The sequence below is a fragment of the Diadema antillarum genome, unplaced genomic scaffold (genome assembly GCF_040938485.1).
Source record: "Diadema antillarum isolate AM-2024a unplaced genomic scaffold, OU_Dant_1.0 scf00000057, whole genome shotgun sequence".
In the NCBI taxonomy this organism is placed as follows: domain Eukaryota; kingdom Metazoa; phylum Echinodermata; class Echinoidea; order Diadematoida; family Diadematidae; genus Diadema; species Diadema antillarum.
This window is the reverse complement of record NW_027270946.1, coordinates 2726944-2799032: the sequence shown is the minus strand read 5'-3', so window position 1 is coordinate 2799032 and position 72089 is coordinate 2726944. Positions and strand designations below refer to the sequence as shown.

The window sequence follows — 72089 nt, the reverse complement described above, 5'->3', positions numbered from 1 at the left end:
CTGTAATCATCACCAATATTGTAAGTACCATTCGCATGATTTTGATCATCATATCATGAGAGTATTTTTACCACTTTCCCGAACTGGGTCATTCTCATTTGTGAGTGAAGGACTCGGTTCACTCGGTGGTGCAGGTCTAGGAGGAGCAACTTGGAGGATTGGAGGATGCTCTCTGACTGGCCCAGCTGCATTTAAGCCAAAAACAAAAGGAAAACAAGATAATTGGAATGTTTATAAATATATATATATAAGCAGCTGATTTGCCTTTGAGTTTCATAAAGTATGGGGAATAACATTACTCCCAACATTCACCGGTAACAAGTCGAGAGAATGTGTAATTTTTAACCAAAAATGTGGTTTTGTGAAATTCTTTTTATTTCCTTATGTCCTTCCATTCATGTGACATCAGAATCTTGAGTAGTCTTCCTATTCAGCAGCGTGACTGCATGCGACTGTATAACGGATTGTCAAATTTCCTCAAGCTTTAACTGGCGTGTTCTAATAATTCGCTGCAAGCTCTCAATCCATTACGAAGGCAAACTTGTCTTTTGGGTGTTAAAACATGTTTGCCAAATAAATTAACCGTGCTTATTGGCAAATTACATGCAAGATTAGTACTTGTATGCCCAATAATGTTGGAGAGGTGGGGAGCAATCACATAGTTGTCTGTTGGGGTTCCAATTAAGTATAAGCCTGTTAACTACGAAGTGTCCTACGTTTTACCGAAAGAAAAACCTCGTATTCCATCCATAGCATTCCATTGATAGGAATTTTATTAAAAGTAACCTATTAATTGTTTTTTTTTTGTATGTGTGTATGTGTGTGAAAACGAGAAACCTGTTATGAAATATGAAACAACATAAATTCTAAGAAGAATTCAAATTTAGTTGATGAAAATTTGTTTCGAAATCGCAGATATATCCAAAACAAAGCGATCCTCTGTCAAAGGTATGGCCCATCGTTTATTATCTTCTCTTTGTTTAACTTTGTTTTTGCTTACCTCATCGATTTCATAAGTGCTTTCTAATATTTCTTAAGTGGTCTCTAGCTTCTAATCATCTCGCAAAAAAAAAAGAGTTAAAATGTGCATCCCCATCTCAACCAAAACTGCATCATGCTTTTAAAACCTAAATGGTAGGACGAGGCTCCAGTCGGTGAATCAGGTCCTGTAGCCCCCGACTGGACCTATATAGGAATGCCATGTTTCAACAGACTTGGGTCTGATTTTCACTCACATAATGAAAGAGATAGATGGTCACCATACATTGTGGTGCATGGATACGTGCATATTGATTGAAAAGTAAAAGAAAAAAAATCATCATTCAAAGTTCGCTTCCTTCCCTTGCTTGTGTTCTTATATAACTTTTTGGTGTTTTTTTTTCTTTTTTTTTTGGGGGGGGGGGAGGGGTTGGATTTAACTCCTGTAGAAAAGAAGTACGTATATCATAAGTAATGCTTTTCTAAAAGTTGAATACTAAAACAAAGACTATGATCAATCAGTCTATTAAATCACTCACCTGGAACCAGGCTCATGTAATGTGTTTCCACAATGTAGCCTAATAGCAATGTCCGGTCCCCACCTCCATTTATCGTAGTGATGGTTCTGTCCTCGTAGCTTGTGTAGATATCGATGTTTAAATTCAACATCTTGGCTATGCTCTGAATAGTTGGGTGATCAGCCCATGTTCCTTCTTTACTCATTTCCTTCAAATACTCCTCGTCAACTACTGCTGATATTGGATCTGCAGGATTTGTCTGAGACATGATGCAAATAAACAAACAAAATGCGATATAAGATTTTCATTTAGGAATAATTCCATACTACATACAGCACTCATTTAAAAAAAAAAAAGAAATTCATGAGGTGCCTTGTTGCTGAATAATGTGGATAAACATAATTTTAAGAAAGAAAACAAAATAAGAATGTAATAGAATAAACTATAACATGAAATGAATGCCAATTACCAATTATCGTATTTTTGTAATATTGGAAATTTATATAAACATCTTTCTTTTATAATAGACAAAAGTGAACAAGGAATCGTATATCTTAACTTACCTTCAGCAGTGTGCGCATGTAATTAAGAGCGTTCTTCCTCAAATCTTTGTAGCCCACAAATTTCCCATGGCGATTTAACTGGTGGCTAACGGCATGGAAAAACAGTTGCCGTCTTTGGGGACATCTACCACTTTTAAGCCATGCCCAGCAACCGAGATCTTAAGCCGGGCCAGTCCAGTTTTGTATGAGTCGGAATCCATACTCTGTAAATGTAAGCGAGCGAAATTTTTGCTCTTCAACAGTATTGATAGTCAGCTTGGAAAGCTGTAACTTGTCTTCTTAGACGCAATATTTGATAGGCTTATATAAACAACGAATTGATTAACTCATAGACCTATACAAACATCATATGATCTGCAGCCCTCAATATCATCCCCTAATCCCTTATAGATTTTCAATTACCTGTATGCCTATTTTGAATTTTTAGGTGTGATGTGAATAGATAACACCCAATAACTATACTTAGTTTAAAGCCTTGAATTTGATAGTGTTATTCATCACTCTCCATCAGATGCAGACACGCCACTTAGAAAAAAAAAAGTTTATCGTATCTATTCAATCATACCCACACGAATGTATTGTTCAATATTGATTAATAAAATACAATGAATTATAATTTCCTGAGCCATCCTTTCTCATATCTTATATCAAACAAAGAGATGAGAGAAAACAAAACCGCATACCTGCTTCATCAACTATCTTCCTCTACACAACTTACATTGAAAATATAGATTATCTTTGTAAATCATATTTTCACCATGTACACCAAATTTGAGTATACCAGGCATAAAGTAACAAGATGAAATATAAAAATACGAAAACAAGCTCACCTTGAAATGACTGAGGACTATACAGAAGGGACAAACGGCCAATGTCAGTCTGGAACTTCATCCGTTGCACACGATTGAACTTTTAAAGCGCTCGGTTTCGCGCGCTTGCGCTTTTTTTTTCGGGGGGGGGGGGATATAATGGTAAACTTGGCAGAATAACGAAGAACGGTTTCCACAGAAGTCGAGTTGTAGTGGCAAGGTATAGTGACAGCTCTTCATGTAACCCGGGATAACTTATGACATGCGACAACTAGCACACTAGTTTTCCTCTGATCAAAACACTATTGAGAGCAAATTGCTGGATAAAGGTGAATATAGTTTTATTCACTTGAATAAATTCATTCCGCGAGATCAGTTTTGTACATTATTATGTGTTAAAAACCTTAACATAAAACAGTAACAAAGCAAACAAGGTTAAACAAACAAGCACAGTTTTTCTCCGTATGTGTCTCTATGACAATCTTTGAGGATTCTAACATGTTCCTTTAATTCCAATCGACCATATAGAATAATCCTATAATCTTTTATGTCTAACCCCATTCCTTTGGAGAGTAAACAATAAACATTATCAGAAACTCAAGGTTATATAAGGACCGTATAGGCGGAGATTGAAAACTTGAAAGTTCATATCGTATTGAAGGAAATTTTACCTTTTAACTTCAGTTGCCTCACAGGAATAGATTAAGCAAATCGTACTTTAATTGAAGACAACCCAACGTTTACTAACCAGTAACTGCTAACTATAAATCTCGCAACATAGGCCTACATATCAGAGCACTTCTGAAGCCCAGGTCTATCAGATGTTAACATACTGTGGCCTTTGAAAGTTGAAACAATTGGGCATATTATGATGCCGACAATTTTGAATAATTTCCTGAGATTTTTTCTTTAAGATTCTTTTGTATATTTTATTACCATTTAAACACCATTCATATTTGCAGTAATCAAAATGACTTCAGCCCTTAATTCCTTTTCGTAGAGATAGTTCTATTTATTTTGTCAAGTTAATGGCTTCATATCTGGCCCCTACTAAGCACAATGACATGATAAGCAACGTTATTTTCGAACAACATTACAGGCTCATAAATACAGTTGTAAAATTCATTCAGGATCACGGCACACTTCAGGTTTTATACATTCTTACCAACGTGTGAAAATGATTTGGTAAGGTACAATATCCGTTTCAGTACTCAATTCCAAGTAGGTCCTACTGTATTCATTGGAAAAAAAAGTAAAAATCTTTTCGTACTATTCTGGCAAACTATTAGAATGTCTTGCCTTTTCTGTGGGATTATCTAATTAGGGATTAAAGAATCCCTTTTTCTGTTCGTGAGGTGAATGTTGCGTATCAATGATATTGGCTGCGAATAAACTTGTCTTATTAATCTATTGATGTATGTTTGTTAACACGTGAACTTTCTTGTGTTTTTTTGCACATCTCCCATGAAAACAAAAAGAAATCAAATAGGTTTGAACTATTAATCTAAAGCAATGTTCATTAGATTAAAGGAGGTACTTGCATATGGCAAAATATGGGAATCGACACCCGTTCCTTTTTTTTTTTTTTTTCTGGAGGCAAACGAATTATACTAACTGAGCAAAATCACTGCCAATATGGAGAGGGTAAATGTGTTGCAATTCCTACGACTGAAACTCGTACAAGGCTGTTAACGAAGTCGGTTGTTATCTCGATCTTTGGGAGGTCAGTATACAAGTCGTAAACTCATGCGGAGCTCGACGTGAGTCGTATCGCGCTCGGCATGGTACACTCGTTCACGCCTACGTTGATGGCCCTACAGACTGTGTTGCACCAAGGAGGTGGGAAGAGCACCTCCCTGGTTGCATGCGGCTGGTTGCTATCTGGTTGTGTCGGGCTACAATAGTAGTTCAACATCCGAAGCATGCATTACAGTCGATATTGCTCTACATGCATTGGCGTGCGAGAGAAGTACGCGAGCGCTTCTAGCACTATTCAGCAGTATGCTCTCGTCACGAGGCGGGCGTGCGAACGTCATGGCTCATGCATTACAGTATTAGCCTATAACCTATAGGTGGGGATGCAGCGTGTCTGATGCGACGAGACTACGAACAGTGGATGCGCGCGAATACACCGCCTTTGATCCAGTTGTTTGTCGTTGTTTTCTTATTTTCGTTGAATCGGTGGCAGTGGGGAAACTGCCACCGATCGTGGCGCCTAGCGGACGCTGTAGATGCGTCCACTGTTCGTAGTCTCGCCGCATCAGATGTATCGCTTGGCAAAGACAATTATCTCGCTGCATCATACGTTTAGCTTAAATTACAAAGACAATAACTGCATTCTCCGCCTAGATTATAGGCTATGCAATAATGCATCAGGCTCAAATCAATAACACCACTTTTCTTTTTGTTTGTCTTTTTGTTCCTACATCTTTTTCTTGGGAGAATTTCAGGGGGGGGGGGGATATTTGTACAGGCCATCCCCCCCTCCTTCAAAAGTGTGGGGGGGGGGATATATCCCCCCATCCCCCCGGGATTTACGCCCATGGCTCTTTCATATTTCATAAGTTGTTTTTATTTGCTTGCAAAAAGTTAAAGTCTGAATCTCCATCTCAACCAAAACTATACCATGCCTTTGAGACTCAGAGTTACAAGCCGCATACTAGTAGTTCATGGAAATTGATCCTGTTATTTCCTTTGAAGCCCAAACGCCAACGTTTTAATCCTGTCAGATTGGAATGTCTTTTGTTTTTCTTTTTATGGGCAACAAAAGGGAAGTGAACTTTGCCTTTCTTCATCAGATGGAGGAAAATATGTGACATGTTTGTCAGAAAAAAAAAAGAAAACTGCACGTTGAAGTGCTTAAAAAGAGAAAATTTCACAAAGTAACAGTTGGTGAATCTGAAGGGAAATAGCATAGAGCATGTTTTTTTCTTTTCTAGTTTAAGATATAAAAGAATAGTATGTAGCTTAAAGGAACGAACATAAGTAAAATGTTTCAATCCAAACGCCAAGTACAAGAAGTGGTGAAAAGAAAATGTACTGGTCAAGATGTATGTTTTGCCAGGTTTCTTTCACATGTGCCATAATTGTCATGATGTTGGTAATACTGTAATATGTGTTAGCTATTCAGGGCCCCTGCAATGTATTCTGGTACTTGGAATAAGGGAAAGTATTAGAGGGAAACACCCATGCATTTTGGAGAGGTGATTTTTTTTTCTTCACTGAGAGACGAGTATTCAGTACAGATATCTTATCACACTGGTCTGCAGAAGACAAAAATAATATCAGACTAAAAGTAGATTTTTTTTAAATTTGGCAGTCACCATTCTAATTTAGTTGTACATTGACGAAAGTTCAATGCAACAGCGTACAGTCATAATTAGCTAGGATATGTAACCACAAATTGTTAAAAAGATAGAGATATTGAAATATTGCTTAAAGAGAACATTTTGTTTTTCTAACTGGTGTAACGTTTGTGATGCTGGACACATTATGTCACATTAAAAAAAAATTGAGGCTATCAATGCAGTTAATGTAGTCAGCGCAATTTGTATTGTATTTCAAACTCTTTGGATGTATGTCACAGAGATTTGTTCATAAAAGACATTTTCACTGAGGACTCATTCTTTTCTAATGCTTTTAATCATTTAAGAAGATTGCTTTCAGATGGATTTTTTTTTGTGTGTTTAGATGTCCACAAATGAAGACTGAGGTTCTTTACCTTTCAAAACGAAATACTGTTGAAGAGAAATAATTATATATATTTTGCAGGATTCAAGCATGTTCTTACTGTGTATGGTATTCTAATCAGCATTTTGGTAATCAGCAACATAGATGTCAAGTGCTGCTATTCTAGTAAATGTACGCTAATGGCAAATCATTGCTTTAAAAAAGAGAAATTGCTTCGTTTACTGTTTACTGTATTTCATTCGTGAACGCTGTTTGAGACGGTGGTTGTGGGCGTGTGCACATTGTGTAGTACGTTTTGTTGGTTGACTGGGAATTTAGAGTGTTGGTGATAACTGAAATTTTTTTTTCACAAATTTGTGATAATATAGAAAAAAGTCAAATTGCAAACAAACAAGTTGTTACATGTCTGCTCCAAGGACATAGAACTTGGCCAAGGATTAATATAATCTGCAATATAGACTCGATGATATAACCGACTTAATGATGGAAAGGGGAAATGAGGCTGTTATTGCATTGTACGCATTTCACTTCTACTTCCTTTTTACTTCTTGTTTTCTCTTTTGAGGGTGATATTTGCCTTACTTTTTCACACAAATCGGGATACATAATAACATTTTTATGTCGCCGACTAAGTGTGCGTTCCAAACAACGTTCATGTAAACAATCAACCATCATAAAAGAAACATTTAGTATAAGTCTTCTGCGGGAGAATAAATCAAAATAAAATGCAAACACCTCGCCTTAGAACATTACAAAAGTAAAAGTGATTTGGTGCCTATCCCTTGCAGGGCTCCGTTTCAGGGCCTGAGAATGCAAACTATATAGCATTATGAATTCCAAAGCATTCTCGGGGGAAGGGGTGAGTATGCAGGATGGGAGATTTGGTAGCGTAATTTTTCCCAGTAACACGTGATTTGTTATCACGGTTTCCATGACAACCATTTCCGAACATAGCAAACAATTTATGTATAACTCTTAGGTTTCATTGTTAAACATAGATTAGTTAGATTGATACATTTTTCACACACACACACAATGTTTCAACACTTTCGTACGTTTTACAATTATGAATATTTGAAATTTTCAGGGAGTGACCTAATGATGATCAGTTGCCATGGTAACAACACTACTGATTTTTTTTTTTTTTTTGGGGGGGGGGGGAAGAAGCACATTTCAGTCATATCAAGGTGCCACAAAGGGTTTTGCAGTCAGCTATCCAACCTCTCCATTGACTTCGCCAATAATATGTAAGATAAATACCTACACACACTATACCATGTACAATATATATGGGCTTACGCTATACATTCGATTTTTCATTCAAAATGCGCGTCCGGTAAAAATACATCGTCCCATTTAGGATAACATAAAACGAGTTATCTTTCGCCTTATCTTGTAATTTTTTGCTGCATAAGATATCAGAATATATATTATATTTCGGAAAAATAAAAACTTTTGAATAGATTGATTTAGGTAGTTTAAAAAAACTTTGAAATATTGGTAGATTTTACAAAGTACAATTTTGAGTAAATCAAGTTTTTATGTTTCATTGCGCCATATATGTGCGTGTAAAAATTCTACATTCAAATGCATATTAGTCAGGTTCTAAACTTGAAATGGAAGATAACACATTTCTAGTTTGAAAGGCACTTATCAACCATTACTTATTTTGGTAAAAAAATAAAAATCGTGATTTTTTACATTCTTTCAAATTTTGTGCTAAAAAAGCATTTTTCGGCAAAAACGCGCTTGACATCCGGCCGTACGCTAAACTTGAGTATTTTTGCAAGACTTTCAGCTGGAAAACTTAGCATTAACAAATTTTGCCGTTCAAAGTAAAAAAATCGTCTTGGCTGGCCTACTATAACAGAGCATCAAGCATGTCAAGAGGTAAACAAGCTATACATTTATCATGATAGCGGTTTGTTTGGGCAGGTTTCAGTCGTAACACAGTTGCCGTTTACTCGTATGTAAACACACACACACACACAAATATATATATACAGTATATGAATATCATGTACATATACATATAAGCTCGATATCACAAAGATTGACAAGGATGTATGGTAGTGCAGTAGAGGGACACACAACGGGCAGGTCAACCTGAAAATGGAATGAGGATTTGGAATTCAATAATTAGGTATAATGAAAATTAATTGTGATTAAACTTGTGCTTGAGTACCAACGTTGCTAAATATTTGAACTTACCTCCGTCATCTGACGCGCATTCAATGAAAGACAGAAGGATGCCACTGGAGCTATCCAAGTGAGAAAAGTGTTTCCCATTTGTCGCTATTGCCAACTGTTCCAAATCTGCGTCGGCATTTGGACCAACGGCAACAGTGCACACTCGCACGTTGGCAGCCAGAACCTGATGGACATAGATCAAGAAATCGACTTTCCCGTTACCACGTCAAAATAGCTTGCGTTTCTCCCTTGATTTCGCATGCATTTCCAATTCGTCCTAGAGCTCGAGCTAGTCTTACAATCAATCAAGTTCAGTGTATCGCATGTTTTTATTTTTTTTTTCAGAATCACATGTAAACTTCATATAACTTTTATTTTTCGACTAAGGGGAGAGCAAGGCCATTAAACTTGCGAATTCATCACTTTAGACCATAGCCACAAAGTGTGCAAAGACTGGTCGCCGATCTCCAGCAGCCATAAATTTCTGGCGACCATCAACAAGCAACGGACGACCAAATCCCATGGAAAAGTGTTGATCGGCGACTAGTTCCTCACCAATTAGCGATGAGCGTTTTGCTAACGTTTTGCGGGGGGAAATGATGTGACCATCTGCAGAAAGGTTGCAAATGGTCCCCAGTGGTGGGCTACCTAAGTATGAACACCACTAAACATTGGCGGTCGATCGGTTGCCGATTTTCGTGCAACCTAGCAGGGGAGGTTAAGGAATAGAAAAAGCACCCAAGCTCAAGTTTGAGTCTGAGAATTGGAAATCTAGTAATGTTGCACTTGTTTCTTATCAGTTCTTGGATTAAATAGTGACTAATTATAATAGGGAATCACTATTTTGGACGTAAACTTTCATTACCTCTTCCATGGCGTGTGCAACAGTAACAACACCGGTTTGTTCGCCGTCCGTAATCAAAAAGAACCTTCGTCTAGAGGGCACGTCGTCTTCTAGGAGATCAGTTGCTTCGAGTATCCCTTTAAAACATGTGAAGTTACAATGTTATCAGCTTGCAGTCACATTTTCTTTTGAGATTGTCAATTGGCAGAAATGATATACATATCCATATTCAAGATAAACAAAAAAATATGCAGCATATCAATTGCTATTTCTCTTTTGGATGCTATATCAATTACATTACGGTACAAAACTTCGTGTTTCTTATTGCCGAAGATTCGAGTTTCCATTTTCTGCATATGGTGCAATTTCAGCACGAAATGGAATTGTAAAGATCCACGCCTTAATCGGAGAAAGAATCGAATTCACATTCACAATCGATGGGACATTTCTGGAACTAGCTGGTTTATTTGCTACTTACTATAGTACATCTAGTATTTTGGGAATATGGTCGAACTGTACACATTTTCTTGGGCATATAGATATATATAAATATATATATATGCTGATACATTTTTATCAGTTATCATTCATAAACATAAACTGTTTATGATTGCTCACATAGCATTTATGGAATTTTTAAAGTAACTCCATGAAATCTATATTGACTTGTAACGATGGATAAAACAAAGGAAGTTATTGTGGGATTTGACAAGCGTGTGCGCTCCTACCCACGCAGTGCAGGATTATTATCACGCTACAATCATTTAATTTGTCATCATTTCCATTCGCTGCTACCCACCAAGGTGAGAAACGAGATGCAAGCAAGTTAAGGGTCCTGTTCCCTTTTGTCCAGTTTATGTCGTACGAGTTATCGTTGCCTTTGCTCTTTGACGTTCAATAAATGCGAAGTAAAGTACATCCATCTCATTTTCAGGTAAAGTGCGTCTACCACTTTCCCTTGACTGGGGACACGATCTGCAAAGTCTGTAGGCCTATTATGACTTGTCTGTGAAAACCTTATGAAAACAAATATTAACTTATGATCATGTAATATAAGTATGGTTAGAATAATGTATAAACTGTTGCCAGCGCTGTGCTCAATACGAAGAACAGCGAATGATCTGCAAGTTGCAGGTACAGTGTTGTCTTCTAAAAGGTGTAGTCATTGCGTAATTACAGCTCGAGATTTTGCCTCGAGAACAGATCGATTCATGATTATTTTGAATTAAAGAATGAGAAATTTCAGTAGTGCTAGACACGTATAGCTCACCTGCTCCAATATTGGTGCCACCTGACGCTATGGAAGGGAGAGCATTCTCGAGAGATGTTCTGGTTTCGGTAGAGTCAATCACAGTAATGGGCTTCAACACCGTGGCGGTTAGAGCAAACCTGACTATACCTACTCTAGATCCATCGGGAAGCACATTTCTGATGAGGTATGAGGACGACTGGCAATAGAAAAAAGAAATGATGATTATAATACATATGTGAGAAAGATACATTACATTGACCTGCAGATTTACACCTCCCGCCCACATTTTTACTATGAATAACTGCAGTCCTATAATCGATTAATTCTTTTATGTAATGCGCCTCCCCCCCCCCATCCGTATTTAAGGGACATAAAGCTATATAAGCATTCGTCAAAAGTGACAATGAACCATCAATAAGGCAGTTTGTTATTCACGTGCCTGGCATTCATGCTTATTTACATATACTGTGAATTCCCATCTTCTGTACGATTGCAGAGTCAATAACCCCTATTATTCATGGTTTATATCCAAGTACGGATTAAAATTGTCAGTCACCATTTTCCAGTATGTGTGGGACCTTTACACGGAGGTTCGCACCTTTAACTTCGCGAGATATGGAATGGAGCGTTGAAGGGCAAAAGGTTCGACTGATGGATTGTTCTGACTCGTATATAGGCCTATGTATATTTCGTAGTAGACGTCAGCCATACCTGTCTCAGAAGTTCTAGTCTCTCCGGAAATTGAATCATTGAACCTGATGTATCCAAGATTAAGATCGTCGTGGTTTCTGGGCTGTCTTTCAAAACAATGAATTCAGGTGTGGTGTCATCTCGTAACACAGGGTCAATATCTTCGGCTCCTTCGAAATCTTTGTGTTCCATGATAACCTTTTGAAGTAGTTTGAAATAAGGTGAGGTGAGGAAAATAGATATTTCATTAACGTGTGAAGGTCAGGTGATTGTGCTTGCAAGTAACAGTTAAGTAAGCCCTATAAATACTTGTAATACATGGTAGGGCCTACTAGTATCACCCGTTTGAATGGGATTGCTTTTGTCATTGTCATTATCATTATCAACGTTTCCATTAATTTTACTGTTATTATAATAATAACTATTATTGATGACACAGGTATAAGACAAATTTGAAATACAGTATATCAAGGTATTACAAAACATTTATAGTATCGCACTCCTTTGTTATAACTGAAGCACTCTGGCGAAATACTTCATTTGGTTTTTTTTTCTCTGCAAGGAAGATGCAAACCAATTTTATGATTTCAGTGATAAAATTGTGATGCGTGTGTCCATCATGTGCCAATCAATTTCTACTGCATTGTACAGTACCACCAAGCTCAAGCAAGGTGTCAGTTTAAAGAGTGTCCTGATAACTGAGAAGAAATCATTTCTATCAGCTAAAGAATGGGCACAGTAATGAAAGGAAAACTATTAGCAGTTCAAGAAAAACGCCTTAACTCTATAAAGAAGAAGAAGAAGTAGGATTAAGATTATCTTACAAGGTGTAGCTCAAAGACATTAATCGCAAAACCTTCAATATAAAAGGCACTACTCAAAACCAAGGAACAAAAAGAGAAACCAAACTTGACGAGTATTGCATTACTGGACGTAGGCCCTATTTTCTGAGGTATGAAGCGAGGACGTGCAAAATCGGATGCACATTTCGAGTTCGACACCCACGAATCATACAGCCCGCGAGTCATACAATCAATAGTTACGTTCAGACGACAAGCCTTAACCTCGAGGTTAGGAAACCTCGAGGTTAAGCTTGTAGTTAAGGACCGTGAAGACGCACTCGTAGTTAGCTAACCTCGAGGTTAGCTCGATGTTAAGAGCCACGAGAAATCTTATGGTTAGCGCTCTAACCACGAGTCGCGGGGGGAGGGGGTGGGGGGGTCCTACTCGTAGTTAAGCACCGTGTGGACACAAAAATCAACGAACTCAAAGGGGCAGGAGCTTAACCTCGAGGTTTCCTAACCTCGAGGCTAAGCTTCGTCGTGTGGACGCACGTCGAAGTTAGGGGGCAAGAGCTTAACCTCGAGGTTTCCTAACCTCAAGGTAAGGGCCTGTCGTCTGAACGTAACTAATGAGTCATACAGCCCAGGAGTTATACAGCCCACGAGTCATACAGCCCATGAGTTCGACACTAAGCAAACAAGACCCATGAGACTGACACATTAAGCCCCGTGATGTGAAGTCGAACTCGTGGGCTGTTTATACCTAGTGTCGGACTCATATTTGCCTAGTGTCGAACTCATGGGCTGTATGACTCGTGGGCTGTATTACTCATGGACCTTTTTTTCAGTGTCCTAGTGGGCTGAATGACTAGTGGGTGTCGGTCTCGTGGTCAGAGGTCGTGGTCAGAAAATCAGAAGTCCTTGAACCTGAATTTGAATATTATTCCGTTGCATGGAAAAAATAAAAAGTCTTGTAAAAAAAAAAGAAAAAAAAAGAATGAACACAGAAACCGAGTGTACACGCTTTGAATGCATAATTGGCAATTAACGTGGAAACTACAACAGAGACCAAGAGGTTGTTTCCGACACAGAGAAAGCGAACATTGTTTTGCAGTTGGGACGTGAGACAGAGGATAACGATGCAAAAACATAAACAAAAGAATGCGTTATGAAAATACTGAAATCTGAAAATCTTGCATAAGTGATTAAGCTAACAGGGGGGAAACACATACTTTAGTTACATGATCATTGTGCATTCTGCAGTATAAGATCTAATCATTTAACAGGTGTCTTTTAAGTTTCTTAGTGGCAGAATTTGTAACTAGTATCTGGTAAAGAATTCCACAGAGAAGGGTCCTGTATGTCCAAGTGTGTGCATTATTATACACATACTGCGCAGATATTAGTGCGTAATAGTGGAGATGCAGCGCACTCGAGGGTGCCGAATGGTGTATAAGAGCATGTTACACGACATTGTTGAATGCCTTTGTGAATTTAATGGAAGACCTCTGATAGTAAACTTGTGTTCAGACGGTGATCTTTGACCTCGATAAGCTAACTTTGAGGATTGGTTCTATGGGGCGCCAAGTGTCGCACGGTCGGTTTCGTTACGAAATCAGTCATATCGTCGACAATAATGACTGATTTCGTAACGAAATCGACCGTGCGACACTTGGCGCCCCATAAAGCCTATCCTCGAATTCAGCTTCTCCTTAAGGTTAAAGATCACCGCCTAAACTTAACTATAATCACTTAAGCCTTGTAATCAATATTCCATGGTCAATGAAGATAAAGCTATGGACAGATCAAGAAAAACACCATGAAATACGTGCACGTTATTTTGTAAATACTTTCTCCGAGAAACTTCGTTGGTTGGAATGTACAGATAAGACATATAGTATACACGTACATATCCTTACTTAAGTCTACACTGAAGACATTATTATAATCATGAAAATCGAATTTGAAATAGCTGGGATATTTTAGTAGAAAACAAAACAAAGTGATCCCAATAAATGTTTGGTCCCACCTTTTATTACGCCCACGTTATTTTACTTTGTTTTTGGACATCTCAGCCATTTCAAAACCAATTGTCATCAAGTAAAGTTTTACTAATCTTAGAATTGTATGCTCTTTGATATTTCATAAAAGAGTTTTCTGATTATCTCGCAAAAAGTTATAACCTGAATTCTTATCTCAACCAAAACTATACCATCCCTTTAAGTATTGGGCGGGGCCCTGGACGATGTGTATTGCTTGGTACTGGGAATCCCTGTAAGAGCTTTCTCTCAAGTTTTTTGTGCTACTCCAATCTCTTCCGTAGCAAAGTCGACAAATAATGTCATCAATGCATTCCATCGCAGTTTTCCTTGATACAATGAATCCGCAGCCACACCATTCATTCCTGTATAATCATCATTGCAGCGTTGAGCTACATCAGATGTAGCCCTGTGGTAGCAGAATGTAATCGTTCCCATTCAGCTTCTGCTACATTCACAATCCTGTTCATGCTCAGAAAGGCAGAGTTAGATCAATTGGGCAATGTCGGCATAGAGAGACTTTTATTCCGTATTGGAAGCAAAGATTTACATGAAATCAAAGAAATAGTGTTCCTTTCTTTCTTCTTTTGCCTAGAGGATACGTGTTTGAGAACAGAAGATGATTGAATCAAATAATTAGACATATCTAAAATTCTAGTAAGTATAATTCGTTTCATATGGAAAAGAGACTGACATTTTCGTCAATATGCGATGGAACATTGCTTACCTCCCAAACGCTTTTTTCCATGCACAGCCTATTCTGTCGGTTAGGTGCAAAAGCGTTGTGCTGGAACTCGCCGACGTCAATGTTGTCACAGAAGTGAACATTCTGCTCAGAGGGTATTTCAACATAGTGATAACAGAGACAGAATAGCAATGGCAAAGATAAGAAAAGTGATATAATGTCATCAACTGAATTAGATGAGTTAGTGTGTATAATAATTAAGCTGAATTGGTTTTCCTTTTATTCCACGATTTCAACACATCTCCTCTGTAACCAAGTTTTCTATTGGTAATGCTTCATTTAGAAACACTGAAAAAATGACAATAATACATACTAAATCTGTTAAAACGTTTTAGAAACATTCTTCGAAGCTTCCAATTTGAATGATCAGATGCCGTAATAGCAAGCCAACAGCAGCAGCTATATATATATATATATATATATATATATACCCCAAAAAAACAAACAAACAAACAAACAAAACACCGCACACACACACACACACACACACGCTAATAAACAAATCTTTTCCGCATGAAAGAAAGTATATGGTCGGGACGAAAACGGATGCGAAATGTAAAATTATTGAGATATCCTATACGTCATCAGGCAACATTCTAACGGCAAAATGGTCGTAATATAGGCTTTTCAATAGCTTCGATGCCCTTTGAAAAAAATGCTATACGAAGTTGGAGGGAACTTTGATAACAATAACGGTAATAATACAACAGTAATAATACTAATAAAGATGATGATAAAAATAATAATGATAATAATAATAATTGTTATTACTATTATTATTATTATTATTATTATCAAATAGGAGTCTATAGTAAGGTAAGGAAAGACTATTTTCCTGCATTTAAATGTTATTAATAAAATAGTCCCCCAATAAATCAACTTCACCATAGCAGACAATGGATGATAAGACAACAACACTTAAATATCACCAAAAGCGGAATTTATAAAAATTTCGTTTCATAGATCCGCAAAAAAAAAAATGACTTGCAAATTTTGAAAACGTCTTTTATGTGTGCTCACTCGTGCATTACCTAATAAATCGTGCTCACATTCACACAGACGTTAGCCAGTAAATGCAGGAAACACACCTGTAAAGTTATTTTACTCAAAACGTCTTCTTTGAAAACTTACAAAATTTAGATTTTTTAGGGGATGCTTTTCTTATTTCATACAGTGTAAGCAAAATATTGAAGATGAAGATAATACGAGTCGAAAATTACGTTACTTACCCTTGGTAGATATGCCTTGTACATGAGAGAACCATGATCTCGGGTAGCTGTGTCATCGTCAAATCTACAACGGGATGGATCGGGTAACCCATCGGATCCCATGTAGTTACAGTCCCGGCCATCGAAAGTAATAATACGTCCTGTATTAAAGAAAAAAAATTACTTATCATCAATACCCATAAGACGGTTTTATATTTCCGCCATAATGAAGTTGTACCTGTCGCAACTATTTCCGATAGCACTGCATGATATGTTCTTACAGTTACTCTTGATTACTGACAAGCATATATGCACACATAAACTAATTCATTCTTGCTGAATGATAATGCCTTGATTGTTGCTACTTTGAGTTCAAATTTAATAATCACACTACCAATAACTAGGAAGAAAATAAAAGTCATCAAGTTCACATTCACGTCAACGACAATGTAAAATTGGTCTTGTTGATGTTCCCCAACACCACATCAACACAAAAGATGCGGCTGGATTAGTACTTTGTCTGACAGCAATAACGTATTTCTCGGAACAAAACGTCTAAATCTATTAAAACAAAATGTACTTCCGAAGGAATTCTTTCTTCACAAGTTTGATATGTTCCATTCATGTGATATGACTATCAATCATCCTTCCGACAAAAAATGTCTTATCCATCCCAAGTAATTTATACATCCCGATTTCTCAAGAGTATCTCCCATATGGAGAAAACCGTATTTGCTTTTTTTTTAAACTACACCATTAAATTAATTCATTTCTAATAGTATTCTCCATGTTTATTTCATTTATATCAATAGTGGTATGATCAGTTTGAAAAGTATACATAACATGTTCGAATCTTCGGCAAATGATTTGAAATTTGAAAAAAAAATTATCAAAGCATTTCTCAATGGAAAATACATGAAATACAATAAAATACAATGATACATAATGTCAAGCTTCGATATACAAGAAAGAAATATTCATACTAACATAGAACATGGAGGTTGATTAAGTTTTGATCAAAGTAAAAGAATGCTATAGAGAAGTACGATGGAACCTACTTAAAAGTAAGCTTGTTCAGCGTAGGTCCAATGCAACAGAAGCTTAGTATGAAGAACAGGATAAGGAGCACGAGTACAATTTCCCAGCAAACACATAACGTTTTCAGAACGTTTCCTCAATTTTTTTGAAAAGTACGTCGTCGTACGTCTTCGTCAAAAAAAAACAACGGACGTTTCTAGAACATATATAACGTTAGGCCCTATAATTTGGACTTAGCATTTACCGCAAAGCACAGTTTTTTTTTGTGTTTTTTTTTTGAAAACGTTTTAAAAACGTCAATGGACGTTACAAATTGTTTTCATTATATCTACTACGTCTTCGTTATTTATGAACTTTCAAAAGAAAAAAGGGATTATTAGGTCTGCAACGTCTTTGCCTATCATGAACATTAAAAAAAAAAAAACGTTTTTTCATTAGGTCTGCTACGTCTTCGTCATTGGTTCGATCTATATGAGGGGAAAAAATATATAAAATTTGAAAACTAGTGGAAATACATAAAGGACACTGAAATTCTAAGTATCTATGCTATGTTCAAACTTTGTAACTGTGTTAAAATTGTACTTATGTTATGTTCAGCTATTCACAGTTCCAAATTATGTTACGAAGATGTGTTTTCATATTTTAATACACCTGACTAATAATATGTGTAATTTCAGTAACCGTGTGTTAACTCATTACAACACTTTTTTCGGTATTAAAAAAAAGAATGTGATACAGATACATCAACTGGGAATAGGATTAGGATTAGGGTACATTAATCCCAGATTGTGCCTATATTTTCTCTCAACTTTACTTTTTCTATTTAACTTCTAATGCCTAATAAAGATACACATTGACATTCTTGAAACGTTTCTTTTTCACATTTTATCAAGGTAATCTGGACATCCACAGAACGTCCACATAACGTCTTGAACATTCTTAAAGGTCTTCTGACGTTTATAACGTCCAAAAGGCATTCAGCAGGTCTTTAAAAACTTTGAAAGTTTTTTTTTAATTGTTTTTTACGATGAAAAAAAGCTATTTTTAACGTCCACTTGAAACGCTTTAAAGACGTCGAAAACCTTCCACAAAGAGACGTTCTGACAACGTTTTGACAAAACGTCCAAATAACGAAGTTGAAATGTTTTAAGAACGTTCAGACAACGTCTAATTGTTAGCTGGGTTAATACCAAAGTAAGTAAAAAAAATGAAAATTATACTCGGAGTACAAAAGATTCTTTTCAAATACAATCAATGGACATGCAAAGAAGAAGCAAGCCCAGAACAAGATGAGACGAATCAGATGAGAAGAACGTTTGACAGACCTGGGACCCCTCATAAAAGGTATAACGAGAACAAGCCAGAAAAAAAAAAACAGAAACCCGCAAGCAGTTGGTTTCAATATTCGTCCCCCGAATTTTACGACAAAGATCTTAACATTAACAACAACTACTACAACAACAACAACAATCAAAGGAGAACAATAATTGATAATCACATGCTGCACACAAATTAGCGGTTGGTATGATAACAGTATCAGTAGTAGTAGCAACAGAAGTGTAATAATGTGATAGCGTCCTGAACTATTCATTAAGGCTCCTGTCCAAAATACAGGGGAAGTGTTGGAAAAGGAAAGACATATACCAACAGTTCATACGTATAATCTACTAGCCAGCAGCATGCGGCGAGAAAAAGAAAGAAGGAGAAATAATGACAGCATAATGCCGCGCCCCGAATTCTTCAAGTGGAAGGGAAACACTGATGAGCTGGAATAAGGAAGTGCAAGCAACTGTACATGACGGTATGCTAAATCCTGTTCGTATGGCAACAACCGAGCAGTGCAGCAGAACATATGTAGTAATATAGGCCTAACCATAATAGAAAATAATGTAAATGCACTTGTGTAGTGTAAATATGCCGGAAATGCTGTCTGATTTTACACTTAAACAATGGTAATGATAAACAACTTGTAACTTTTTCTGGGGAGATTTTTAAAGTATATTTCGGCCTGTATATAGTACATAATTGTTGGTTTTCGGGGTTTTTTTAGCGAAAACTGTTCGAATGCGTGGGAGGTAATAGACAGGAAGATAATTCAAGAAAAATTTATAAATAAAGATACCGGTGTATTAATTAAAGAAGTCTGTCAGTTTGAAAATTTTTGAAGTTTTTTTTTCGGAAAAAGATAATGTGGAAAATAGTAAATTATCCCCATAATTATTGTACAAAATCATAGAGTAGCCCCAATTAAGAACAGACCCTTGCAGAATATCACCCCAATATATTTTTTACAACAGTCCTGTGGGACATTAGTTTCTTGCAATTTCGCAATGTCGACAAAATCACACAAGTATCCTCCATACATTGTACCCCACCTGATATGCCTATGGCACACCTCGTAGCTTCCACTTTATCAGTATCAGGATTAGTGTAGAATTCGTGATCGTTGCTGTCGTCGGCATATGCGTGCTCGTCAAACACGCCATATCGCAGGTGAGCCCATTCGTGTACTATGACCTCCAAAATAAAAAGATGAACGTATATTTTCAACACATAGATAGTGATGTGATCAAAATCCTGAACTTGGATAATCAATTTGACATCCCTTATGTTGACAAGAGAAACGAAAGGGACCAAACAAAATAGATGAGATCAGTCATATTGCTCCGAAATGAAGAGAGCCACAACTATTAAGAAATTTAAACAACTTCAAGAGTATAAGTAGATTGAAAACATAATTATGGTAAAGCGCTCTCATTTATTGCACTTTGTAAAATAAAAAGTAAACTGTACGAATTTTGATTATGATTGTTGTATCATATAAATCAAAGATGAGGGTTTTGTTGATGAGAACTGAAGGTGCAAAGGATCCCTTATTATAACTGAAAAAAAAAAATGTGACTGAAATAATTGCGTATTATATACTCGTTTTATTTTCTATTTCCCGAGGACTATGTCAAATTGTCTTGTTGCATTATTACTATAATTTTCACGACTCACGAGGGGACTGCATTCTACAAGCTTGGCTTTTTAGCAGTCCCCTCCATTTCCGACCTTTTCTTTCTTATGATTCAGTCACATTTTGCCCATGTATTTTTTCAACTAGTATGTATATTGATTCATGTAAACAAATGACGTGTATCTAAATTTCATTGTGAAATGTAATGATTACATTGTACTTAATTTGTTCATATGAAATTGTCATAGTATATGCTTTGGCAGGAAATGAAATAAAAATGAAATGAAATGAATAAAATTGTCCTGTACTTGCATATAATTTGCAATACGATAAAATTTGTCGAATGAATACTTTGCACTATGTACAGCGTGTCCCAGAAAAAAAACGAAACCGGGTTTCCATGCAACTTTTTACTATTGAAATCATACATTTTCTTTACGAGCTATACATCAATGGAAAGATACACTTTTCTTCTTTCATTTGATGTACAACTTAATGTTCATTATTCATACATGACTGAGTTAGAACAATGAAAAGTGGTGCTACCAAATTTTCATTTGCACGCGCAAATGGTGACTTTAAGTGAATTTTTCAGACTTTTAACGTTACGGTTTCGAAAAATATAGTTGTTAACCCAAATATTCATATTTTCTTCTTTCATATGAGACCTTACGCGTCAAATATGAATAACGCATGCTTGAGAAAAATCTGTATGAAAGCATGCTTCATTTCTGCCAATTCTACTGATAGTCGAAGAAAACAAGCATTCAGCTCTCCCGACCTAGCATTAGACAATGGGCTCATCTGCACCATTGAATTCACACAAAACAACCACAGTGAATGTTGTGGGGGGGGGGGGATATTTACAGAGGATGCTGTATGAGACGGACAACCCTTTGTTGTCATTCATTAAGAATAAGCTATGAGACATAACCAATAATTAAAGACTAATATCGTGAGTATTCTCAGGCTGCACGCAGTCCAATGGCTACGTGAAATCATAAAACAATGATACACATTTTGATGATTTTATACCTCAAACTTATTTCACTGTTTTCATTCCTCTCTACATTTCCCTCACGCGTGGTTAGTCCTTCATCAGTGACAGGGTTTTGAAGTTTTTGAAGGGGGAGGGGAAGCAGAAAGAGAGGGTTCTTCACTTTATTTATCACTGAACTTGCTTTGTACATTTCAAAGGTACAAGTGCAGGGCAGAAAGTCGTCTTCTGTTTTGTTCTGTTTTGTGTGGGGGGGGGGGGGCGGGAGGGCTCGGTAGGCTTTTTCAGTTACTGTTCTCCCCTTCACATTCCGCTGATGAACACCCTTGCTCTGTGGTTGGATCATGTGCTAATTTACGACCCTATTCCGAACCGTCTCTAACATTCCCTTTTAACCCCTCTCTTCATGTTTGTGTAAATTCATTGAAGCATGAAGGCCATTGTTATCTGCCAAGTCGGGCAGGCGTCCGGAAAGCTAACTGACTCCTTAATTACTATCCATCTTTCTGAGTAAAATGGAAGCATATTTTCAAATTAGGTTTCCTCGAGCAGACGTAGATCATTTTTCACGCATGAGATGTCATTTGAAAAGTAAAAGAATGGATATTAAGGCCATGATTTCATTTTTTACAAAGGATCGCCGAAAAGGCCGAAAAAAACTCATCCAAAGTCGCCATTTGCTCGTGCAAATGAAAATTTAGTAGTATTACTTTCTATTGTTCTAAATCAGCCATGCATGAATTATGAACAATGAAATGTGCATCAAATGAAAGGAGAGAAATAAATCTTTCCATTCATGCATATCTCATAAAAGAAATATATGATTATGATCCCAAAAAATTGCAATGAAACTCGGTTTCGTTTTTTCTGGGACACGTTGTATAAAGCCCAATCCGGAAATTAAATGAAAGGAAATAAAGCATACGATTATATCAAATCAACTTGAATTATATATCATAGTCGTATATTCATGTACCTGTCCAGGAGATCCATATATGTCAATGAAATCTGGATTTGTTAGGTAAGATGGTGACAGGCGCATGTACATGCCTGGTTCCCCGCACTGGCCAGGTTGCTCCGTCTCGGGCTGGTCATTGCCATCGCTATTAATTCTGACATCACTGGTGTCGTAGGTTTCCCACGTGACCTGTTGGTATTCGGCTGAATCCGCCCAATCAGCAGGAACTACGATCCGAATTGTCTTGAAATAAGCAAGTCGCCTGTTTCAAAAGAGGTCAGTGAGCTTATTTATTGTGACGAATTTTACAGACGTACAAAAATATTGACCAAATTGATGATGAATTTATTGGTGAAAGAAACAGGCCACACCCTCAAGTTGAACTTGGTTATGGTGAAACAATGGGTGCGTATCATTTTGTGATCAATTGCGATTAGAATATAGTGCGAGTATAGGAAATAAATGGTTCAGCATAATGTGCGTATATGTGCGTGAGTATACATGTGCGTGTGTGTGTGTGTGTGTCTCTCTCTCTCTCTCTCTCTCTCTCTCTCTCTATTTACTCCATGTGTTTGCGTGCGCATGCGTGCGTACAGAGGGTCGGCACATTGATTCATTTACACTTGAGAGTGAGAAATTAATGCCTATTGGAGATTTGGAATTATTGTTTTGGTTATTCAATGCACTTATAATTCGTGGCCGTGAAAGGGGAAAAATTATATATAACATACATATATCTACAGATTTGCAATTTGTTAGCAACGGATCACAAAGACTGGTGTATTTAGCCCTCTGCGTGCAACTATATTACTCAGTCAATAATTGCCTTATATTAGATCTCCATAACGGTCCTCTTACTATACCATGACCTCCAAATTGGTACACACTTCCACACCTGTATGACAAGTGGACGCGGAGTAAGTTCTATCGCGTGGGATTCGAAGTTCGAATTTAAAGTTTTGATGGTTCTGAGCATTTTAATGTTTAAACTGTACCAAAAAAAACCTTGATTATGAATATCCCCATACATACATGTATACCGTACATGAGCAGAACATGATAAGACACAGTTTAACAACCCCGGTCCCCATTCAAGAACAAAATAATGTGAAGGGTCATGGACACTAACAGACTACAGAGATTAGAGTGGAGGGAAGTACAGGCGAACTCGGCAACTTCATTGAATCTGTATAAGGGTGTGTTCGCTTTGAGTATTTTCACAATGAGGCAGATAGAGTTCTTTTGAATACAAAACAAGAGAAAAATTCCATCTGATTTGTAAAAAAAAAAAAAAAAATCAGATAAATTGCGTGAATGTTTTGCAAGGCTTCTATCTCACCCATGTTATTCTTTGGTAATAGCCTTTTTTTATCAGTTGTAAAAAGTCTTAGATGTTCCCTATATAGGGTGGATGCATATCTTACAAAGGTACATTATGCATCAAAATTTTAGGAGTGCAAGACTACATGTCACATCAGGCAAAGAAAGATTCTTCATGAACCCTCTGAGTGTCAGATTAATTACCAGCCGATAGATTTGTGGGTGAAATTTGTGCACACTTTACTTAGTGGCACAGAAAAGATGAAATGTAAGTTGATGCATTTTTACTTAACACAGTATTGTTGACTAATGATAAAGGTCGTTTATCGTGTGTGCATATCGCTTAAGAGTCCCTCCTCCCAACAAATAACAAACAAAACACAACAAACAACAACAACAACACTGTATCGTGATTTCATGGTGATACATCGAAAAGGAGTCCATGTCACAGGGTAAAAACCGATCGAAAGATACGAAGAGAACTGAAAGAGAGGATATCACACGGAACATAACAGAAATTTCTATATTTGTATGCTTATGATAAACTATTATCCTTGTTCAAATTCATGAATTTTTTCCGTCGAGATGTTTTCATTGCAACTGATTGACAAATTGCCCTACATCGACGTAAATAAGCACTGAATTAATCAGTGTTTTAGTAGTAGCCATGATAAAAAATCATGGGCGTACATACTCGAGCAGGATTCGAACCTACGACCTCCTGATCACCAGACAGGCGTCATGTCCACTAGACCACCGAGCTTTCGCCCGAAAGCAAGTGTTGGTTCTAATCCTTATAGCATGCAGCGGGTACTGCTTTGTTATTCAAATTCATGAATTTCTTCCGTCGAGATGTTTTCATTGCAACTGATTGACAAATTGCCCTACATCGACGTAAATAAGCACTGAATTGATCAGTGTTTTAGTAGTAGCCATGATAAAAAATCATGGGCGTACATACTCGAGCAGGATTCGAACCTACGACCTCCTGATCACCGGACAGGCGTCATGTCCACTAGACCACCGAGCTTTCGCCCGAAAGCAAGTGTTGGTTCTAATCCTTATAGCATGCAGCGGGTACTGCTTTGTTATTCAAATTCATGAATTTCTTCCGTCGAGATGTTTTCATTGCAACTGATTGACAAATTGCCCTACATCGACGTAAATAAGCACTGAATTGATCAGTGTTTTAGTAGTAGCCTTGATAAAAAATCATGGGCGTACATACTCGAGCAGGATTCGAACCTACGACCTCCTGATCACCGGACAGGCGTCATCTCCACTAGACCACCGAGCTTTCGCCCGAAAACACCGATCAATTCAGTGCTTATTTACGTCGATGTAGGGCAATTTGTCAATCAGTTGCAATGAAAACATCTCGACGGAAGAAATTCATGAATTTGAATAACAAAGCAGTACCCGCTGCATGCTATAAGGATTAGAACCAACACTTGCTTTCGGGCGAAAGCTCGGTGGTCTAGTGGAGATGACGCCTGTCCGGTGATCAGGAGGTCGTAGGTTCGAATCCTGCTCGAGTATGTACGCCCATGATTTTTTATCATGGCTACTACTAAAACACTGCTCAATTCAGTGCTTATTTACGTCGATGTAGGGCAATTTGTCAATCAGTTGCAATGAAAACATCTCGACGGAAGAAACTCATGAATTTGAATAACAAAACAGTACCCGCTGCATGTTATAAGGATTAGAACCAACACTTGCTTTCGGGCGAAAGCTCGGTGGTCTAGTGGACATGACGCCTGTCCGGTGATCAGGAGGTCGTAGGTTCGAATCCTGCTCGAGTATGTACGCCCATGATTTTTTATCATGGCTACTACTAAAACACTGATCAATTCAGTGCTTATTTACGTCGATGTAGGGCAATTTGTCAATCAGTTGCAATGAAAACATCTCGACGGAAGAAATTCATGAATTTGAATAACAAAGCAGTACCCGCTGCATGCTATAAGGATTAGAACCAACACTTGCTTTCGGGCGAAAGCTCGGTGGTCTAGTGGAGATGACGCCTGTCCGGTGATCAGGAGGTCGTAGGTTCGAATCCTGCTCGAGTATTTACGCCCATGATTTTTTATCATGGCTACTACTAAAACACTGATCAATTCAGTGCTTATTTACGTCGATGTAGGGCAATTTGTCAATCAGTTGCAATGAAAACATCTCGACGGAAGAAATTCATGAATTTGAATAACAAAGCAGTACCCGCTGCATGCTATAAGGATTAGAACCAACACTTGCTTTCGGGCGAAAGCTCGGTGGTCTAGTGGAGATGACGCCTGTCCGGTGATCAGGAGGTCGTAGGTTCGAATCCTGCTCGAGTATGTACGCCCATGATTTTTTATCATGGCTACTACTAAAACACTGCTCAATTCAGTGCTTATTTACGTCGATGTAGGGCAATTTGTCAATCAGTTGCAATGAAAACATCTCGACGGAAGAAATTCATGAATTTGAATAACAAAACAGTACCCGCTGCATGTTATAAGGATTAGAACCAACACTTGCTTTCGGGCGAAAGCTCGGTGGTCTAGTGGACATGACGCCTGTCCGGTGATCAGGAGGTCGTAGGTTCGAATCCTGCTCGAGTATGTACGCCCATGATTTTTTATCATGGCTACTACTAAAACACTGATCAATTCAGTGCTTATTTACGTCGATGTAGGGCAATTTGTCAATCAGTTGCAATGAAAACATCTCGACGGAAGAAATTCATGAATTTGAATAACAAAGCAGTACCCGCTGCATGCTATAAGGATTAGAACCAACACTTGCTTTCGGGCGAAAGCTCGGTGGTCTAGTGGACATGACGCCTGTCCGGTGATCAGGAGGTCGTAGGTTCGAATCCTGCTCGAGTATGTACGCCCATGATTTTTTATCATGGCTACTACTAAAACACTGCTCAATTCAGTGCTTATTTACGTCGATGTAGGGCAATTTGTCAATCAGTTGCAATGAACACATCTCGACGGAAGAAATTCATGAATTTGAATAACAAAGCAGTACCCGCTGCATGCTATAAGGATTAGAACCAACACTTGCTTTCGGGCGAAAGCTCGGTGGTCTAGTGGAGATGACGCCTGTCCGGTGATCAGGAGGTCGTAGGTTCGAATCCTGCTCGAGTATTTACGCCCATGATTTTTTATCATGGCTACTACTAAAACACTGATCAATTCAGTGCTTATTTACGTCGATGTAGGGCAATTTGTCAATCAGTTGCAATGAAAACATCTCGACGGAAGAAATTCATGAATTTGAATAACAAAGCAGTACCCGCTGCATGCTATAAGGATTAGAACCAACACTTGCTTTCGGGCGAAAGCTCGGTGGTCTAGTGGAGATGACGCCTGTCCGGTGATCAGGAGGTCGTAGGTTCGAATCCTGCTCGAGTATGTACGCCCATGATTTTTTATCATGGCTACTACTAAAACACTGCTCAATTCAGTGCTTATTTACGTCGATGTAGGGCAATTTGTCAATCAGTTGCAATGAAAACATCTCGACGGAAGAAATTCATGAATTTGAATAACAAAACAGTACCCGCTGCATGTTATAAGGATTAGAGCCAACACTTGCTTTCGGGCGAAAGCTCGGTGGTCTAGTGGACATGACGCCTGTCCGGTGATCAGGAGGTCGTAGGTTCGAATCCTGCTCGAGTATGTACGCCCATGATTTTTTATCATGGCTACTACTAAAACACTGATCAATTCAGTGCTTATTTACGTCGATGTAGGGCAATTTGTCAATCAGTTGCAATGAAAACATCTCGACGGAAGAAATTCATGAATTTGAATAACAAAGCAGTACCCGCTGCATGCTATAAGGATTAGAACCAACACTTGCTTTCGGGCGAAAGCTCGGTGGTCTAGTGGACATGACGCCTGTCCGGTGATCAGGAGGTCGTAGGTTCGAATCCTGCTCGAGTATGTACGCCCATGATTTTTTATCATGGCTACTACTAAAACACTGCTCAATTCAGTGCTTATTTACGTCGATGTAGGGCAATTTGTCAATCAGTTGCTATTATCCTTGTGTTTGTGCTTATCAAGGTCGCATCAGTGTTATGTATAGGACGACCCTATTTCCTCTTGTAGATAACGTTATGTCAAGAGACAACCATATAACGTGTAACTGGAATATTGCAGTAATCTCCACAGTCAAATTGTTCTCGATCGCCCTCAACAGGTGCCTTCGTGGATTCAAGCTATCACGCTCACCCGTTAGTACGCAATTCAATAGACACAGCATTCAATTCAATTAATGATGATGACTTTTTTGACTTGGTAGGACCTTCCTTTGTACAAAACGAATCAAATATCATTCAAAATGACATTTTCTTTGATAATTATGTATTTCAGACAGTTTTAATTCATCGCCGCAAGAATAAGATTATGATTTTGACATAGAGATTGCAAAGTCCCTCTTCTGACTATCTTACTCAAAACCAATTCAATAATGTTGTCAAGGAGTATGATAATACTACTTTTTGATATTATGAGCATTAATAAACATTTTGAAGAATTGAGATTTCTCCTAAATAATCCCATTATGCAAAATATATCGGCAGTAGGTCTAACCGAAACCTGGCTTTCTCATGATTCAAGTCTTCCATTCGCTCTTGACGGGTATGATCTTGTGGTTAATAACAGACAAAATAGGGATGGTAGGGGTGTTGCCATATCACAAAATTATGATTATGTAGTTCGTGGTGAGCTTAACAACATGACTGATTCGTTTGAGTCTCTTTTTATCGAAATCACAGTTCCTGGCAGTAAAAATATAAGGTTCAGTGTAAAAATGGCAGAGGTAAAAATGGCAGGGGTAAAAATGGCAGGGGTAAAAATGGCAGAGGTAAAAATGGCAGAGGTAAAAATGGCAGAGGTATGAATGGCAGGGGTAAAAATGGCAGGGGTAAAAATGGCAGGGGTAAAAATGGCAGGGGTAAAAATGGCAGGGGTAAAAATGGCAGAGGTAAAAATGGCAGAGGTAAAAATGGCAGAGGTAAAAATGGCAGAGGTTAAAATGGCAGAGGTAAAAATGGCAGAGGTAAAAATGGCACCAAATATAAATAGAGGTGTAGTACAATTATAGACCACCAAGCGCGAATATTAAATCATTTTACATTACCTCTCAGATTTGGTTAAAAACCCACTTTTTAACAATAAAACTTGTTTGATAATGGGTATAGTTAATGAATCCGCTTCCCTTATATTGATAACATTTTTGTAATATTCTTCCTCCTCCCGATTCTTTTGTAGTAATCTCAGATATCACGGATTATTTCCCCATCTCGACTGGTTTTCTCTAATGGAAACAGTTAATAATAAATACAACCGTTTATCTAAACGAAGAATCACACATGAAAACATAGCCAGGCTAGGTGCTAGTTTAGACACTGCAGACTGGTTCTGTATTTTTGATACAAATGATGTTATTTTGCCCTTTGAATATCTTATTAAGATTTTTATTCAACATCAATTTGGACACTTATATTCCAAAACGTAGAGAAAAATCAGCTAACTACAAAAACAAAATACCTAGACTCCCATGGATTTCTAAATCGCTCTTGAGTTCAATTAACAGAAAAAATATTTCTCTTACACATTAGAAATGAAACGTACAAAGCAATCAAAACTTAAATATACTAGTTATAAGAATACTTTGATAAAAAATTATACTAATAGAAAAGAAAACAAATCTTACTATAATCAGTTACAACTTTGCAGGCATGATACGCAAAATAAATGGAAAGTTTTAAAGCAATCCATGAATATATCAAATGTCAAATCAAATATTACAAAAAATAGATTCGATGATGAAACTTTTGAAGATCCTCATCATATTTGTAATATTTTGAATATTCATTTTTCTTCAATTGGGGAAATTATGGCAAGTAATATTCCTCTCCACAAAACATTTTTTTTTCCTTAATTGTTAAGTCCACAAAGTTCTTGTTCAATATTTTTTAGTCAAACATACAATCAGGAGAAAATTGATAATGTTTCTGATTTAAGTTCAAAAACAGTGCTGTACACGATGACATCAGCAATTTTCTTTTAAAGGGGGTAATATCATCAGTTGCGGATCTTTAGCCTAAATATTTAATTTATCCATTTTTAACGGCATCGTCCCCGAAAGTATGAAAACAGAAAAAGTCATCCCTTTGTTTTAAACAGGTGACATAATTAGACGTAAATAATTACCGGCCAATTTCTTTGTTAAGTACATTGTCAGAAATTCTTGAAAAAAATATTTATAAAAAAAAAACTATTAATATCTTTAAATCCAATAATATATTTTCAAATTCTCAGTATGGATTTAGGGAGAAACATAGCACTACACATGTATTATTGGTTACAGCTCGTTATTCCGAAGGTTCGTTATTCCGAAGGCTCTTTAATCCGAAGATTCGTTATTCCGAAGGTTCATTTTTCCAAATTTCATTTTCGGATTAAGGAATCTTCGGAATAACGAACCTTCGGAATAACGCCACAAATGTTCGGATTAACGAACCCTTTTTCATTTTCGGATTAACGAACCTCTAGGTATAGGGAATTTGTGTGTTTCGGATTAACGACCCTTCGGAATAACGAACCTTCGGAATAGCGAACCTTCGGAATAACGAACAGCACCCGTATTATTGAGTTTTATAGAAAAAGTGGCACATGCTGTCGACAAATCGTCTCATCTGATAGGTTTGTTCCTGGACTTCTCCAAGACCTTCGACACCATTAATCATTATATTTTATTTAATGAATTACATCATTATGGAGTGCGTGGGAAGGCCTTGGAGCGGTTCAGGAGCTTTCTCATGAACAGGAAGCAATATATCATTTTAAATGGTTGTAATTCACATATGTTAAATATTAAATGTGGGGTTCCGCAGGGAAGTTTAGTAGGCCCACTCTTGTTTATTGTTTTTATAAATGATTTTTGTAGATCATCAGATGTTCTTTCTTTTATTATCTTTGCAGATGACTCAAATTTATTTATTTCGCACAATAATCCTCTCACCCTTGTAAATACATAAATTCAGAGTTAGAAAATGTTGCCCAATGGAACAAAGCAAATACGTTATCTCTTAATCTTCAAAAAAAATATATGCTTTTTAAGAATTCTTCTGAGGCAATACCTGTTGATATTGTTTTTGATGGTACTCCACTCGAAAATGTTTCCCATGTAAAATTTCTTGGAATAACAGTCGATAATAAGCTTTATGAAAAAATATTTAACGTAACATTGGTATAATTAATAAGATTAAATTGTGTTTTCCTTTATCGTCCCTACTTACATTTTATCCATCCCTAATATTGCCATATCTAAATTATGGTATCTCGCTTGGGGAAATACATATAAAACAATTTTAGATAAACTACTTTTATTACAAAAGAAATCACTCCGTATCATATGTCATACTGCATTTTTGTCCCATACTGACCCGCTATCATTTGAGCATAAGATACTGAAAATTAAAGATTTGTATCTGTTTAATTTAGGACAATTTATGTACAATTATAATAAAAACAATCTCCCAAATATACTTGAAACAATGTTTCGAAGAAATCAATCCATTCACAATTATCCAAGGCGATCGAATGATTTCCATTTGCCATCTTTGAGAACTTTGCTGGCTCAGAACACATTCATCTACGATGGGCCACAGTATCGGAGGTAATTCACTTCATAACAATATAACAACAGCTCAAACTTTGAACTCCTTCAAGAATATTTTTTTTTTTGGAAATCTTATAACATCCAACCGAGTTAGGTTCGTTTTATCATCTCATCAATTATGTATTCATTTCTTTTTAAAAATGACAATTGTCTGACACAAATCATCCTAAGACGTTACTGTTATTGTTCCGTATATACCAATGTGTGTATTCTATCCTTCTCCTGCATTCTCACCGGTATAATTACGTATATATATATATTTTTTTTTTTTTTGAGGGGGGGGGGGGGCATTATATTCAATCCTGGTTGTATTTCATCATTACTCTTACATCATGGAATCCAGTTTGCTTGCGTCCACGATGGCACGTGCTGTAGTTTCTTGGTTTCTTTTTTCTTTTTTCTTTCTTTCTTTCCTTCCCAATTATTTTGATTTCATGTCAGTTGACATTGGTTCGTTTTTTTTTCGAGCCCATCGGAGGTGCGGGAAGACTAAGGGATCGCCTACAGCGTCTGTCCGTCCGTCCGTTGTCCGTCCGTAGCGCTACAAAAAACTTGAATAACTCTCTACTGGGGACTTCAATTTCAATCAAACTTTGTGGGAAGAGTGATTATGCAAAGTTACACATTTTACCAAACATGAAGTACACCTCAATGTCAAAGGTCAAAGGCAGGGGTCAACGAACTTTTAGGAACCAATGTTAAGTTCTTATGACGCGTTTCGATTATGGCTCATAACTTTTGTTCCCTATGTCTGTTTGTGATCAAACTTGGCTTGTAAATGTCCCTTTGGGAGTTGAAGGTCACCACATGGTCAAAGGTCATAGGCGGGGTCAATAAACTTCTGGGAATTAGAAAATATTAATTTCTTATACGCGAATGGGCTGTCTTGTGTATTTTCTGAGGGTCTCATATCGTACAAGCTTTGCTTCTTAGTGGGATCCTCCATTTCCATCCCCATCCTTACTTAACTTCTATTATATGCTTTATGTATATTAAAAAAGATACTCTCTAAAAAAATCGGGTGAAAATAATCACTCTTAAAAGAGTGAATACAAAAAAGAGTGAATTTAGAGTGAAATTGGAGTGAATTTTGAGTGAAAATGTTCATTTTCACTCATTTTGGAGTGACCTCAGGGATCACTTGAAGATTTCGGAGTGATCCAACCAAACCTATCAGATAAAACAAGCAGAATAAAAAAGCCCACTTTTAAATGTAGGAGAAGTGAAATTTTCGGTAATTTCAATTCTGGAAAAAAAATTACATAAATTTGCATAATTAATGAATTTCAGAATTTTGTGTTGAAGTTTCAGAGCCCTTACCTATCTCCTTAAGTCAGAGCAATTAGAAGCAAAATCGGCCCAGAAATGACAGAGGTGAAGCAAATCTTATCATTTCAACCACACATACACACACGCACACACGCAAACACGCCTTTTCATAGTCCCCTTAGGCTACTCATTCGATGGGGACAAAAACCAACTGCATGTACAATTTGTTTTTGTGATGATTGTGGAAGAGTAGCTCAGTTACCAAAATGTGCAGGTACCAAAATGTGCCGTATCATGTTACAGCACATTTTGGTAATTAAAGTAAATGTGCAATTTACCAAATTGTGCCGTAAGAGGGGGGGGGGGGCAGGGGAGCTCCCCCCCCCACACTTTTTTTGACCCGTACTTAAGAATACATAGGGTACATTAATAAACATCATTAGTGCCAGCATGCCTTCGAAACCCTGTTAATTCCTTGAATTGAATAACAATGTGTGTATTTGAAATGACGTCACTGTTCGTAAAGTGACGATTTCAATTGTCACCTGATTGTATCATGAAAATCACTGTATGTATCTTGCACTACTCCAATGAATTGCGTTCCCCTCCATCGGTCAAAAGTTTGAGGTTGCATCCCCATCCCCCCCCCCCCCCCAATCCAGCTACGCCACTGGTACCCATGTTGAAGGGAGATGTACAATGTACACGCTGTCAAGTGTATCGAGCGGATAGTCCACAAGCGTTACTGCCTAGCATCGCGTTTCCATTGTGCAATGTCAAAGGGGATTTCCCATTTTATAACTACCCGTTACTTCTTTGAAAATCTTGTGTACTGGCCTTGAAAATGTTCACCGTCCAATGCCTTGCATTAAACGACAAGATGGTTGCACTTGCAGAAATTGTTTACACATTCATCCTACACAGAAAAAGACATCCCCTCATGAACAATATAAAAGGGTGGTTTTTTTTTCTCTCTCTCTCTATTTCATTCACGACTGACAGACTGGAGAGACATTGTCTTTGCATAACGGACAATGTTTTTCAGGGTCCATTGGCAGCTATTGAAAGACGTTTGTAATATTAAAAAAAAAAAACTTCTTCTGCACGGGAAAATACGTACAGCAATATTTGTTTTACATTATGGCAAAAGTTTCAATGTACAGATTCGTTTTGTTTTGGCGCTACCATGCCCTCCATAGTTTGTTGATAACGTCTTTATGCTCGTAAGAAAGGTTCGGACGGTTTACATAGTTAATGCAGCTTCATAGAGAAAAAAATGTATGAATGAAAGTCATTCACCTATACCCCCCCCCCTTTTTTTTTAAGGCCGAATAAAGTGGAAGGATACTAATATGGTCTCTCCAGAGTATCTTTTTTTTTTCGTCTTCTTCTTCTCCCCCTCCTCCTCTTCCTTCTCCTCCTTTTTTTCTTTCTTCTTCTTCGTCTTCTCCTTCTTTTTCTTTTTCTTCTTCTTCTTTTTTTCACTTCATTGCCCCCCTCCCAATTTAGAGTCCACAAACTGTTTACTTTAGACTGCTCGCCAGGCGCCAGGGGAAGGGATGTTCAACCGTGTCAATATTATCATTTTGTCATACCCAAAAATAGGCGATGTAAACAACACAAGAGCAGATTTTGTTAAAGGTTCTGACATAAACAGATTGTAAATTGCTCATGACAACCAAATTTCAGATATGATTTATGCAAATGTATAAACCATTTCACATTCACAGTGTGTTGAACTACACAGGTTACGACTTGTGTCACTGGCAATCATTTTTACATAATAATTATGCAGAATTGACAGATGATATCATTCAACAAAAAGAGAATGGGGCGGTGATTCGCATGAGTGTAGGCCTACTTGAAATCTTTGAAGAGGCGTAGAAAGAGAGAAGACGCTTCTGCATTACATTGACATTAATCTTATGGGGCCCTACCTGTCTGTTATAGCTTGTATGGTACAACACGGGCATAAAGCAGAAGCCTTCTTAGAGCAAAAATGTCTTTATGATTTGTCGCAAATCGTCTTGGAGGTGTTAGTGGGTTTCTGTTGTTGGTGGTGGTAATGGTGGTGGTGACGATGGTTTGTTTGGTTTTTTTTTTGTTTTTTTTTTGGTGGTTTTTTGTTGGCTTTTTGATACTTTATCGCTCAATGCTAGCTAGTTCAATGTGGATGACACTGCAGAGCCCATTGCAATAGTTACAGGAGTAATGTACTCACCGTGTGGCTACGTAGAGCTGCCGGGAAGCCGCCGTGAAAGCTTCCCTGATCTCGTCCAGAAGCTGCGGGAAGTCGGACTCACTCACCCCCGGCTGGATGGCAATCAACAGATCCTGGTAACCACGATCGGTCACGTTCAGGTATACCCGAGATGATGATTCCAACGAGGACACGGACGAGATGGCAAAGAGCACAGTGAGGCAAAATACAAGTATTGTTGCCATTTTCTTTTTGTATTAGTGAGTTGTTTTGTTTTGTTTTGCTTTGCTTTGTTTTTGAAGTTGTTGTTTTGCGAACGAATAGATTTGACAACTCCGGAGCTTATGATATTTTCGTTGATTGAAAACCAGTCTTTGACTTCGAAAGCTGACACGCAGTCGATGGTACCCAATGCAAGATCGCCTTCTTTCACGATGTGTCTTCTGATGTATATAGGCCTGGAAGTTTCCCCCCGGGTTTCTCCAAGGAGTGTGCAATGAGGTACTGCAGGCGCCTACTAGGCGAGGTGTTTCCCCGGATACAGGTTGTTGCTTCCATGCAAATCGTGAAATGAGTGCCCACGAGTGTGGTGAATTGTGGAATGTCTAGAAGCAGAACACAGCTTGAATGCAGTATTGAACTCGATGGAGCGTCATGACATTCAAGATTGGTGGAATGCCGTATATGGTACTGATCTTTTTTTTTATGCTTTTCTTCTCATGTTTGCTCCGTGCTTGATCTGCTTGAATGATTGTAGAGTATGTTGCCGAAATAATACATATTGTGTAACAAACACTGGGAATTTCCATTCTTCAATACATTATAAAACATGTAAACACGCGAGTCGTACATCATAGCTGTGCCCCACTTCAGACGAAGACCCCATTCACATCCTCGCTCAACTCACTCCACATGGGTAAATCATACCGTAACATCCTAATGCTGATTGTGAAGACACCAAGCAAAAATAATTAAACGTTTGTGTCTCACCTCTTCTTCAAGAATCGATCGCGTTCTGACGAATCCATTGCATTTGGGGTTGTTTTATTATCAATTTTAATATGCATTTTGTACAAATCACTACCACCAATGAAATTAAACTCAAAGTAACGAAAACTTTATTCTTCCCTCGCCTCACACGGCATCGTCCCAGTCTCGATGCATCTTTTTTTATGTGTGCCGAACAGGTCACTCCCACTTTTTACAAAATGCATATTCATGACAACACTATTCTTCACGGTTTTTTTTTTCTTTTTTTCTCTCCACTTCTTCAATCCGTGTCACTCGTTCGAACCTTTGTCCCATTCTTGATCTATGTTAGCTCCATACATGGTCCTTCTGAATGAGTTGCTTGAAACAGGGTCCTTATGTAAACTCATGAAGTTTCTTTAGATCGTTTTAAAAACCACCGTCGTATAGCCAAGGGAGGAGGAGCGAAGGAAGTGGTCACCCCCCCCCCCCCCCCCGATTTGAAAGGCGAAAAAAAAAATTAAGTTGCGTTTATATACATGTGAAGGTGAAAAAAAAAATAAGTTGCGTTTATATACATGTGAAGGTGCTCCCTTTCAATCTTTTCTAAAGTAAGATTATACTGTCCAAATATTTCACCAAAAAAAGTGTGCACCAGATCGTAAAATAAGATTCTGAAAATGCAAAATCTCTCTTGCTTTAGAGGGGGATACGCTCTCCCACATCATCCCCCTTTGTCCACCTTTCCCTACCCTTAGTACATTTCAAATTGACCAAAAAAAAAAAAAGGTTGCAAATTCATAGACATCGACCGAAGGTGGGCTTCATTTCCTCGTGATATCTGGTTCAAATAGTAATTTGATAGTATCGGTGAGGAGTTCAGTGATAATTATTAAGTTTGCACTTTTGCAGTGAATGAAATTTCTAGTATGATGTCAAGGTTACTCACACCATTATGATAGTTTTCGAGCTATCAATTTTCCTCCTCACTATAACTATACTGTTTTTTGCAAGTGAATGACGCGAAATATCAGGTAGATTCATTTTTATTTGCTTTGTTTTTCCAAATTGATTAAATTCTTCAGTCGAGTTATTTTGTCATTGCTACTATTAAAGCACTGATCAATGTAGTGCTTACTTATTATGTTATCAATCAATTGCAATAACAGCAACTCGACACAAGATTTCCATTCATTTGAATAATTACGCAGTACCCGCTGCATGCAGTAAGGATTAATAAGAACAGCACTGCATGGCTGTGGGGCCGAAGCTGGGTAATCTAGTGGATGATACCCCTTTTCCGGTGATTGGGAGGTCGTGGGTTCGAATCCTGCTCGAATGTGTATCACACACACATACACACACACACACATACACACACACAAAGGCCATTGGCATTTGATATATGAAACACTGAAGACATTTGATGCTGACAAATAAGTACATGTATCATTGTTCCATATTATAATCTTCCTTTCCGTCAGTGTCGGTATTATTTCCAGGTTGAAAGCAATTCCCTCAATGGAACGGAATATCGGTACTGTGGACAATTGCTTCAGAAGATATTCTCTTTGCTCCCTCATCAACCAAGGGTTATTTGAAGCAATGTCATTAAAGTTGGATGTTCGTGTGTGGCATTGTTGAAATTGGAGCCATTTTACAACCATTATCATACTGTCTCAAAACGAAAGGCTGTAGTTGGTTATTTGGAGGAAGTCGGGACACTCTTAATAAAAAAAAAAAAATACATTATTTTATACGTCTGTTTAAACCAAATAGTTGGAACTCTTCTGAATAAACAGCACTACGAAACAACAATCATTCAAAATTCATGCCATTTCTGATTCATGCAACCTCCCAGACAGCCTGATCATAATCAAGCATACAACATGTATATTTCTATCTCTCTCTCCCTCTCTCTCTCTCTCCACAAATATTATGTATGATATGTATTATATATATTTATTTATTTTATCTACTTATTGTGAATCTTTATACAGAGTGGCCTGATTAAACAGCATAAGATGGACAAACAAATTTCAAAACGACATAAATTACACACACACCAAGTATTCAAAATAAAATAAATTTTAAATCATGCAGATTTAAGATAGACTAGCTTCCGGTCTTCCTCAGGGCTCTGTTTTTGGCTAAAATCCATTGAACATGAACAACAACAGCAGCAGCAACAACAACAACAACAAGAAATCAATTTGTTTAAAAATAGATATTCGTGGCAAATTAACAACGGGACACATATTAAAAAGTGAACGTACATGTACAAGTATCTTGAAATACGATAAAACAAAATAAATGAACATAGAAACATCTAGAAAAAATAAAAGAAATGATTCAAAATCACGTATGGCGACTGCACTCGAGCGATTGTCACGCTGTTCAAACCGCGTGAAAGTGAGGGTGTCTTATGAACAGAGGGATCCCCTTAATTGTTAGTGCAATGATTTGCCTTCAACACATTTTAGAATCCGTTCATTACATCGTGCAACATCTGCTCCTTACAGAGATAATATGTTTGCTTTCTTTCGAAATTGTGGCCGAAGCACGTGTGCTTTAGAGAAGAGATGGGAGAAGAGAGGTGATGAGATACTCAAAAAGTGGGTGCTCGACAATAGATCAGAGACAGGGATTAAGCAACCCCTTTATGTGTGTTTAAGGTAGTATCTAAATGACCCTATGCTGTTTCTAAAGCAGGAAGGTTCAGGGATCTTGTTCCAGTTTTCTGAGACTGTATAAACAAACGATTTTTTATAAAAGGCTGTACGACACTTTGGAAGTCTTACAAGGAGTCTATATCTGTGCTACTGGTTGCTCTTGTCGATACATTGTCAACAAATGAGAATGTCTAATAAAGTATAGCACGAGACAGTTTAGAAACACATTTGTACATCAAACAACAGGAGGACCTGTGAAAAATTTGGTGTAACTGGGGTCAAAGTCTTATAAAGACCTCCTCAGAGCGGGTTTCCCATGAACAGTTCGCTATCACGTATGCTGCTCTTTTGTGCAGCCTGTTTAAGATATCACAGTTAGATTCTGATCTGCCAGACCATACATTGCATCAATATAATATAGGGGTATTATTTAACCCCACTATAGTCTCATCAATTTAGAATCATTAAAACAGTGTTTAATTCTGCCGATAAGCCCTAGATTTTGTTTCATTGTTTTGGCTAAAAACTCAATATGTTTCTTAAAATCTAAATAATGATCAATTACCACACCACGACATTTGACTTCATTTAGGCATTCCAATGCATGCCCATGCATGTCCATTGATAAATACTGATCAGGGATAGAATTCAATCTTTGCCTTGACGCAAGTAACATTGCTTTCGGTGGTTTTTGTTTGTTTGTTTGTTGTTTGTTGTTTGTTTGTTGAAGTTCAAAATTAACCTGTTTCTTTTTATCCATACTTGGGTTTCATTTAATGCCCGGGTGAGTTTACTCTCCACTTCTTCCTTAGATTTGCCTGCGATACTGACAGTGGTTGTGTCATCGGCATACATGAAAATTGAGGCACTTGGGACATGATGTGGAAGGTCATTTATAGTGAGAACAAAGTGGGGGCTAGAATGGAGCCCTGTGGGACAGCTATGTTTGTTTCCTTTGTTGAGGATTTTTCTATACCAACTGAGACGAACTGTTTGCGGTTTCTTAAATACGATGCAAACCATTTAATATTGTGTGTAGTGCAACCACATGCTTTCAAGTTTAAAGCCCCCTCACACCTGAGCGAATGTAGGGGGACGAAGGGGGACGAATGGGAAAAACGCACGAAATGCGCACGAATTCAACGATTTCAAATCATCCGATTATAAACTAAAGTCAAATATGATTAACGAACGGTAAGCGAAGGATAAATATTACATGCGAAGGATAACGATTTTTCGGTTCACTTCTTTGAGTGAATTGCGGCCGAAGGCGAGCGTAGGGTTGATATGACCCGATAAGACGAACGAACAATGAGCAATCGTTTGATATGGCGTGCGATTGGAAACGAAGACGAAAGAATAGATCAGGCGTTCTAGTACGTGTGTGTGCGCTCCTCGGGGAGTATAAAAGCGACCAGGTCCGTCCAGATTTCAGTGCGGCCAGAGAAATCATCCATGCAACATTTACATTTAAAGGAAGACAAAGATAAACGGTAAAATCAGCCGGAAGATTCCAGTATTGTTGGCACTGTAAACATTAATGTTTTTTTCGCAAAAATTGTGCGAGTACGTGGAAGGTGATAGTCATCACGATGACGAGTTGGGTAGATTATGAAGAGAGTTATTTCTTATGAACATAGTATATTATGTGCAAAAATGTCAGGAAGCTCATCAATTGAAAATTTATACATAAAAATACCAACATTATCATGAAACAAATCAATCAATTTCAGATTTTTGCTTCTACACAAAATATCATTTGTGTGAAATAAATATCCAATATTATTAATTATACTTAAAGCACGTTTTTGAAGAAGAAAAAGGGTATCAAGCAAAAACTGAGATGAATTGCACCAATTGCTATCATTTTAGCAAAAAAAAAAATAAATATTGAAACAGTAACAATGGAGGTGAGGTGGTAACAAATCTGACGTACCCCTAAATTGACTCGACCTACCCCCTTTCCCCTATTGTATCATACCTACCACCAACATGTACCAGATAAATTTGTAGTCACAGTCCACTATAACCAACGGGATTATACTGAAAAAGCCCTTGTAGTTGCAGCATAGCGAGCCGGGCAGAGGAGGCTTTCTGATGGCCATTCATGCTTGCTATCAATAGCTGCCACACAGTGGGGAAAATTCCACCGCTTGTAGAATCCACCAGCAAGTTGTTTCCATCCATCAGGGGTTGAAGGGGCTGTCATGACTTCATCTGCATACTCGCCACATACGGCCTGACACACTTCCCTGGCCACTACAGATAGGGTGTTTTCAGGCACCCTCCACCCATACTGCATGTCGGAGTACTTGGTGCCAGACACAAGATGACGGAGAGTAGCTGCCAACTTGAGACCTTCTTCCAGCGGCTCCCTGTACTAGGTGTACTGCCTCCTGATTCTTCCTCTGACCCTCTCCAGGATTTCATCGTAGAGTTCAGGGAGCATGCAGAGAAATTTCTTGAAAGACGAAGGGTCTTCTCTTCGGAGCTCAACCAACAGCTGGTCGTAGATTCCAAAAGCCCTTCTTCTGGCAGGGTTCAGGCACGTCCTTCTCCAGATACGACGTCGTCTGAAGCCTCGTCTCCATCTGAATCGGCCTCTGATGAACTGGTGTAGGTTCAGCTGCTGATGTATAGGGCCTAATATAATTCTGAGCCATTGCCAGTAAATACTGGACTCTGAGGCGGGCTGCATCTTCCATTTTTCTGAAGAAACTTTGAAACTTTCAGGTGGAATGTTTATATATGAGTAGCATGGTGAGTGGCTGGTCACAGGGAGCAGCTCAGCATTCGCCAATTATTTCGTCAGGTCATTCGCTCGTATTCGTACCACTTCGCAATCCATAGTTTGTCATGATATCTCTTAGACTTGCCTTCGTGTATGCATCGCCTTTCAAATTTAGTAAAAGTCAATCTTAGTTTCCCTTCGCATAGAAGATGGCAAGCGAAACTACGTTTGTCATAGTATCTTCGTTTCTATGCGCAAGTCATATTTAGTCATCGTGTTGCTTCGTTTAGGGTTCTTTCGAGATCGGTCCACCTTGGCAAAAGCGCGATGAGGGACTATGCGTGACGATAGCATACGAACGATAAACGAACGATTACCGCAGACTAAATAAGAGATGCAAATGACAGACGATTTTTCAATTCGTCGGGAAATTTTAAACATGTTCAAAAATCCCGTGCGAATTTGAATGATCGCAACTGTTAGTTCAGAAGGTGTACGAACCCAAACACGAAGGGTAAATATGACTTACTATCAATTACCATTGAAAACGATTTTTCCAAAAATGCCTTTCGCCAGCCATCGCAAGTCATATTTCAGGCAATTCGCTCAGGTGTGAGGGGGCCTTTAGCTAACAAAATAGAGTGATCTACGGTGTCAAATGCACGGCGTAAATCAATGAAAGCAATTCCGTTCATGTTCCGTTGGTCTACCTGGCGAGACCATTTGTCAACCATACAAAGTAACGCTATCTCACAGGAGTGGTTTGGACGAATCCCAAACTGATTTGGTGATAATATATCATGTTTTATCAAATATTTAAGAAAGTTCGAAGTAACAGCTTTTTCAATGATTTTTGAGAGCAGAGAAAGAATTGCTATCGGTCTATAGTTTTCCACACAATGTTGATCAGCTGACTTTGGAATGGGTTGAACTCTTGCTATTTTCCAGTCTGATGGAGTCAATAAAATGATAATTGAAACATTCTTCAACATCGTTGGGCTCGGAGAGATCTTTTCCATTTACCGTCATAACTTTGCTTCCTTGTTTATTGGTGATACTCTTAAACACTTTCCACATTGTATTAGAATTTCACTGATCATCATTTATAGGAGCTTCCATATAATGAAATTTTGCTTTTTTGAGTTCACGTTTCACTGCTTTTTTCAGTCATTTGTACTCAATCCAGTGAGATGGGAAGATGTTCCCCTAGCCTTTCTATGAAAATGATCACGACGGTTCATTAAGGCAGTGATTTCTACGGTAATCCAGGGGCATGGATTGTTTCTCAATTGTGTCCTCTTATGGGATGTGCTTATTAACAGTTTTCATGAGTAAGGCATACCAGAGTTTCCATGCTTCGTTTGTTTCACACATACTATGAATAGTACTGAAGTTTTCCTCAGACAGAGTCTTATAAAATTCTTCACTCTTTAAGTTTTTGTAATCTCTCCATACAATGGTATTTTCAACTGATTTGGGGCTCTCGTCCCCATACACAGTGAACACAAGGTAATGATCACTAAATGACGTAGTAAATACTCCTGAAGTACTGTGATTATCTGGATCAGTACAAAATATCAAATCAATAATAGATTTAAAGGAATGTGTTATTCGAGTTGGGATATCAACTTAACTAATTGATAAAACAAAAATCCTGACATTATCAACTGCAGATTATTTGAGGTATTATCATTCCTGGATGGGGTCATATCACAGTTGAAGTCACCAACTATGATAACATCATTATGCATTTGAGTTACAATATTGCCTACTATATCACTTAATGAGTCAATTTGGCGGTCTATAGACAACACATACAGCCAGTGGTTTTCCGGCTACCTTTTATTACCCTTTGTATGCAGATTGCTTCAATATCACTTTCAACGTTGTTAACGTATATGCTGACGTATATGGCTACTCCTCCGCCATGTCTGTTGCGGTCTTGAAATCATTTATACCAAGCTCAAAGTCAACAATTGTACTATTATATTTGGACTCACTTATAGCAATAATATCAAATGGTTTATTTTTTAGATTGAATCTTAATTCATCAATCTTTGCCGGAAAAGAGTAAATATTAATATGTCCTATTTTAAGACCACGACCGGGGATACTAGGGACAGATTCTTCCTCAAGATCATAATATTTACATAAAGACCCAGATTTTTTTTTTTTTTTCAGTGGAAGAAATTCGATGGATATTTTCTACATTGGTCTCTGGTTCAGCAGCCTGTGAGTGGTTATATACACGTATATACTGCAATATATATATATATATATATATATATATATGTTTCTAATTAACATTAAATATTTAACATACTATTTTTACTGTTCTAGATACGCAAGATAACACTGATTGGCACAAACAAACTGGAGTTGTCGTGCCAATCTCATATTAGCCGGGCAGCCCAGAGGCTTTTGATTAGACGAACGAGGTACCAATATCTGAGTAGTGGGGCTGCTGGACCATGGGATCATCATCGGAGAATTGGACAAGATTAGATATCAAAAGTATCATACCACGTCAAACCGGTTAGAAATAAAAGAGCTTATTTTGTAAAGTTAAGAATAATTTCTACAAGATAACAGGACTGAAATTTGGGCCTCGATCCGACAAATGTTTCATGGATAATGCAAGTTTCTCAATAATACAAAAGACAAAGAAATAGTAAGACAATAGAAATAGTAAAGAAACAGTAGCAATAACGTCTCCCTCATCCCCCCTTTTTTCTCTCTCTCTTTTGAATCACCCTCCCTAATTCCCACAATTAAGTTTGGAAACATATCTTTCTATCCATACCTTTTCGACCCTTTCACTTATTCTCTTCTAGCCATGCTTTGCAACACTGTAATGCTACTGCCATTATCGACACAAGCCTTGTACAAAGCGATCTATTGTTTCTAATAATTTATGCGCAGATCTTCCTGTAATGTCAGGCTCCATGTTTAAATGGATGTTTTCAAAGTCACACACATGTGCACTCACAGTTCGACACATGTCGTGCAGGACAAGACTTTGACAACTCCTTTTGAATATGTTCATTTGAGAGCCCAGATTATTAATTTACGTTAAGATATCTGAAAGGGACTAGACATCACAAGTATTATTAGACACTTGTCAGGAGTACAGAATTTCTTCTCTGGATCATGGTTGTACAAGGTGTATTCAATGATGTCAGATATCACATCCACTATGGCTGATCAAAATCCAACTACAAGTACAACCAAAGTAAACATTAATTGTTTTCTAATGTCTACTATGAACCAAAGTAAACATCAACTGTTTTCTAGTGTCTACTATGAATGACTTTTGATCACTATCTAGATTTGAATACGCCTTATCCATCTACTGTTTTTTTTATATCTTTAGCATTTTAGCAAAGTAAAACTGTACTTTTGATTTTGAGTCATAAGCTACAATAATCATTAAGAAAGTATAGACGATATAATCGTTATAATATTAGAATTTTAGACAATTCAGGTATTTTTGCATAAACTGTCCATAAATGGTGCAATAAGATAAAAGGATATTTCTACATTATAATGAAATTGATAAAAGATATGAGCCATGCTCAGATTTTATGATATTACGGGGGGAGGGTTCCCTGACCCATACCTGCCTATTGATGGTGATGTCTCCAGAGAAAGAAATCAAGGGTCTTAGATAATGAAGAAAAAGTGTATGTGCAAGAAGCACCTCTCTCATACTTCTCGGTAGAATGCATTATGAGTCTTACTGGACACTATTTGTCAGGTTCTTGATATTCTATTTTCACAGAAAATATCAAACCTAAATTTAGATATGAAATTCAAATATGCTGGTGCGTTTCTGTTTGGTGGAAACATACATATGCACCATCAAATACTATTCAACTTATCAGACTTCAAACACACAAGTACCTGATGGGGACAACCCCTGTGACAATAATCACTGCAGTGTTATTGTAGCTTTTCATCCCCTCAATGAAAGGGATATGACTTCTAAAATTTCGCAAAGTGTTAAATGACGATTCTGTTCTGGTGACTTTACGGACAGAACTTAAGAACACTGTTTTTCTGTATGCTTGTGACATTTGAAGCTATATCTTCATTTCATATTCAGAAATCACACGTTAGTTTTGAAAATGTTATCGTGTGTGTTAAAAACTTGGATATCACAAAGTGTAGACAAGAACATTAGCATATTAATGTTTCATCCTAATCATACTAAATGTAACATTCAGATCGTAAGAGTGAACAAAATTCTTGGCAATTAGAATCACAGATTAAGTAGGTGTCAGATCACTTCTATGATGTTCAAGAGTTTAAGCCAAGCACAGTAGACATATCAATAACCTGACATTTTCTATTTTAAATGATTCATATGCAAAGTTTCATACCGATGATCAAAATTCCAAAACCCGGAAGAAAGACATGTAGAATTTGGAGACACTCATATTAACAGAGTAATTGCTATTAGAATTCATTGTATTTATATATGAGCGAGTATCACTGACCATCAGTATATTTCAATTAGGCCAACCATATCAACCTCAATATTCAAGTATCTGATATGTCCATTACTTATGGTAATCTGTCTTGTATAATCATGACTGAAATTCAACATTTCTCTCTTTTAGTGACGAAGATTGACAATGCTTTTGTTTTCCCGGTTTCACCTTTTTTTTTTTTCATTCAGAGAATAAAGGTAACTTATTTCAACACATGTGTAATGTATTTTTATTACATTTGTCCACCATTTTTTTTATTCCTTTAGGTTATTCTTTTGCAGGTATCAGATTCGTTACAATTTGATGGAGTCAAGATCATTGATATATAGCTTATATAGCTCTCTCTATGGAAAGACTGTGTTCATACATTCATTTCTCATGGAGAGTAGATCCATGCTACTATTGTTATAAGGAGAAATTTCTTATGCTTGAACCATTTAAGTGTTTAATATGTAATATACATATATACTGCATATGCGTGTGTGCAGGTACAATGTGTATACACGTATAGCTGTTACATAAATGTATGTTTACCTATTCTCCTTTTGAATGAATTCCACCCTAACCTTACTATAGTGCTGTCATGTAAAAATATGATTTTTATGTAATATTAGTAGTTACGCTTTGTTCATCTGAATTTTAAGATACGCGTGATTTTCGTCCATTTTGTCCTTTACTGTAATCGTCTATTATCATCCATAATGGTCAACGCGTTGACCTAATGCTGTTACTCAGTGGCAATATCCAATTTTGTTACAGCAAATGATCCTGGCAAATGATCTTTCAGTTGTTGTTTTTTTTACATTCTGTCTGTACAGTACGCTAATATTTCATATGATTGTCATATGAGCTCATGTGCAAGTGAAGATGATTGCAGGATCTTAAGATTCTAAGATCTCAATATAAACTTTGAGAAACGACCTGGGAATTTTACATCTCGAATACGATAAAGACACCTAACAAAAAAAAAGTGTAAATAGTTTTGCCCCTATCTTTCCACGACAATCAGCTGACAACTCACAATGGGTTCATAGATTTTGGGTCAGCAGTATAAATGATTTACCGTGTATGAAACGTTGCGAAAGACATTTCCATTAACATTATTGTTTTTCGTCTTTCAGGGACAAGCTAGAGATCTGAGTACAGCAACTGGAATAATTTATTAAGACATTATCACAATGCTGTAAGCGAGGAAAGTTATACGACATATGTTGGGTTTTGCACTCCAGATGCATTGGCAGGGGTACCTCCGGACGTTCGCCGGCACCTGCAAGCGATAATTGTGGTCAGTATCATTGCCAACACGAGACCTGCAACAACTCCAGCGATGATATACACCAAGAAGTCTTCCACGGATGATGGGATAAGAAGCGATCCGGAAGATACAACGAGATTTGATCGCTCGTTGCGATTCCCGGCGTCGTCGAACGCGACCACTGCAAACGTGTATGTGATCGACCCTGGTGATCATAAACAAAACGAATGTTTTAAAGGTTAAAACACACTGTAGTCATAAAAAAATTATGTAAGAAAGTAACTATTCATTGCTTATTGTAGTATTGTATTGTAGATATTACAGGGCTGAGAAGAAATATTCAGGTTTATCGGTTGACATTCATGGCAAATCTGGAGGCAGTATCTCATAGAGATCTGACTCATTTCTACATACAACGAACACATAGAATAGCAGGAATGATTTAATTTGTCCCCGGATGTAAGCATCGGTTTTTATCTCCCATCACTAGGAAAGTTTCTGCTTGGTATTAAAATATTCAGGTTCATCGGTTGACATTCATGGCAAATCTGGAGGCAGTATCTCATAGAGATCTGACTCATTTCTACATACAACGAACACATAGGAATGATTTAATTTGTCCCCGGATGTAAGCATCGGTTTTTATCTCCCATCACTAGGAAAGTTTCTGCTTGGTATTAAAACAGTCATGCTTTCACGTGATTGACTGCGTCGCGCGGCCGCAAAGTAGATTCGCTTACACACAGTTCTCCAGCCTTTACGCAACACACGAATCTACGCATTTTTTTTTTCTTTTTCACGTAGAGCAGTAGATTTATTTTTGAGTATTCCCAACATTTTCGAAGTGTTTTTGTTTCCAAATTTTTTACTTCATATGACTACTTATCTACTTTTTATTGCACAATTTTAATAAATAAAAATTTGTTGAAAAGAAGAAAAAAATCGATTGAAAAATGAAAAACGACCTCGAAGGAGGCATTAATGTATAATATTATATAGGGCAGATGAAAGATATAAGCCTGTACAACCAATTATGCACTTACAACGATCATAAATATGTCCATATTTCCATATGCAAGTTAAAACACACTTTCATATGCATGTGTATGCTCACCTGAGGACAGACAAACAATGATGAATAAAAGTTCTTACACGGTACACAAGTAAACATTTGACCAATGAAAGTAAGTTTCATTACCCGTTTGATTGACGCGGATAACGAAGAGTTCCACATGACCAGCCGGAGAGGGCGCGAATACGTCACCGAAGACAAACCAGTTATCGGGCACTGTTGGACTCTCTTCAAAGTTCTGACGCAGGTCCGTGAAATTTGTGGAATATCTTATTTCATAATGCGAAACTGCAAAGGGATAATCAATAAACAAGCTGATCGGTATGCTCGTAGCAACTTAAGGAGATATTTTCCCCAATGCACATATGAACTGAGTGAATTAAGAAATCATAAGTAAAATACAGTAATACGTCAGTGTGAAGTTTGAGAAAAATCGGACGATCCGTTCAGAGGTTATGAATCTTTATAATGTTGGTGCCCTCATTCCTGAATGAGATGACTACCGTAGCTCTGACATCATGGAAGAACAACGATACAAAACAACCCCTCCCCCCCCCAAAAAAAAAAAAAAAAAATGAAGAGAATTCCACAAATTGTCACGTCTCCGAAAAGGACACATTCCGTTTGCTTGTTACTGGCGTACTTATGATAAGGGTATTCTGCTCTACTTTAGCAAAAGGAGGAAGTGAAATCGAGTACAAATGAAGAAAATATGTTTTTGGGTAGGCCCTTCAACATGAAAATTTGTGATGAGAAATAATGTCGGTATTCGTGCAAGTCATAATTATAGTGATGCATTTATGAAAATTCGAAGAATTTTGATAGTCCCCCAGAAGCTCATTATTATGTAACTTGTTTCTTTTTGCCAAAGTATTATAGATTAGAAGCAAACATAAAGAATTTGCAAAAGGAAGCAAGTGACAATCATTTCATAGGCTGTCACTTGCTCCCTTTTGCCGAAGTATTCTAGATTGTGTGCAAGTACACTGTATAAATGACTTGGCTAAAGGAAGCAAATGACAGTCATATATCATGAGGTTGTAACTTAATTGCTTCCTTTTGCCAAAGTATTTCAGATTTGTAGTAAACATGAAAAATCTGGCAAAAGGAAGCAAGTGACTATCGATTATCATGAGAATGTTACTTCTTTTTGCCAAAGTATTATAGATTTGCAGCAAACATGAAAAATGGCAAAAGGAAGGAAGACACATTCATATCATGAGGATGTTACTTGCTCCCTTTTGCCAAAGTATTTTAGATTGTGTGTAGATATGATTTGGCAAAGGGCAGCAAGTGACAATCATATCATGAGGTTGTTACTTGCTTCCTTTTGCCAATTTTTCCATGCAATTTTGTGTATTTGCTTCCTTTTGCCAGTTTTTTCAGTTAAATAGAGCATGCCTCAAATATGCCAAATCAATAAAAATGTCAATATTTATAAAAATGTCACTTGCTTCCTTTTGCCAAAGTAGGGCAGCATTGTTATTCCACCATTTTCTTTGTTTTGTAGTGACATAACTAATTAAAACAGACATATTCTTCTCATCCTGTAATGGCGGCACCAAAAAACAACGATCTAAGCTATTACGTGATTATGTTTAACCAACTTACTTTAATTTCGCTAAACCATGCAATTGATAATACTTTATATGAACTGGTAAATCTTGAATATCATAATATATGGCTCCTAAGGACAAGAAACCTGAAGTAAAATCTAAGCAGATTTGCCGATGTCCATACCATTTCCGACTGAGAGGTCATCTCCAGGAGCAGTGAAAGTCAAATTGACCGTCTGCGTCACTGGGTCAACATGGGTTCCTGAAAGGTCAACAATTCGTGCTGGCGGGTAGAGATCGACCGCATCTATAAAAGTTATAAACGTGCAGATGTTTACATTTTCCACTTTCTGTGAAATCCGAGTTTAATTCTACTTATAATTTAGTATGAGATATAACCGTACTATTATTTTTTTCTTCGGATAAATCTCTTTATATAAATTCTAGGAAACAGATTTTTTCCGACTGAATAGTACCGATGATGAAGAGAACATGATCTAGCCTTGATTGCGAAAGACGAGGTGTCCCCTTTATTGAATAATTAGGGTCAGTTTTCAAACCTCAGACTTCAGTTGAGACTGTTTGCATGAATATGTATTTATGTAAATTAGAGTAACATGTTGAGCCCACGTGGAGCAGAAAATCAGAGAGGATTTTCGGACAGACATGGCGCTCGAGGGCAAGAATAAAGTTCAGCTGCTGTTACTCAAAGAAAGTCTCGTGGGGATCTGTTTCGTGTCATTGATGATACGTGTGACGTGTTGATTTGCCACCTTCTTTTCCTCGGGCCCATAACACTGTGGACACCTGAGTTTCTCTCCATATGAATATTGGAGAATAGAATCATACCTGCGTCACACGTGGTTGCGTTCCGGCACTCAAAGCTACCGCCAATCGTTTCTCTGTTGAAATTTCCAGTCTGCTCGTACAAGATTTCCAGTGGTTGATAGACGCCGCCTACGGCGGGATTTGCAGGTGCCGGTGCTCCGGTTGTCACCCCTACCAAGACTCGTGTGCCGTCTTTAGCCTCGACTTCAATCTGTGAAGAGAACATGTGGCAGTTACGATAAGCAGACACGCGACCTCCATTTTATATCCTATCCGAGGGGAAGAGTGTTTTGCCCCTTGCTAGAGAGGACGGTATGATTACACACAACATTCAGCTGACATATTGCTCAGTGAGACTCGGGTATCGAACTCGGGCCGCTTGGGTCGAAGGCAGAATCTTGAATGTATCTTTGTTATTTTTGCAGTCCGAAGAGACCGTTATCTGAATTCTTTTTGATGCTTCTTCATAATGTTATGAACTCGAAGGGGTGACGTTTTTAAAATGCCCCTTTTTTGTGTTAGGCTTTCCAATAGCTAATAAATGAAATTATATCTCTTTGAGATCTCCATGACACTTGTCTTCGATTAACATTATAATGCGTGCGCACACAAACCTCGACGCCGTAACGCCCCAATCCGCTAAATTCAGTGAAGTACGCGGAGTAGGTCCCGTCATTCATTCTAGAATCGGGCTCGGCGCCGTTATCTAAGGGTCGCAGGACTGTTTTCCCGACGCCACCGGCCAAAGAGTTAAGGGTGACAGTTGCTGTGACGTCAGCTTCAATGACAGGTGCCGAACCTTCATGGGACAAACCATAAAGCCATGTGTGATAATACGCTGTATTAAATGGAAATATTTACATAACATTGACTGGCCTCGAGGGAGATACCAGAAAATAATTATTGCCCAAACTGAAAGAATATCTATCTGGTATTTCCCTCAAGGCCAGTCAATATCATAATTATTACCTATCCCCTAGGTAAATTAGGAAAACATGTGATTACGGCTATACGCTATGATATAGATCAAGCCACATTTGACTACCTGTAGATCATCACCAACATGTCGAATAATTGACAAATTGTTCATCCATGTATGTCATTCAACTCCAACTTCAAAGATACATATGTAGTTGTAACAGGCGAACTTCAAACATCTGAACGCTTTTACACTTTATTTTTGCTTCTGTTTCAATTTGGAGAGTTGTAATAACTGATGGTCACTGTGCACTTATTGAGCACAAATGGACTAGTGCCGCTGGAAGTGGTCGACCTTGTATGAGTTGATTTATCGGCGTTCTTCTGCGGTGCGTGTAATCGACACGCAGCGACCTCCTTGAATGTTTTCTCTCCGTGGTCGATCGGAATGTTTACATGTAAAGCAGGGAGGTTAGATTCCACTCCTTCTCTTCCCACCTCCCTGTTTTGTAGTGCACTCCCGTTATAACGAACACGGTTATAACAAAATTCTGGTTCTAACGAAGTAAAAATTTGGGCTGCAATGTCATCCACTCTATGTATTTCTGTTGTTTATTTGCTCGGTTATAACAAAATTCCGATATAACGAAATAAAACTGCCGGTCCCGAGGATTTCGTTATAATGGGAGTCCACTGAATATGTAAAAACCCGGATGCTCGTGATATGCTCTAATGTCGCCCGCTGAACTCCACGACCCTGCAAAATACCAACTGTAATTGCCTCGCAAAACTACCTCGTATAGGTAATAATAAGGATTGTTTTTTGATGGGGACGTTGTGAGAAAAAAAAAACTGATCTGCGCATGCGCAAAACCGCTTATCAAAATCGATCTCGGGTCGTATGACTCTTCACGTCGGTTCTGGGCCATTTTAGCGTCCGCTCAAATTCAAGACGCAGAGAACTACTTGATGGAAGACAATATTGAGGGGTGCCATTTTACTTTGCATAAGTTCCGTCTTCGCGAATCTAAGGCACGAACATAAGGCTACTTTGCAGCAGGACGCAGGGAGAGAGGAGACAGGCCTACTTCGAAAATCGAAAGCTCCCTATTCAGGTCAAGTTGTGCAATTGACTCTATTAGTACATGAGTTTGTAAATTGCCAGTTTTGTTTTTTGTTTTCCATGTGACAAGATGGCTGAATGGTTGGTGTTTGTTACGCAAATAAATAAATAGATAAATAAATAAATGAAAAGTAATGTCTCTGTATATCGCCGCGTAACGGAGTTTGATTGGCAAAGCTAGCATTATAATGGTTGCTACTTGATTTCACGAACCCATTACGAATATCATTAACTTACAGAGACTGCGTTTATCGCCTCAGTTCAGAGATGATCATGATATATTGCATGGGAGCTGCTTATCTTTAAACGCAGATTTTATAGAGGAATATTGTTGTGTTTAACATTTTCTCACTTATTTGCTTCTGAAGTTTATTTTACCGAAATTATTTCTCACGATCGCATGTCCATTCTCTCCCTGTGAATACTTCCTCTAGCATTCGTTTCATCTCGCACCATTTGGTTCGAAACGATAAACGCACCGTACATTCAATCTGTAGCTCTAGATATTTAGGCCGATTGACAGATCTTTATCATCTGCATTGATATTTTTTTTCAGGTTGATATCATGTCATCCTCCTTGTAAGAATAAACTATGATTATTAACATCACTGAAACATTGCATATGCTTCAGTCGTACCTCTGAACACCATCACGTAGAGAACCTGCTTCTCAGGCGGTGAGACAAACGGTAATGCCCACGCGCTGGTGACTTCAATGGGGGTGGCACCCTCTAGAACTTTCGGCTGGAAGATCACGCTGAAATCCCTGGTGTTTTCGTCGTCGTTAGTAACTTCCAATTCCCACTGTCCGGACTACAGTTATGAAAGTAAGTTCAATAATTTGAAATGGAGTGGAACAAAGTCAAAAGATTTTGTCACAGTACTCGATTGATGAAGCATAATGGACAATTATGATACCAGTAACAACGATCCGTGATCTGTTTTGATCTCACCAGGCTCAAAAGAAAGTGAGACCATCTTAACAGCTGATACTATTCTAATTTGCAAATAAAATCGTGATATTAGAGAAGGTGCCAAGAAGTTTATTGAGATGAGAATGTTAAGGGTTTTATTCCTGTTGTAGGAAACACATTCCCGTCAACCCCCGATTTGGTACTGATATATGTTCAAGGTAGTATTAGTCCCCCTGCATGCTATCTGAAAGATTTAAATTAAGTGCTCTTTCGTTATGCTACAGTGGTTTTCTGGATATCACTGTCCTGTGATGACGTCGCGAATTCCTGTTGTCGTCTCCTCCAGCGCGATTGGCACCGAAACTTTAATAATTCGTAACTTTTGAATGGAATGCCCAATTTTCCTCAAAATTAACTTATGGAGTTCTACTGACAACGCTGCATTAACTTAATCTACATAATATTGCTTGTTATTACTCCCCTCTACGTGATGACGATACAAATCTTGAAAATGTAACACTGACATTATATACAATTAACAAACTTTCATTATTCCCAAAGACTCCACGAAGAAGGCTCGACAAACCCAAAATTGCAGGAAAAGATTTTAAGTTGTAATATGTTATAAAGTCATATGACAAAAAGTCGATAAGAGACAAGAGGTTGATGTGTTGTATTTGCATATCACATAAATATTCATAGACATAGGTATACAACTTATGCAAATGTGTTCATGTGTGACGTATGTGTACAAGAGAATGGGGGCGTCACTGTCCGGAAATTGAGCAGAGATGGGCACACAATAAAGGAAACTTTCACATTCGAATCTGATCATAATTACAGGCTTCCTGATATTCGTGAGGGTACCTTAAGTCATCGTTTGACTTAAGTTTTCTCGGCTTCGGCAACAGCTTTGTACTGGGAGGCAAAATCTTTTGCAGGCCAAAAATAGCAGGAAAACCTTGCAAAGCTTCATCTTAAAGATCCACATCTTCATGTAAGCTTCTAGTATGGTCCGGGTGTCATCGTGTGGCCTTTTATAGGCATCGTAATCACTCCGGCTCTTAATTGGCTATTGACCAAGTTCAGAGCCTACTTAACACGAAATTGACAATTTTATATTTTTCCGTCCCTCTTCTGTCAATTTCGGGACAGTCCGAAAGAGTGGCTTCGTGTACATCGCAGTTGGAAAATGATTCAATACCACAGGAATAAGTTTTCTTGAGTCACTGATATTGTCTGGATAATTCCTTACTGTTGTGTCCTCTTCTTGGATGTCAAACTGAATTTGTGTGAAGGATGGATTTGCTGTGATGACATCCGAAGAGCTGTTATACATTACTCCTGACGGACTGGTGAGGATCACGTCGTCGGGATTCAATTCTCCGGTAGTAGAGCTTACAACAGCTGTTAATCCGCCAGTCAGAGCAGGCTCCACGTACGACACTGTTTTGTGGCTCTCTCCACCAGGGATTCCCACGAACTCGGAGCTCGTCGTAACTGCAGTCGGCGTAGCTTGATGGACATAAAGTGAATACGTAGATATAAATTTTCACGTCGGGGACGTTCAGAGGAAAAAAATGGTCTGAGCATGCGCAGAATCGCGTATCAGACGCGATCTATTTATAGCTCGCGCGCCTTAGTTTTCACTATGCGTTCAGGGCTATTTTTACGTCCGCTCAGTTCACGACGTAGAGAGCTACTTGATGCACCGATCAATGGGGGCGCCATTTTCTTTTTTATACGTTGCGTCTCAGCGTAATCTAAAGCCCGCCGCACACTACACGATTTTGCCCCGATTCACCGGTCTTAAGACGCACGACGCAGGGAAGAGGATTGAGAACGTCCAGCTCAAGCGTTGTCTCAAACGTCCGCGCAGCAAATCTAAAGCTCGTGTCATGCACGGAATCATTGATATAGTGTTGCTTCCTTAAAGTGAGGCAGTCCTCACGAATTTCAAAAAAAATATGTTGTTGTTGGTACCTCCAATGAACTACTTTCACCAAAAACAAACTTTCAAATCATCAAATAAGCTCGTAAATTTTGATTGAAAAAGTGTGAATCTGCATGATGAATACGCTAATGAGCAAGTCTTGGCGGAGAGTCAGACGTCACCGAGGCACAACTCTTTCCAGCCGTGTTCTGCTCGTCATGCGTACGCTTCCTAGTTATTTATGAATACATGTTTACTATTTATTTTTATATTAATTGTATATATAAATAAGCTTGAAATATTTTGTTTGAAATAATAAAACCACATATTGTCACATTTCATAAAAAAATCAGATATGATCATTTTGAACACTTAAACTGGTTTTCTGAGGCACAGCTGTCAACTTGAGAGTAGGGCATCAATGACGTTGCATCTTTTGGCAGGCTCTTACACGATCGCTTGCAGGAATTATTCTTTTTTAAATCGCGTACAAAGACAGTGTTTGCTTTCCACGTGTATAAATTGGTGAAAGTTTCTATTTTTTACTCTTCTTAATCATCATACAGTGAAAATTCCCAGGGACTACCTCCCTTTAAGTAAAACTTTGTTGTCATTGTATTGTATAAGAAGAAGACATATGGTACACTGACTATAGCTGAAAGTATATTCATCACCATCACCCCTACACCTTGGCTAGTAAAGGCCCTCGATCGCTGCTGGATGGCTATAATGGGCGAGCGAAGCGAACTTAGCCGAGAGCGACGCCCACTAGGCTGGGCTCTCTTCATTAAACAGAAGGTCGCTACAAAAGAGTACACCTTGCCTCGAGGAGGTGTGGGGGAATAGATACTTTCACCTTTTTTTCTTGAGCTTACGGGGGATTTCACTCCTCATATGGGAATTCAGCTAAATCAAAAAATGTATAATGTATAAGTTTTTCGTGAAACAGACTATGAACCTCAAAAGACAGAGTATTACAATAGTGTATAATCATCCTGAACTGTACTTATACTTTACCCAAAATATCAATTTTAATGAAAGATTTGTAATTGATAACAGAGCATCAAGAGGTAAACACCGAAACTATGCATGCATCATGATAGCGGTTTACTAGGACAGGTTTGGGTTGTCAAACAGTTGGCACTGGTTAGTCGTTTACTCTTATATATCAACACACAAACACACACACACACACACACACTATATATATATATATATATATATATATATATATATATATATAATTATGTGTACATATAAACTCGGTTTCATAAAGATTGACGAGGATGTATGTTAGTGCAGAAGAGGGACACACAACAGGCAGGGCACAAGGCTTAGAAATTCGAGGTCAACCTGAAAATGGAATGAGGATTTGTAAATCAATGATTAGGTACACAGTGAAATTGTGATTGAACTTGTGCTTGAGTACCGTTACTAAATATTGGAGCTTACCTCCGGTGTCTGACGCGCACTCAATGAACGACAGAAGGATGCCACTAGAACTATCCAAGTGAGAGAAATGTTTCCCATTTGTCGCTGTTGCCAACTCTTCCAAATCTGCGTCCGCATTTGGACCAACGGCAACAGTGCACACGCGCACGTTGGCAGCCAGAACCTGGACATAGATCAAGAAATCGACTTTACCGTTACCACGTCAAACAAGCTTGCGTTTCTATTTTGATTTCGCATGCACTTCCAATTCGTCCAAGAGCTCGAGCTAGTCAGACATGAATCAATCAATTTAAGTGTGTGGCGTGTTTTAAATTTTTCAGAATCACGTGTAAACTTCATATAACTTTTCTTTTCGGACTAAAGGGAGAGCAAGGCCATTAAACTTGCGAATTCATCACTTTAGAGCATGGCCACAAAATGTGCAAAGACTGGTCGCCGATCTTCAGCAGCCACAAATTTCTGGCGACCATCAACAAGCAATGGACGACTAAACCCCAAAAGTGTTGATCGGCGACTAGTTCCTCACCAATTAGCGATGAGCGTTTTGCTAACGTTTTGCGGGGGAAAATAATGTGACTATTTGCAGAAAGGTTGTAAATGGTCCCCAATGGTGGGCTACCTATGAATACCACTAAACATTGGCGTGTCGATCGGTTGATGATTTTCGTGCAACCTAGCAGGGGAAGTTAAGGAATAGAAAAAGCACCCAAGCTCAAGTTCGAGTCCGAGAATTGGAAATCTAGTGATGTTGCACTTAAGCTTACCAGTTCTTGGATTAAATTGTGACGAATTATAACAGGGAATCATTGCTAATGACATTGCTGTCATTACCTCATCCATGGCGTGTGCAATGGTGACAGCACCGGTCTGTTCGCCGTCGGTTATCAAAAAGAATCTTCTTCTAGAGGGCACGTCATCTTCTAGGAGATCAGTTGCTTCCCTTATTCCTTTACAAAAAGTGAAGTTACAATGTTATCAGCTTGCAGTCACATTTTCTTTTCAGATTGTCAATTTTCAGAAATGGTATACATATTCATATTTAACATAAATAATAAAAATATGCAGCATATCACCTGCTATTTCTCTTTTGAATGCTATATCAGTTGCATTACGGTACAAAACTTCGTGTTTCTTATTGCCGAAGATTCGAGTTTTCATTTTCTGCATTATGGTACTATTTCAGCACGAAATGGACTTGTAAAAATCTACGCTGTTATCGGAGAATGAATCTTATTCACATTCACAATCGATGGGACATTTTAGTAGAGAAGATAAGCCGAAGAATTGTGCAAAATTTGACTAAAGCATGAAACTTTCACCATTGTTAGTACATGCTATAAGATTAATTTTAAGATCGGGAGGTAAGTCTGAATTGACCTCTGATGACCTCTAGAGGTCAATGACCTCAAAATGTAAGAAAATTGATGTTTTGCGTCATTGGTTAATGATAAACACAGTAATGATGTACTAAAACTTAATATTTGTCACAGTGAAATTGTCTTTATGTTCCACAGAGCCCGGACAGGTTTCTACCTTAGACCTCTGATGACCTCCAGAGGTCAATGACCTCAAAATCTAAGAAAATTGATATTTTGCGTCATTGGTTAATGATAAACACAGTAATGATGTACTAAAACTTAATTTTTGTCACAGTGAAATTGTCTTTATATTCCGTAGAGCCCTGACAGGTTTCTATCTTTGACCTCTGATGACCTTCAGAGGTCAATGACCTCAAAATGTCAGAAAATTGATATTTTAATGCGTCACTCATAACTGAAACACGATAATTATGTACTAAAAACTAATTTTTGTAAGAGGAATTGCCTCAATGTTCCACTGAGCCTTTCGATTCAGATTTCTACCTTTGACCTCTGATGACCTCAGATGACCTATGATGAGGCCAATGACCTCAAAATGTCAGAACATTGATATTTGGTGCAATTGGTTGATGACAAATATGATTTAGATGTTATATTCATTTGTATTACAATTAAATTGTTTTCCTATTCCACAGAGCAAGAGAAATTACTCACGTGTCTCTACCTTTGACCTCTTAGGAAGGTGACAGGTCAATGACCTCAAAATATCAGAATATTGATATTCTATGTATAGTCAATGGTCAACTTTGTAATACCCGATGTACAATCATTTGTGCTATAATAGAAGAATCTTGTCATTCCATGGAACATTGGTCATTAGCCTGTGCATCATATCCAACTTTGACCTCTCAGGACAATGAGAGGTCACTGAGGTCACATGTGTAGGCTTACCTGTATTGATGTTTGGCTTCATTGGTGTAATCGTAAATGCTCAATCATGTACAAATCACGCATTGATGTTTGATCAAAGTATGTATGCACATTCCACAGAGCATTGGTTTATAGTAACAGGTCTCTGAAATGTGAGAGGTCAATTACTTCAGAAATAAAGCTTAAGTTTCTTGAGTGATGGCAGTGACCTCAAATACAACTGTTATGTTTGGGTTAGTTATGTAGACTAGCAAATATAGGCAAATATGGCCATTATCTCGACACTAGAGGAAAACAAGGCCCACGAGACTGATATACAGAGTGTTTAATCTATTCAGTATAAGTCTCATAGATCTTTTCCCCCATTTGTCGGACTCATTATGGGACTGGTTTGCCTAAGTGTCAAGCTCATGGGCAATATTTGCATAGTTTCCAGCTGGTGGGCCTGTATTGGCCAGTGTAAAGCTGGTGGGTTGTTACAGTATGACTGCGATGAATGACTCATGGTCCTGGAGTATACAGTCCACAGCTGCGACATCATGGACCATCTTGAAAACTTCGACATACTGTGAGGCCCAACATGCATTCCACATGAAGCAATCCTGTGTATTGCAACTAGCTATTGCCATCCGAGACCTACCCAGGGAATAGATAAGCATTCATGGCAAAGCATAGAGAAAGCGGATTGTGCAAAATATTTTGGAGTTCCAATAGGAGGCTCAGCTGGAATCAAATCGCCACAGCAGCTTAAAAAGGTTATACTTCAACCAAAGACTCTCTCCAGACGAAGATACGAGTATCATAAAGTTCAGGTGTTTTGCTACTCCATGCCGCTCAGGACTGTCCTGGAATATGCATGCATCATCTGGGATCCATTCACCCAGGTGAAACATCATGAAGTTTGGAATGATCCAGAGAAGATATGCACTCTTTAGCTGCAATGACCATCACATGCAAAACAAGCAGTGTTACAGCAACACTTGAAAAACAAAACAAAGCAAAACAAAACAAAACTACAATGGCAATCCTTATAAGAAAGTACAGCTCAGGCAAATTCAGCGATGATGTTCTGCATCAAGAACCCCACAATATCCACTCCGCAGGAAGTTGTGGCTCTATTGCTGCATTCTTCAAAAAGGGCAAATGACCAAAAATGTCAGGCATCATTTGCAAGAACACAAAGTAGGCCTACTCCCAAAAAAGGTGGCGGCTACTCTCGGCCACTGTCTCTTGTATCTCTTTGAAACACTTCAGGAGAGAGATACTCAATATTCAGCTCTGTTATTAAAGATACGTATGTCTCTCTTTTTGTTTTTGCATTTGTTTGTTGTTTTTTGCTTCATATAGCTCTTTGGATACCTTCTTTAACCAATCAAGAAAAGGCTCCATGGCAGAATATTACAAGATTACACAGTATAATGAAGAAGAAGAAGAAGAAGAAGAAGAAGAAGAAGAAGAAGAAGAAGGAGAATAGGAAACGAGATCTGCTGTCAATGATGCAGAGCCAATACCAATCAGTTCCATGGCAGATCTTAGTCGGCACTGCAAAGGTTTGGATGTCTCTCTCTGTTGACAAAGGATATTCTAAAGCTCCGAGTAAGTCCATGGGGTGGTTTACATTGTATGGGCATAGAGGGGTGGGTTGGGTATATGAGGATATGATGCTTTGTTATAACAATTAGGTCTGAGATATCTGTTGTTTATGTTTGTTTTGACCATCCCGCATGGATCTCCAACGAAAAGGAATGATAATGTGTTAGACCCAGCCGCCACCGTGTTTTTTCAACAGATTTTGATATTACAGTGTAGTTGAGAAAAAAGTAACTGCTCATTGTCCTAGATGGAAGTCAAAATTGAACTGTGTGTGGAATACTCTGCATACAATTTTGGACACACACACACACACACAAAATGCATTTTTTAAATATAATTATTATTTCATAAGCAGCTGGCCATTACAAACCAATGAGACCAAACATCAATATTCTTACATTTTGATGCATATCTTTCAATATCCTCAAGAGGTCAGAGGATCATCGCTAATGTTCATGTGAAATGAGTACACGCCTTTTGAATTGCTCACTTTTATTGCTATAGAAATACACAATATGTGCATCATGTCAATCATTAAATATTGTATCAGTTTCATTTTCAGTCTTGGATTATTTTTTCTATGTACAAATAAAATCGTGGCAAAGTAAACATCTTTCACATCAAAATATAAACGAGAATACTAAAAAAGAAATAGATGTAATAACGTGCAAGGCAAATACCAGGCCTACATCATCTTAAGGTATACAGGTGAAGGAAATCACCTTATTGATAAACAATTTACTTGACTGGGATAGCGACCACTGAACAATATTGTTTCTTAAAACTCTCTCTTCTTTTCAACAAGTGGAATAAAACACATGCACATACCGGGGCATCAGTTTGGAGGAGGGGTGGGGTGGTGGCAGGGATAGTTGACCCCCACCCCATTAAATTCTGAGATGTGGACTATATTTTGTTGTTGTTAGTTTTTGTTGTTGTTTTTTGCTTTTGCTTTTCAGACAGAAAACTGGCCAAGTTGTTCACTTTAAGTGTGCATCGGATTGTTAAAATTTAATTCTGAAATGCAAAATCTCCCTTCTGTGAGAGGGGATATCTCCTTTCGATAGACTCTTTCCCCCTGCTTGGTTCCTTCCACAGATATAACATACTTTGGGGAATGATAATTTCCCTTATTCTATGAAAAATGTTTTTAAGAGATATTTTTATTTGAATTCCGAAGATGAAAAGGCTTTCCTATATATGCACGATTGTTCATTTTGGAGGGCAAGAGGCATTTGCCCCGCCTCCCGAGAAAATATGGGAGGGGGAATGGTGGGGACATAAAACTTTGCCTCCAAGTATTTCCTGAGATTGAGATTTTTTTTCTTCACTTTTTTTGACAGAAAATGAATTGTCACTGAACATTTCAGCTATAGTATGCACCAGATTAAAAGGCAGAATCTCCTTTGCATACCCCCTCCCCCACACTATCTTTCGTTATGTCCCCTTCCATATACGCTCAGTGCTTTTGTCCCATTTTTGTTCTATATCATCATAAAGTATGTACTACATCTTTAATTTCAGTTCCGACATATTAAAGAAAATCCCTCTTGTTGGAGGGGGTAGTGTATCTTTCAATTAACAATCTCTCCTCGGTTTCTACCCTTAGATTTGGTACACTCCTTTTACTGATAATTTCCCAAATATTCCATCATAAATGTGTATACTAGATTTTTTTATTACATTTCTATTCTTACTGCAAAGGCTCCCTCGCATGGGAAGGATTGGGGGACAGCCCCTTTCATACCCTCCTCTCGCTGTATCAACCTCTCCTCCATGCATTGATTATGGCTACACATTTGGGTATGGACTTTTTTTTTCAAAATGGTAGTTCAACCAAGAGTGGCACGAGATCATTGAATTGCAAACAAAAGAATGCTAAAGCTCCATAATGTGGGAGGGGGATACCTCCACCCACATCCTTCTGTCGATTGGTCTTCCTCCATAGATGGCTGACTTACTACACCTTTTTGATAGAAATTTCGAGGTATTCCTTCAAAAGTGCCTGTGTGCCAGGTCGTTGAATCTCATTTCTCAAAATACAAGAGCTCTATCGAATGGGAGTGGATTACCCTACCCTCGCCAACGCTGCGCTTGCTGGGTTCCCATCCATATAGACTTGGTACACCTTGGTGATGCATACTTTTTCAAATATTCCCCAAAACGTATGCATCAGATTCTTAAAAAAAACAAACTTCGTCTTTGGGAGGAGGGTAGGTGAGATGCGCCCACACCCCATCAACTTCCGTATAAGTGATGACGCACACATTAAACAAGAGCTACACTGAATCACTGATTTCAGGTCTAAACCTGCAAAAATCCAATCCCCCACCCACATCCTCCCCCTCCCCCTCCGCTTCATTCCTTTGCACCATGAACTTATGCTTTTACATATTTTCTAAGTCCCCCCCCCCCACGTGAAAACAGATCGACACCCCTTGCTCTGTGCACATACCCGACTTAGATAATTACCTGAAAAGTTCTGCGGAATGAGTAGCTACTTTTTTGGTAACAGAAATGCATGGTTTCTAAGCCCTACATTATAAACAATTATTAACTATTAACTATCGCAATATCAATATTAACATCCTCACATTTCATTCGAGGTATTTGACCTTGTGTGATTTTCATAGGTGAACGGTAATGGCCCGTTAATAAACAGGGCCTACGAGTGCTCTCTAAAACATCATCATGTTTACCATTGATGATGCCAAACTATTCTGATACTTTGAGGTCATTGACCTCTCGAGATCATCAGAGGTCAAAGGCAGAAACTCGTCTGTGTGCCTTGGAATATGAAGACGATGTCATTGTACACAGATATGCTTGTTTTGTACATCTTTACCATGTTTGACCTTTCACCAATGATGTCATACTTCAATATTCTGATATTCTGAGGTCATTGACCTCTCAAGGTCATCAGAGGTCAAAGGTAGAAACCTGTGTGCTCTTTAGAATATGAAGACAATTTCATTGTAAGACAGATATGCTTGTTTTGTACATCTTAACAATGGTTACCATTAACAAATGACATCACAGATCAATATAATATTTTGAGGTCATTGACCTCCAAAGGTCATCAGAGGTCAAAGGTTAAAACCTGTCAATGCTCTGTGGAATCAGAAAATGGTTTCCCTGAAGTATAGATGCATGTTTAGTGAATCATAACCACATATATCATTCACAAATGTCTAAAAACATCGATATTTTGACATTTAAAGTTCATTGACCTTTGGAGGTCATCAGAGGTCAAAGGTAAAAACCTGTCAGGGCTCTGTTGAATCTGGAAATGATTTCTCTGTGGTATAAATGCATGTTTAGTGCAACATAACCACATATATCATTTGCAAATGTCTAAAAACATCGATTTTCTAATATCTAAAGTACATTGACCTCTGGAGGTCATCAGAGGTCAAATCAGACTTACCTCCCGATCTTAAAATAAATCTTATGGTATGTACTAACACTGGTGAAAGTTTCATGCTTTAGTCAAATTTTGCACAATTCACGTGATTTTGAGGGCTTATCTGCTCTACTATTTCTGGAACTGGCTTGTTTATTTGCTACTTACATCTAATATTTGGGGAATATGGTTGAACTGTACACATTTTCTTGGGTTTACATATATGTATATATATATGTATAATACATGTATATACATGTATATATATATATATATATATATATATTATATAATATTGATGCATTTTTATCAGTAATATCATAAACAATCTGCTTAAGATTGCTCAACTAGCTTTTTAAGAATTTTTAAAGTAACTCTACGAATTCTATATTGAATTGTAACGATGGATACAACAAAGGAAGTTATTGTGGGATTTGGCAAGCGTATGTGCACTCCTACCCACGCAGTGCAGTAGGAGAGTCTCATTATTATCACGCTAGAATCATTTCTGTCATCATTTCCATTCGCTGCTACACCACCAATGCGAGAAACGAGATGTGAGCAAATCAAGAGCCCTGTTCCTTTTTGTCCAGTTTATTTCGTAGGAGTTCTCGCTGCCTTTGCTCTTTAACCAACGTTCCATAAATGCGAAGTAAAGTACATCCATCTCATTTTCAGGTTAAGTGCGTCTACCACTTTCCTTTGACTGGGGACACCATATGCAAAGTCTGTAGGCCTATTATGACTTATCTGTAAGTAGTATATATACGTACCCTTTCATACCCCGGTGGAGCAGGTGGAGCAAGGGTGCTCCACCATGATTTGCATATGCATGAGATGAGGTCATATAATGAATATGCATGAGATGGCATCTACATGAATATGTATGATGCCATTATTTCCTGGTAGGATTAGATAGCGTTAATAAGGGGGGAATGAATGCATCCTTCCGACAAGATTATGAAAGCTTGATGTTTTTAGCCGTCAGACGCACTGTGTTGTTGATACGCACGGGTATTTTGATATGATATTTTTAGCAGATTATTTTTGTTCGTTAATATTAATGTTAATTATGTTGATTACTTCTCGACTATGTAAATCAGCGTGCCACTGTCAGATGTGAATCTATCGTAGAGTGGAGCCTTGCGTGTGGCAAGCGATATGACATTCGTGTGTTGAGGAAAGGCGAGTACACTATGTGGAGCCTTATGAGTATGCATGAGTTTAAGTATCTCTAATGATGTTTGTTTTTTTTTTTTTTTGTAAATATGCAAATCAGCGTACAATGAACGTGAATGTTGGTTGTGTGGCGCCTCGGCTAGCGATGCGACCATGAGATGTGGAGCACTACCTTTGCTGTTGTTGTTGTTGACTTTTCTTAAGGAAAGTGAGCGTGGAGCCTTGGTGTTGTGACTATGACATGTGGAGCATTAGAGGAAGGGTGAGAGTTCTACCTCTGGAGCCTGATGCACATGCATGAGGCCGTGATATCACCGATGATTTATCTGTGAATATGCAAATTAGCTTTCCATAAACGCAAATCCTTTATTCGTGGAGCCTTTACAAGCGCGGTGACTATCAGATGTGGAGCGCTACACTCATTTTTTTTTTTTTTTTTATGCTTGATTGGTTAGGAAGGTAAGCGTGGAGCCTTTAGCCCTGTGACTATAATGTGGAGCGTTACATTTATTTCGTTTCTTAGAGGAAAGGTGAGAAATCTATATAGTATTGCCGATGATTTATCAGCGAATATGCAAATTAGCTTGTTGTTGACTTTTTTTTTTTAAAGGGAAGTGAGCGTGGAGCCTTTTGCGTTGTGACTGTTGTGAGGCGTTGTATTTATTTTGTTTCTTCGAGAAAAGGTGAGAGTTCTAGCTGTGGAGCCTGATGCATACTCCGCATGAGGCCAGAGTATGACCGACGTTTTATCAGTGAATATGCAAAATAATTAGCTGTGAATATGCAAAATAATTAGCTTTCCATGAACACCAATCCATCGTTCGTGGAGCCTTTACAAGCGGTATGACTATCAGGTTTGGCGCGCTACACTTGCTTTTTTTTTTCTTTGTTTGTATGTTTCCTTGTTTTAGGAGGGTAAGCGTAGAACCTTATATAGCGCTGTGACTATTAATGTGGAGCGTTACATTTATTTTCGTTTCTTAGAGGAAAGGTAAGAGTTCTAGCTGTTGGGCTTGATACATATGTATGAGGCCAAAATATTGCCGATGATTTATCAGTGAATATGCAAATTAGCTTTCCATGAACATCAATCCATGGTTCGTGGAGCCTTTACAAGTGGTGTGACTATCAGAACGATGTAGAACGCTACACTTGCCTTTTGCTTATTCGCTTGTTTGTTTGCTTGTTTTTGAGCGTGGAGCACTTAGCGCTGTAACTGTGACATGTGGAACCTTACATTTATTTCGTTTCTTAGAGGAAGGGTGGGGGGGGGGGTCAAGCTCTGGAGCCCGATGTACCTTGTATGAGGCCATAGTATTGTCGATGACTAGTTATCAGTGAATATGCAAATTAGCTTAATATAAGGGGCAAATCCATCGTTCGTGAGGTGTGGAGCACTGCGTCTGTTGTTGTCTTTTATTAGGAAGGTGAGGGTAGAGCCTTTACAAGCTATGAGATGTGTGGAGCGCTCAAGCTTTTGTTGTTGTTATCTTTTATTTGGAAGGTGAGGGCGGGTTCCTTGCAAGCGCTGTAACTATGAGATGTGAAGCACTACGTTTGTTCTTGTTTGTTTGTTTGTTTGTTTGTTTGTTGTTGTTTCTTTGAAGGTGAGGGTGGATGGAGCCTTTACAAGCTATCGGAGATGTGGAGCTCTCTTGTTGTCTTTCTTTTTAGGAAGATGAGGGAGGAGCCATTGCAGGCGCTGTGACTACGAGATGTGGAGGCTACAATTGTCGTTGTTGTTGTTGTTGTTGTTGTTGTTGTTGTTGTTGTTGTTGTTGTTGTTGTTGTCTTTTAGAAAGGGTGACCATCGTATAGAGCTTTATGCATGAATATATGTGCTGTAATAATGACCCGTTTCTTTTCGTGAAAATGCGACGCAACATTCCACGAAGTTGTTGCCTGGAGCCTCGTACGAAGTGTCGTGCAGCAAAGTGATCTTTATTATCGCTAGTTCATATTGTATCAATGAGTAGGATACATTGCATACGTAAAACATTGAAGTTTTTGAGGGCATAACGGATCATGATGTAACCTTTTAAGATAACAAAATACTCATACGTTGTAAATGACTAGAATCTATCTCGTTCGATTGGGCCTATATACACGAAGACAGAAAGAAAGAAAAATAAAAGCATCAACATATTCATACGTACGTGATATACATGTATGTATAGCTATTCAAATTACAAACCAAATATCTATACAAACGTACCCAGTCTTTCTCATGATACGATTTGGTTGATTAAGCAAAAATTAGATACAGCAGGGAGGTGAGACACTCACCTCCCTGGATACAGTTTAGTCTTTGAGCAACTCAAACGAAACCGTCATCAAGCATCACTTGAATCGTAGACTATTTCGACAATATTTCGTATATATGCTGTTGAATATGAATACGTACTTTATCCAGTATTTCCCTAATGATTATGCGTGACAGTCACATAACTAAATTGAACACCATACGTGAACTAGACTACCAGTATATATATTTTTTAATGATGCGTGTGCTGATCAACATTTTGATTGTGCAAGCTTGCAATGCGCAAACATGGAGGCAGAGGTTTGAAAGTGTCTGCACATAACGCAGTGGTATCTTTGTACAGTGACCAGAAAGGTCAATGGTATTACGTAACCCGTAGGAAATGACTTCCCTCCATGAAGTGGGGCGGTGAATTCAAACTTCCTTTACTCCAGTTGAGGTTCATTCGGCCTTGGTGGTTGTGGAGCATATCGCTTGCATTCATACCCACAGATATTCAGAGTGACCAATTTTTACAGAGACAATTTTATTGAGTTTTCCTCTGAACTTGAATAAGAGAAAATACCGAGCTTAGGGAAATTTCTTCATTGCGTCGTACCACGCTAAATTAGTAGTGAAGATAAAAGTGCATGGCCGTTATTTTCACTTTGGAGTAGATTAAAACATTATATAACATAATACTGGATTGATCGCTCTCATCGTGTTTCCCGCTAAAACACTGAATTGGCGCATTTTTTTTTTCCTGCGATAGTTGCTTACGCTGATGATGTCGATGGATGTTTGCAGTTTTGTTGACGTGGTATGCTGCTTCTAAGCAAAGAAGTACAAATCGAACGAACAATCAAAGAGCAAACAAATAGATAAACAATAACAACAGAGAAGATTAAGATACGATAGCCAATTATCTAAGTTTTATACATCGAAACATCAGTGAGTATGATCTTGTAGTGAATCAGACTGAATTGAATGTGCATTTTGCTCATTCGTTCATATTTAATGCGTTACGCAATTTTAGTCGTTACATTATGTGTGTTAAAAGGTGTTAGAGATTCTTTTTTCTTTGCGTTGTTGATTTTTTCCCCGCAATAAGTCAAAAAAGTTTAAAGTTTGTTATCGTTTGTTTGTTTACGCATCAACATACTTGTCCTCACTCCGCGTGTAAAAGTACATGTCATGTGTCGCTATACATATGTTTGGTGAAACTGTTTTCTCCATTTTGTGGTTACGTATATTTGCTGAATAAAGATTTTCTTCGTATTTGCTGCATACACTTTTTTTTTTCCAGATTCCTACCAAGAATACGATAGATTTTTTTTTTCTCGTAATATGATTCCAGTAGGCCTACTCACGCCATTCAACAACACTCACATATCACAATTTTATGCCGACAAGCAACAATACCATTGAAAAAGCCTGTGCGTTGTCTGGGGCCATGTATAACAGTGTATACTAGCTGATGGAATGGGAGCAGTGGAAGTGTATAATTTCCTGTCTGAACACGTCAGCAGTGAAATCATCCAAGCGTGTGATGGTATTACGTAATATTCAGGAAATACCCTACATCAAGGGAGTGGAGTGAGAGATTTAAATACACGCTGTTACCCAACCAGTTCATTTTACCTTGGGCATTCGTGGAGCAAAGACTTCTGAAAGCTGAGGGTAGTAACCTTATTAACATGCACGCTGTACATATATTCGGATTCTAAAGTTATCTCTGACGAGCTCATTTTGTGATTCAAAATCATGATGGAGAACAACCCTTTTCCATTCAGTTGTGAATTTTGTAGCGCGGAGTTTACGGTGAAAAGGAATTTGACGCGTCATCATCGCATGTTCCATCATGGGCAGAGAGTTTTGCACGTTTGTGATACTTGTGGAAAAGCCTTTAGTCGACTTGATAGTCTAAAACGTCACATGAAAACACATCAGGATTCCAGCACTGAGTTAAAACCCGATCAGGACAACCAGCGACCAACTTGCTCACAATGCAAAGCACAGTTCCTAGAACAGAAGCACCTTGAGAAACACATGAAATTGCATCTCCCAAAGGAAACCTATCTCTGTCACACCTGTGGACAAATATATCACCATCGTGCAAAATTTATGAAACACATCAATTCGCACCGTAAACCGATTCCTCACAAGTCATCGAAAAAGCGTGTTGCCGATCAGCAGTTGTCAAATCATGCAAAAGGTAAGTAAGGAAATAATCAAATTTCTTTTGGGATAGTATGAAACCGGGCCCGAAGCTTGATATGAATGTTGAAGATGTTTAACTATATTTTGTATTCATGAACCTAAATTAGGGCTTTACAGTTAGTTATTTGCCCTTTGCAAGTAAATTCAGTCAAGTTGTTACAAGGAAAAAAAAAAAGAAGCTAATATACTGTTCATAAGGCATTTTGCAGTGATTAATTAATACCAATGTTACACAGACACACACACACACACAATAAAAAATGAAAATACTACATGCAAGTGAGATATGCTTTATTAAAATAAGGCTAAGATACATGCATAATACCAACTGAAGCATCCTACATGGTTAGGTTTTGGCTTTTGTTTTGTTAGTTTTGACAAGTAACCTCGGAAAGGGCGAATTTTGTCAAACTTAGTCCGGAACAGCTATTCAATCCTATTGAGATGTTTCTATTTGTGATGTTGCAATTATAGGTTTTAAGAGTTAAGAGGTTTTTATGATTTCGTGTCATTCGTCCTCTAAAAAAAATACTTTGACACCGCTGAGCTTGATAGACTCAATTCAATTTTCAGATCCTTCATTTACACACACATACCCACACACATACCCACACACACATACACACACAAAAGCAGAATGTTGTTTGCAGTTTCCTGAATACTCTCCTGATTTTACTTGCGGAGCATATTTTGACCTATATACGTTCTATACACTGATTTAATGTAAGATCATACCTCTCGTAAATCGAGTGCTGGTTGATCTCCTCATTTCCCCCACGTGTCAAGAAGCATAGATTTTATGCCTCGATCGAGACAAACGATTTCATCATAATCCACACTGTGCTTCTAGCCTGTATTATGTATTCTATATTTTGTCGTAGGACGTCGTCAACAACCCAACTTGATGCCAATGATTAACCTTCCTCCATACATCGACCCTGAAAGCTGCGCTGCCCAAGTGTACAGGGAACATTGGCTTGACATTCGAGACAGACAGTCGTTTGGCAGAGTTCATCGCTTTTACAACTTTCATCTTCCAAACCTTAACAACGAAATTCTTCGAGAAAAAGCGCAAAAAAGTGTTTGAACAGCAGTCTTCAGTTTTCAAGATTAATGCGTCTTACGGTTTTGTACTCTGTAACAATGAAACTAACGAGTGTCGGTATTTCTACGCCAGTAGAAACACTAAAGTACTCAACGAACCTACCCTCGTTACTGACAAATCGTCATTTCAAGAGTTTCTGGATACATTTCTGAAAGAAGATGTTCTGGAATATGCTCGAACACTTCGCCCAATTCCAAATGGGTGGTTCAGCATATCACAAATGTTACATTTTTTGTGTTTTGTATCACAGATCATCCCATTGGCCAAGGGATAGATCTCCCAGATTATGTACAAAATAACAGAGCTATTGTATCTCTAGTAAAGAGCCATAAAAACAGTCAGATGTATACCGATAATTTATGTCTTTTTAGATGTTTAGCTCTCTTTCAGGGGGAAAAGTCTGACGGTCTTGAAACCAAGGCCAAAAAATTGCTGAAACAGTATACAGGCCTACCTCATGTTTCCACCTCAGAGTTTTCAGGCGTTAGACTCGGTCATTTGAGTAAAGTGGAAGAGTTCTTCAAGATCAATATTATGGTGTATGAGTTACAACCAGTAAAATGTAGTGATGAAGAAGGTGTGACGGAAAGTGAAAAGAAACTGGTAGACAATGATAATGTAACAGTAGCCGCTAAACTCGTCGACGGGGACTGGACAAATTTCCAGATACTATGTATGTAAATCTATACGAAAATCATTTCAGCTTCATCACAGATATTGAACAATATTGCCAAAACTTCCATGCCGCACATGCGGCAAACTTTGGAAAACTGGGAAATCACTCCATCGACACGAAAAAATATGTACTTCTACAGCCACTAAGCATATTTTCCCTAAGGGAAGAGCTACATTTCACAACACCTTGACAATATGGGAAGAGTTGGCTGATGAAGGGATTCTGGTTGAAGAAGAGCGCAGATACTTTCCTTATTTTGCTACCTTCGACATGAGTCCTATCTAGAAAAGATAGAAAACAACGACATGAATGATACCCCCACTGACAAATTAGAGTATATCTCTAGACATATTCCGATGAGTGTACGCGTTAACTCAAATGTTCCCGGATACACAGAACCATTTTGTCAAGTGTCCGATGGAGACTCACAAAAACTAATCGATGACACTGTGATATATATGTTAGAAATCAGTCGTCGTTCTTATTCTTTGCTTCAGTCTTTCTACAGAAAAATTAGATCTAAAAATACAAGAATTTGAAACCTCGCAAAAGAAAAACAAAGAAAACCTAAGAAAGCAACCCATCTCATGAGACTAAAGCAACGATTTGTCAATCACATCGAAGAACTGCCTGTGATTGGGTTTAATTCGGGGAGGTATGACATTAATGCCATTAAACAATTTCTCTATCCTTCGCTTTTGAAGTATGATTCGGTCGACTTTATCATAAAGCGAAACCATAATCACATGGCTCTGAAGTCGCAACATCT

General features: G+C 38.1%; 1 protein-coding gene, 1 non-coding gene and 1 pseudogene across 2 annotated transcripts; 1 reads left to right on the top strand and 2 right to left on the bottom strand.

Annotated features, from left to right (window-relative positions):
* Window positions 1–24270: 24270 nt before the first annotated feature.
* Trnat-ggu (transfer RNA threonine (anticodon GGU)) lies at window positions 24271–24343 on the bottom strand. Its single transcript has one exon. It is a non-coding gene; the product is annotated as a tRNA-Thr (tRNA).
* Window positions 24344–46800: 22457 nt separating this feature from the next.
* Window positions 46801–57493, bottom strand: LOC139715928 (calcium-activated chloride channel regulator 1-like). Its single transcript, XM_071627480.1, has 9 exons — window positions 57485–57493; window positions 56654–56816; window positions 54524–54783; window positions 52993–53167; window positions 50929–51113; window positions 50336–50525; window positions 49671–49793; window positions 48057–48218; window positions 46801–47063 (listed from the first exon to the last, which is right to left on the bottom strand). Exons 1-9 carry the CDS (start codon window positions 57491–57493, stop codon window positions 46801–46803), a joined length of 1530 nt encoding a protein of 509 aa, XP_071483581.1.
* An 11593-nt stretch (window positions 57494–69086) lies between these two features.
* LOC139715927 (uncharacterized) lies at window positions 69087–71758 on the top strand (annotated as a pseudogene).
* Window positions 71759–72089: the final 331 nt, after the last annotated feature.

Excerpts from the sequence above, each read along its gene's own strand:
- LOC139715928 (XM_071627480.1), bottom strand. Across the intron at positions 48,219-49,670 it reads TGACCTCTCAGTCGGAAATG|TTTCGCATTATGAAATAAGA; the intron begins GTATGGACATCG and ends ATCCCTTTGCAG. Across the intron at positions 47,064-48,056 it reads TATCCGCGTCAATCAAACGG|GGTCGATCACATACACGTTT; the intron begins GTAATGAAACTT and ends TATGATCACCAG.